Source organism: Brugia malayi (assembly GCF_000002995.4).
Source record: "Brugia malayi strain FR3 genome assembly, contig: Bm_v4_Chr3_scaffold_001, whole genome shotgun sequence".
NCBI classification, from domain to species: Eukaryota; Metazoa; Nematoda; class Chromadorea; order Rhabditida; family Onchocercidae; genus Brugia; species Brugia malayi.
In genome coordinates, this window is record NW_025062477.1 from 11,061,345 (window position 1) to 11,117,173 (window position 55,829).

At 24.4% G+C, this 55,829-nt stretch overlaps 9 protein-coding genes across 10 annotated transcripts in view; 1 reads left to right on the plus strand and 8 right to left on the minus strand.

Moving 5' to 3' along the window:
• Positions 1–2,390: 2,390 nt before the first annotated feature.
• On the minus strand, positions 2,391–2,642 carry Bm17664 (Uncharacterized protein; the record flags this gene model as incomplete). The annotated part of the gene is made up of 2 exons (XM_043080834.1): positions 2,391–2,461; positions 2,597–2,642. 2 exons carry the CDS (start codon positions 2,640–2,642, stop codon positions 2,391–2,393), a joined length of 117 nt encoding a protein of 38 aa, XP_042936768.1.
• Positions 2,643–9,577: 6,935 nt separating this feature from the next.
• Bma-acr-11 (Uncharacterized protein) lies at positions 9,578–13,478 on the minus strand (the record flags this gene model as incomplete). Of its 2 annotated transcripts, none has more annotated exons than XM_043080835.1 (10): positions 9,578–9,739; positions 10,083–10,304; positions 10,417–10,526; positions 10,714–10,800; positions 11,025–11,117; positions 11,568–11,723; positions 12,007–12,073; positions 12,450–12,600; positions 12,886–13,001; positions 13,206–13,478. In XM_043080835.1, 10 exons carry the CDS (start codon positions 13,476–13,478, stop codon positions 9,578–9,580), a joined length of 1,437 nt encoding a protein of 478 aa, XP_042936769.1. The 2 variants fall into 2 exon arrangements, with proteins under 2 accessions (XP_042936769.1, XP_042936770.1); XM_043080836.1 differs by having other exon boundaries at positions 13,206–13,301.
• Positions 13,479–19,851: 6,373 nt separating this feature from the next.
• On the plus strand, positions 19,852–22,305 carry Bm17665 (Uncharacterized protein; the record flags this gene model as incomplete). Its single annotated transcript, XM_043080837.1, has 6 exons — positions 19,852–19,910; positions 20,097–20,145; positions 20,580–20,697; positions 20,983–21,170; positions 21,758–21,862; positions 22,012–22,305. The coding sequence occupies 6 exons, from the start codon at positions 19,852–19,854 to the stop codon at positions 22,303–22,305; spliced, it is 813 nt and encodes a 270-aa protein (XP_042936771.1).
• Positions 22,306–28,098: 5,793 nt separating this feature from the next.
• Positions 28,099–31,154, minus strand: Bm5959 (Uncharacterized protein; the record flags this gene model as incomplete). The annotated part of the gene is made up of 5 exons (XM_043080838.1): positions 28,099–28,341; positions 29,178–29,301; positions 29,797–29,923; positions 30,345–30,657; positions 31,023–31,154. 5 exons carry the CDS (start codon positions 31,152–31,154, stop codon positions 28,099–28,101), a joined length of 939 nt encoding a protein of 312 aa, XP_042936772.1.
• A 1,846-nt stretch (positions 31,155–33,000) lies between these two features.
• Bm9845 (Uncharacterized protein) lies at positions 33,001–33,635 on the minus strand (the record flags this gene model as incomplete). The annotated part of the gene is made up of 3 exons (XM_001895424.2): positions 33,001–33,101; positions 33,207–33,287; positions 33,551–33,635. 3 exons carry the CDS (start codon positions 33,633–33,635, stop codon positions 33,001–33,003), a joined length of 267 nt encoding a protein of 88 aa, XP_001895459.2.
• A 3,127-nt stretch (positions 33,636–36,762) lies between these two features.
• On the minus strand, positions 36,763–37,437 carry Bm9844 (Uncharacterized protein; the record flags this gene model as incomplete). Its single annotated transcript, XM_043080839.1, has 3 exons — positions 36,763–36,863; positions 36,961–37,041; positions 37,356–37,437. The coding sequence occupies 3 exons, from the start codon at positions 37,435–37,437 to the stop codon at positions 36,763–36,765; spliced, it is 264 nt and encodes an 87-aa protein (XP_042936773.1).
• Positions 37,438–38,939: 1,502 nt separating this feature from the next.
• Bm851 (Uncharacterized protein) lies at positions 38,940–39,665 on the minus strand (the record flags this gene model as incomplete). The annotated part of the gene is made up of 3 exons (XM_001894547.2): positions 38,940–39,040; positions 39,196–39,276; positions 39,575–39,665. 3 exons carry the CDS (start codon positions 39,663–39,665, stop codon positions 38,940–38,942), a joined length of 273 nt encoding a protein of 90 aa, XP_001894582.1.
• A 2,916-nt stretch (positions 39,666–42,581) lies between these two features.
• Positions 42,582–43,315, minus strand: Bm9842 (Uncharacterized protein; the record flags this gene model as incomplete). The annotated part of the gene is made up of 3 exons (XM_001895422.2): positions 42,582–42,682; positions 42,828–42,908; positions 43,234–43,315. The coding sequence occupies 3 exons, from the start codon at positions 43,313–43,315 to the stop codon at positions 42,582–42,584; spliced, it is 264 nt and encodes an 87-aa protein (XP_001895457.2).
• A 7,210-nt stretch (positions 43,316–50,525) lies between these two features.
• Bm9841 (Nuclear hormone receptor-like 1, putative) overlaps positions 50,526–55,829 on the minus strand; it is a gene marked incomplete at both ends in the record, with an annotated part of 5,412 nt that continues 108 nt past the window's right edge. Inside the window, 7 exons of the mRNA XM_043080840.1 lie at positions 50,526–50,741; positions 51,140–51,424; positions 51,574–51,678; positions 52,267–52,454; positions 52,740–52,857; positions 53,292–53,340; positions 53,528–53,609. Of these exons, the coding sequence (XP_042936774.1) occupies positions 50,526–50,741; positions 51,140–51,424; positions 51,574–51,678; positions 52,267–52,454; positions 52,740–52,857; positions 53,292–53,340; positions 53,528–53,609 (1,043 nt within the window). The remainder of the gene's footprint in view (positions 50,742–51,139; positions 51,425–51,573; positions 51,679–52,266; positions 52,455–52,739; positions 52,858–53,291; positions 53,341–53,527; positions 53,610–55,829) is intronic.

Consider the following 55,829-nt stretch of genomic DNA (forward strand, 5'->3'; position numbering starts at 1 on the left):
CTCTCTTTCCCTTCATCTTGCTTTTTCTTGTTTGAGATAAAATTTAGCAAATGATTGTATAAAAATGAAAATATTATAATTTAGAGGAAAGTAATGCAAAATTATAATCATTAAATGATTGATAATATTATCTTAGATTTGATAATCGTTCTTCTCTTTTCATAAATATCATTCAATGATTGATCATCGATTTATTTGATCGATAAATTCCATTCATTTGACATATTTGATTAATTAGAGGGAAAAATGGTTATTAATGAAATTAGCATTGTAATAATATCTAAAAGAAACTAAAAACGAAAGCTTTTTTATTTTCTTTTAAATTCAAATTCAATTTATTCAAGAATTAAAAAAAAAATAAAAAATAATAAACAAGAAAGACTGTTTTCTTTCTTTCTTTCTTTTCTTTTTTTCTTTTTTGGACAAATTTATAAAAAAATTAAAACTTTGATGAAATTTTAATTTCTTTTATTCCATTTAATCTCAGACAAATTTCATATGATATGAATTTTGGATCAGTATTATTCTTTACTTTTCAAAATTTTGCAAAAATACTGCGAATATAAATAAAAATAAGCTGAAAAAGTAGAAAAAAGAAAGAGAGATAGACAGAGAGAGAGTGAGAGAAAAAAAGAAAGTTTCTCGAAAAACTTTTAAATTATTACTACTAAGCAAAATATGAACTTTAACAGCATCGTCTCTTGAACTACTTATCAGTTTTTTTGTTTTTTTTTTTGTACATTTACCCTTAAAACATACGTTATCGATTGATTGATTGATCTTATAATCAATCAATTATTTAACTGATCAATCAAAAATTTTTCTAAATGCTTACGAACATTTAAGCATTTTTAGCTAAATTATAAATATATGTAACATATTTACACATTTTATCTAATTGATTTACATTTTATTCCTTTTTAATTAATTTGTGAAAAAAGAAGAAATATTAAAATATCTTTACAAAAAAAAAAATTTTCTTTTTAAAATGCTAAAATGAAAAATCTCAATAAATTTATACGATATTAATTTTGAATAAATTAATTATAAATTTATTGTTTTTTTTTACTAATTTTTTATCATATCAGTCCTAATGATCTTTAATGACACACATACACATTCATCCTGTAATAGCTTAATAAGTTTAAAATGAAATAACAATTGGAAATAATTAAAATTTTCAGTGATATCTAACAAACAAAAGTTTTTTGCACTTTACTTTTTATATAATTTAAAAAATTTTTTCAGAATTTTAATTTCATTTTATTCATTGGATAAATTACAAAAATAAAAGAGAGAAAGAGAAAATGAAACAAAATTAAATGACAGAAAGATGATAATTAAATGATAAATTCAAAAGTAAATGAAAGAAAAAATCTTGGCAATAATATCATATTCATTATCACTATCTTTAATGATAACGCTGATGATAACGACAATACATATTATCACTATCTTTAATGATAACACTAATGATAACGACAATACATATTATCACTATCTTTAGCAATATCATTAAATTAAGCCCAAATATATATTAGAGATATTTATATGAAAAAGAGAAAATATATTATTTTATTAAAAAAAAAAGAATTAGCAAAACTATAATAATTATACAATGCGTGCATAATGCGTGCTGCATTTTGCATGCAAGTAATTCACATATTACTTAGTACAAAAAAAAGGATAAAAAAAAGATTATGCAATGTTTGCATAATGCATGCAAGTAATGCTTGCTTACTTAATGGAAGCGAAAAAGGAAAATCAATATTTACCATCGATGAAAATATTTATGAAAAAATTGCATTAATTTTAATGACACGCAATAAAAAAACGTATAAAATGAAAATAGATTTGAATATTTTTCCTCAAAATTGCTAAATTTCAAATTTATGTCATTTTAATAAGTTAATGAATTGAGTTAATTTAAAATTAAAACCGATGTAGTCTAATTAACATACTAGATTGAATCTGTTAATTAATTATCTTTTAACAATTTTAACATTATATGATTATTTCCTAAATGTAAATTTCTAAGATGACCTAATCACTTATTTAGATTAAATAATCTTTTTAGCAAAACTAACATTTACAAACTTTCAAATTATAATTTTATCAAAATGTGTTCTACAAAAATTTCTTTTTTCTTTCACGCCCAGATTCTTGAATTTAAAATAATATATAATTCGAAAGAAATAAGATATTTTGAGGATAAATACTTGTTTACATGAATAATAATCATTTTTAAATTTTTAAAAATATTTTTCTTTTTTTTTGCTAAATGTAAATATGTAAATTGTGCTTATTATAGTGCAAAAGTTATCAAATTTGAAGTTAATAGAGGAATAATAAGCTTAGATTTAGGAGAAAAAAGAAAAAAAAAGGCTTACTTATACGGCCATTCCTGAAATGGAGCCAGCTAATATAGCTAAATGTGAAGAGAAGAAGCCTTCAAAGAGAACTAAGCTTATAAAAGCTTTAACGAAAAATCTATATATCAATACGAGAAGCAAACATCCCAATGACAACCAAAATTATTTCCCTTCTTCTCTTTGTTTTTCAAATATGCCTTGCGATGGTCAACTGGGTAACTTACCCGAAATGAGAAAAGTGTCAGGGCTTCTCCGATAATCTGTCATCATTGTTGTTGCCTTTGTGGTTTTGCTTAAGGATATCGTTGTTATTGTTTGTTATTGATGTTGTTGTTGTTATTGTTATTGTTCTTGCTATTATTGTTGTTATTATTGTCATTGTTGTAATTTACTGTGGATGTTTTGCTATATAACACTAAATGGCTTTTGTTTTTCTTTTGTTTTCTTTGTTTTATTTTTTTTTTTCCTTTGTTTTAATTTATGAAACTGATTTTCAGCAATGAAAAATTTTTATGTAACAAAAAATTAAAAGCAAAAAAAAAAAAGAAACACAGATACTAATCATATAGCATAGAAAATATTTTCTTTTCTGATCTATCTTTCTCCCTCTCTCTTTGTCTTAAAAAATTTTTGAAATATATAGTTTTTTTAATTAAATTAATTTTAAATTACAACAAATATATTTTATACGAATTGAAAATTTTCATTTGTTATTTTTTTTATTTTTATTTTGTATCTTTTTAATAAATTAAGTTGCAAAAAAAAAAAAAAAAAAAAAGAAAACGAAATAATCAAATAAAATTTTGAAAAAAATATGTGTCAAAAAAAAGGAAAAAATTTGAAATAAAATGAAATAAAGGTGTGCAATATAAGAAACAAATAAAAAGTGAAAGAAATGAAAAAAAAAAAAATTTTTTTTTGATGCAAACAGGAATATTTACAATAAACATTCGATACCTACCTGTCTACCTACCTACCCGCTTATTTACCTGCCATTATTATTACTATTACTACTACTACCTATTAGTACTACTATTACACAACTGCAACTATCATTCAACGATATTTTCATTCATTTCAATTCTCCTATTAAAATAATAAATTAAAAAGTATCAAATTTATCATATTACTTTATGCTTATACTATAGCAAAAATATAATATATTGTTTATCCACTAATTACTTAATTAGTTAATTCATTAATTAAGTTCGCATATCATAATTGGTAAACTAATTTCGACTCGACTAAAACTGTGAAACATTTTAATAATAGTGTTATCTTGATAATAATTAATGAATAAATATTATTTTATGGATATGAAATTTATTATAATAAGCTATAATATTGTGATAAGATAGTAATCAAAAATATTATTAAATCATAAGTAAAAATTCAATTTCTTTATTCCATTTTTTGCGTTTTTTTTTTTGTAAAAGTTTCAAATGTGAGAAATGAAAGAGAAAAAAAATTTAATTTTACTAATTAGTAAGACAGCTTCTTGTACTTTTAGCGCATTTTTATTATTTTATTTCAAATTTTTATCAAATGTCGCTGCGCTAAAAGCATCAACGGTATGTTTTAAAATAGCCAATAGATTAATTCTTATTATTTCAATTCTTAATTTCTATTATTTCAAATATTACTACAGTCCAATTCTTAATTCCTATCATTTCAAATTACAACTACAATTCGATCTTTAATTCCTATTATTTCAAATAAATTACTATAATATAATTCTCAATCATTTCTGATACCTTATAATTATTCATCATTATTTATGAATAAAAATTTTGTTTCTTGAAAGGTGTTTGGAAATTATTTTATTTGCAAAAGAGAAACTAAATAAACACATTAATTTTTGATCTATCGGGGGAAAAAAATATTAAACTGATAAAAATGATAATAGTGATAGTAGTAGTGATAATAGTAGTAGTAGTGGTAGTGGTAGTGCGCAAATGAACAAAAAATTTCATTTCTTGAGCTGATAACCTTCAATTTAAATCTTCCTGAAAATCGATTAAAATAGCGCAATGGACATAATGAATGATGATGATGATGAAGCCGCCGAATTGTTGCAGATGATGGGAAAGGGCGGGTTTGTCGCCCAGATACACACAAAGAGAGAGGGAAGGAGAGAGAAAGGGATGTACACAAGGGAGAGAGAGAGGTACACAGATGTGTCGGTGGTGTAAGATCGCTTTTTCATTTCTCAATTTCTTTTTTTTTTTCTTTGACAGATGAAATTTTAAAAGACAAACAGAGTGGGAGGCCATTAGTACTAGCAGTGCTAATCATTCGAGAATTACCGATTTGTAATTCTCGACTTCGAACTTATTTTGCTTTCTAGCGCCATTAAGCTATGTGATATTTGCAAGCAATGAAATGTTTTATCGATCAGATAAAATCTAAATGAGTTTTTTTTTTAATTTTATCATCATTTCAAATTAATTTGTATCTAAGTATTATCGATTAGTTTATAGTAACTTTTGCAAATGATCTATTGAAATTGATTTATTAGAAAAAAAAATTGAAAGTAATAATAACAAGATTGCATAGTTTGTAGAATTATTTTAACAAAAATAAAAATTGAAAATTAAAACTAATTTAAAACAAATTTAAATTGATCAAAGATCAAAATGTAATTATCTGTTTTTGATGTTCAGATAAATAATAAATCATATTATAATTAAATGTATTAAAAAATGTTGATTATTGTTTTTTTTTTTTTTAGTAAGCAAAAAAATACAAAAATTTTCGAATAAATCTTTTTTTTTTTTTCTTCTATTTCTTATTTTGGAAAAGTTTTTAATAGCATTTTTTCACTGACAGTAAAAATAAAATATTTTAAATGAAATACTGAAAAGCAATGACCGAAATAAGACATAAATTTTAGAAAAAATGGAATTAAATCAATAATTTTTGAGCTATTCCTTCTTTTTTTATTCCTTTTTTTAAAAGAAAAATCTAAGAAAGAAGAGGTGAGGGAAAGAGGGAGAGAGAGAGAGAGAGAGGGAGAAAAAAAAGAATAAAAAAAGTTGATATTATATGAATGAGAATTATTCGGTGAAAAAATATTTTGACTAAAAGATGAACTAGTATTAATAAAAAAAAAGTTTATCTAAATAAAATATATTTGATTGAAAAATTGAATGTTAGATTTTTTGATGATAAATAATCTTAGCAAATTGAATGAAATTTTCTTTATGCAAATTGTTTGCTTTATGTTCGAAATGTTAGTATTATTTGCAGTTACAATAAGCGCAATTTGATAAACACTTTACTATTTTTTCCGTTCTATCAATTCGTTTGTTTATTTGCTTATTATTTTCATTATTTGTTTTTGTTTGCTTGCTTGCTTATTGTTTTTGCTGTTTGGCATTGCTTGTTTATTTGTTTGTGTGTTTGTTTATTTATTTGTTATTTGTTCCTTATTTAGTATTATATTTGGTACTACTTACATTCGAAATGCAAAAAAAAAGTGCAATTTAATTATTATTTTAAAGTAAATATAAGAGATATTTATTCTCCCACTGCTACGATAAATATTTTACTCGAACATAATTCAAACTTTAACTTCTAAGAATCATTACTTATTACTCTACTTATATTATTTATTTTTGGAGTAAGTATAGCAAAAATCATTTTACTGCGATAAATATTTCATTCAAATCTATTTTAAACACTAACTTAAATATATAAAAATAGAAATAGCTTCAACAGCACGAAAAAAAAAAATAGAAGAAACACTGATAAAGAATTGAAAATTTTAGAAAGCAATTTAGTTTTCTTATTAATTAATTAGATGAATTTATCCGTTGATTTTTTGAAAAATTTTTGAGCAATTAAATAATGATTGAATAAAATTGAAATACATAAAGCAAAGGATTTGTTGGTTTAAAGATTTGTTTAAATTTGAGCTGTTAGAAAGAAAATAAAAAAGTAAATTTTAAATTTTTGAAAGAACGAAAAAATGAAATTTTGTTTTAATTCGTTCCAACATTTCTAATGCATAAAGTTAATTAAACAGTAAAAAGTAGCGAGCGGGGCGGAACTGTCAGTTTCAGTTAATAACGATTTGAACACAAAAATTTTGCCATCTTTTTTTTTTTTTTTTGTCACTTCCAACCATTTTTTTTTTTCATTTAATTTTATTTTTTATTTTTTTGCAGAAAATTAATTTATTAACAATCTAAATTCTCTTTTCTGTTTGTCATCTAAAAAATTTTTGAAAAGAAACATTGATTTTATTATTAAAACTTTAATAATATTATTTTTTAGCTCCTAAAACAAATGTAAGATTTTAAACAATTTATCATCCTTATCATATCTCAACTAATTTGAAATATTTATCTTAATAATTAGAAGAAAAAAAAATCTAATAATATTCGAATGATTCAGCAAATTTTTAAAATATCACTTTTTTTGATTAGTAAAGAAAAAAAAAACTGAAAGTTTCAAATTTTATATAATATGCACAAATTATATTTAAAAAACAAACAAATAAGCTATCGTATCATTTCTAATCAGTAAATGATAGAAATAAAAAATTTATCACTACAAACTTATTTTGTACGATTTGATAAATTTAGATTTACGAAAAGAATTAAAAAATTTCAAATCAAATTTTTAGATTGGATATAAATCAACCGATCGACTATTCCTTAGCTTTTCGTTTTAAGTGAGAAAAAATTTTTGAATTCAATCCGTTGGCTACTCTCTTAACCTTTAACCTTTTATTAATATTACAAAGAAGACATTAATTTGTTAATTTTAATTGAAGTAATTATGAAACATACAACAATAAAATTTGCATATTAGAATGAACCAAAATGAAAATATTTCAGTAAATATGTGTTTGTGAATTTTAAATAAGCAATTTTTTAGCATTAAAATTTAGCAAAATTTTTAGATATAATTCATTAAGGAAAAAAAAATCAAAAAGTCAATTGGTTCGATTGATGAAATTATCGAAAATTTTGTCAAAATTTACGATGAATCATCGTAAATAAAAACAATTCTTAATGCTTTCAATTCATTTTTTTTTTATTTGTTAAAATATTTCGAATTTTTGCAAAATTTTTTTTTTTTTAAAAAAAAGAATCATCTAATTTTGCTATAATATTTCCAGTTCATATTAAAAATATAAATATTGAAATTCTAAATACAAATATTGAAATTTTTGTTTCCTTTATGGCTTTTATAACTTATTTTCTTTGTTTGTAAATGAATTCTATTTGTAATTGATAAACTTATAAGTTAAATTCAATTACTAATACAATTACCAACATTAATTATTAATCTGAAAAGATTGCTTTTTTAAATTTAGGAAAAAGGAATTCAAATAATATTTTTTTTATAAGCGCAATATTCTTCACATCTGTTAATTTTAGCAATAATTCAAAATTTTACAATTTTAAATTTATTACCTTAGAGATTAGGAAACGGAAACTTAAATGTATGATATCAAAAGTACAAAATCAAAATTAAGTTAATGAAATAATATGCGCACTTACTATGACACTTTATTGATGAATCATTCAAATGATTTAAAATTGAAAATGCAAAAGTGATAAAGAAAAAATCAAATGAAAATTCATCAATTTTAAAAGTAATGAAAAAGTAAATAATGACTGATCAATGATACAGTCTATCAACTGCATTTAATATTTTCCTTTTGAAATTACAAAAATTTGCGGAAAAATATCATTTAGCAAAAAAAATTTTTTAACTTTTCCATCTTTATTCGAATTCAATTTTAATTTTAATTAAGTGTTGACAAATGAGCCAAGCATTTTTTCCTATTTGGCGCATATGTCAGATACATTTGAAATGTAACTAAAAATTAAAATTGAAATGATAATTTAAGAAGAGATGATAGTTTAAAAAAAAAAAAATTCTGAATTATATTGCAATTATATCATTTTTTTTTTTCTTTTTTAATTTGACATAACAATATTCTGACATAACAATAACGATATTTAAAACTTTTAATAATGCTACTGAATAGCTCTAACACATCTGAATGCAAAGGATAACATTTAAACTTGAAATCAAAAATCTAAATGATTGGAATTTAGAAATTTAATAAATATTCTTGGATGTTGTTGAAATACTACTAATATTATTCATTTATTCATTCATTATTATTTATATGTTTTGAATATTTATTAACGTACAATGCCATATGCTTTTCTCGTAATCAATAATAAATTTCAACAATTTCCTATTCAAAATAAGAAATTGTAATTTAAATTTTGCAAAGAAATTGATAAAAAGTGAAATACTTGAAAATTATTTTAATAAAAATGTATTCTTACAATGATTTCAATGGTTGCAATAATGATTTATTAAAATTTTCACATAACTTTATTATTATTCATAAAGTCATTTAAAAAAAAAAAATTTTTTTTTTTTTTTTTTCATAAGTACTTATTTAAATAAATTCTTTCTTTTTTTGAAGAGACAAAAATTGAATTATTTGTATGGAAAAGAAGTTTGATCATTCAATTATATACATTATTCTTTGATTTGATTGATGACAGTCTCTCTCTCTCTCTCTCTCTTTCTTTCTCTTCCCCTCTTCCTCTGTCTCTTTCTTTCTCTCTATTTTTCATTTTAATTTTTAATTGAATAATTTACTCAAAACTTACTCATTTGTTAATTTTGACTAGTCAAGTAATTACTTAACTATTAATGTTTTTCAACATTACCAATAAAAATAATGCAAAATTATTTGAAATGAAATTTCAAATAATTTTAAAAGTAATAAAACAATTTAAGAGACAAAAAAAAAGAGAAAAGAAAAGAAAGTTAACAATTTATTGGCATTCATTTGCTCATACATTTATTTATTACTTTTTATCATTTTAACTTTTCAATTACCCATTTACACCTTTTTTTTTTCCGTATTATTTATTCAGATTTTTTCATTGAAAGTTTATTTAGTAATATAAAATATTTCAAAAAAAAAATAATAATAATAAAATAAATTTAATTGTTAAATAAATTTTTAATTATCAATTATAACTGTTATTCATCATTTTTAATTGTATCATTTTGCATGAAACGAAACTAATTGATATTTGTAATGAAAATAATTAAAATCAAAATTTAATAAAAATAATTTTCAAATATTTTATAACTATTTTTCTTTTTCTTTTTCGACAAGAAAAAAAAAAAAAGGAAAATGAAATTATTTGAAATATTTATATATTCAAATGTGGAGCACTAAGCATAATGCAACATGTTGATAAGATGATAAACATTGAAAAACAGATAAGACATGCTCGATCAACAACCATCGCACTAAATTTCCAATCATTTTGCAAACGTTCCGATTCTTCTTCCTCTATCATTTGATCACTAATCTGAAAAAATGAAAATGTAAAATTAATAAAATGCTATTTGAATATGAAAAATAATAATTGATAAAGTGCATTTAAATATGGATGTAAAAATTGATAAGATACTATTTAAATAGAGAAATTGATAGTGTATAATTTAATTTTTCTTTGCCAATTAATTAACATATACGAAATGATTATGCTAATTATTTGAGATGATAATCACTTGATAACAATTGGATTAACAAACTATAATAATTCATAGTCCAATCTAATTAATTTATCCAATTGATTTGTTTGATCTTCATTATAATCTAATTAATTAATTTGATTTTAGTTAGTTTTTAAATCACAAAAAAAAAGAAACCTGTTTTAATTTTACATAAAGTTGATGAAGTAATAAAATCTGAACATCAGATGCATTTCTTCTTTCGGATAAAATTACTTCATTAATTAACGGAATATAATCATCTTCTTTTGTTCTACTACTCGTTTCCGATTCCGTAATTGCTTCACCACAACTGTATCTAAAACCGGGTCGTGACATCATTAATAACCACGGAAGCCATTCCAGTAATATCCGTCGAACCTAAAAATATACACTTTTTTTTCTTTTAAATTTAAAAAATTAAAAAAAAATAAAATAATTAAAAATATTCTTTTAAACTGTTAAATAAGATGAAAAAAAAAAAAACGAATACAAGTGGCGTCATAACGTGACTTTCAGACGTCCGAAAATGTAAATTAAGTATGATAACGGTAAAAACAACAGATGCTGAAACGACCAACATACAGCATGAAAAAAATACACCTGAAATAATCATGATTAAATATATCAATGATAACAGAGATCATAGTGATAATTTCAACTTTTCATGATGATAAGAAATGAATGAATATTCTCAATCAATCTTTTAAAAAATTTTTTAATCTCTATTGAGATATTTAAAGAAAAAAAAAATGAAATTTCTGCGAGAAAATTAATTAATTAAACAAACCAATTAATGGTACAGCTTCACTAGTTGAAGGTGTCATTTCTGCTACCATACTCAAAAAGAATACGATTGATAGTAAAATTGTTATTTCTACAAATAAATGCTTTTTAAAAGTAAATATTTTAATGTAATTTTATAAATTCAAATGTAATTTTTGAAATTATCAAAAATTAATTTTAAATGTTATCAGATCTTCTTTTTTAGATTAAATTTTCAAATCTAAAATTTTGCATACTGTTTGATACTTTTAATATTTACAATAAATAAGAATGATTTGATAAAATTTGAATCAAAAGTATTAAATGCAATGAAACCTAATGTAATCTTCTCTCCAGCATCTGGTGGTAATGTAAAACCAAGCACAGTCATCAATGAAATTAGCAAACTTGGTATTAGCAAATTGAAACCTTTAAAAAAAGAATGAAATTTTTAATTGTAATTTTAAAATTTTACTTAAATAATTGTTTTTTTTTTCATCATTGTATTATTTCGATTGAAAAAACTTGAAAATGATATAATGAAGGCAAAATTCAAAAATTTACATTTATGCTTTATAAATTAAAAATTAGAAAATAATAAAATATTTTCATAAAATTAGTTTTTTTTTTCTTTTTTTTTTTTTTTTTTTAAATGATATGATGATGTAAGAGGCAAAAAAGAGAAAAAAAAAAATACGAGAAATAACGAATTAAAAATTTATATTTATGTTTTATAAATTAAGAATTGGAAATTGAATTATTAATCAAGCATTGAGTCAATAATACGTGTATGTTATTAATCGTACGTATTAATTAATTAATTAATTAATTTATTAAAGTAGAAAAAGTGACATAAACTTATTAATTACTAAAATGAACCATAGTATAGCGTTCTACGACGTATATGCATATAGAATGTAATTGTTGGATAAGGTTCTGGACAACATACAAAACGTTTAATATTACGTACGGCAGGCGTAGCTATCAAGTCCCACTCACCGCTTATGACGTAATCACTGATATCCATTTGATGTGCTTTAATTAATCAAAATAAATTAATAAACAAAGAGAGCAATGATGAAAAGTAAATAAATTGGCTATGATAAACAAATAAATAAATACTTCAAAGCTGTAAAAAGAAGATAGAAGTAAATAATTGTAAAAGATTCTTATCAATTTTTAATTAAATGTATTTTCTTAAGAGAATTTAGCAATATTTTATTAGAAAATCGACGAAATCTTGTTAGAATGGAATGAAAAATGATAACTAAATCAATGCTATCAACAAGTTAATTAATTAATTAATTAAAATATTTACTTGAATTGCTATCATCAGCATCAATTTGTAAATCAATGGCAAATCCATTGTGTGTCCATGAACCAAACTATAAATTGATTTTTACTAGTTATGATAAAGAAAGTTTTTCTGTACAAAACAGGTCTCTTGTATGTGATCTCTGATCAATCTATTGATTAATTGATTTAATCCATAATTCATAACTTTAACTGCTATATTTAATTAGGTAAACAAGATTAGTATTATATATCAATCCCATTCTTCTTAAGATCAGCTTAGTTATATCTTGAGGCTAATTTCAATCTGATTATTTTAGGCCTTTTTTTTAAAGCCAAAAGTATTTTACCAGAGAATATTTTGTCTTAATTAAATAAATAAAAATGTAATATAAATTGTAACAATTTATTATTGGCTAATTAACTAAGTAGAAGTTTATTTATAAAATGCTAGAATACAATACTTACTTTTAGGCCACAAATTTGATCATCAAATGGGAACCAGGTAATATCCAATTTACAACTAAATTTCAAAATACCTGGTGGTATCCAATTCACTTCACCATTACTATACACTAACAAATTACTTTTGAATGTTGAATCGAAATTATCGTCGGCACTGTAAAAGGGAAAAAATAAGATTAGAAAATATTGAAAAGTTTTTTTTTTTTTTGAATAAAATAAAATTTTTTAGGTTTATTGAAATCGACTTTTTCAGAATTTCAAATATAATTTGCTTTTCCAACTATTATGCTTCTAACATATTTCATTTAAATATTTAAAACATGGTTTTAAGTTTAAATATTTGGAATTTGACAATATTTCAATTTTTTTTTTCTTCGCAAAGAAAATTTAAGTAAGAAAAAAATTTGTGTAAAAATTTAAGCAGAAATTTTAGTAAGACCTGTTGTACAATAGTATATCAGGTCTCCATATTCGTGAATTATCACCTGGAAAATGCAAATCCTTAATGCCACCATATTCTCGGGGATCCCACTTTAGCTTATAATCCTCCCAAATCTATAATTTCTTCTTGTATTCATTAGCATAAAAATTAAAAAAAATAGCTGTTTATTTTTTCCATTATTTTTTTTTCTAATCTTATATAAAACACAAAATTTTACAAAATTTTTTAAACTGTTTAATTAGAAATGAATAAATTAAAATGTGCAAATTAAAAAATATAAATTAAAAAATTAAAATAAATTAAAATTAAAAAATTACATATCGAATCCATGCATTAATTTGTACCACTTGATTTTTCTCATCCACGTCAACAATTTGTTGCAAGAAAAGGCGCATTTTGATAACTAATGGCATACTTGAATTGCTTACTGGTCGTTCTAATACATTGTAATTTGTTAGCAAATCCGTAAACAATTGCCTTTCATCATTACTAGCACATACAAAATTTGTCATCAAAGTTAGCAACAAATAAGCAATCGAGAATATACATAGTATTTGGCGCAAAAAGTTAGCCAATCTTGAAATAATCATACCGAAAAATCCGCGGAAAATGTAGAATTACGGGTGTAGTAATAATAGATAGAATATTGATCGTAATGCTAATATAACATTGTTTCGTGAAGGAAAATAAAATTTAAAAGTAAATGGTTGTAATGAATGAATGTCTCTTAGCGATTAAGCACGATATGCTGAATAGTTTGTCGATTTAAATGCAAACAAAATGACAAAGATTTGAGTATTTGTCAGAAAAACTGAATTTGACAAATTTAAAAAAAAAAAAAAAAATTTAAAAATTTTAAAGTTAGAATATGATTTGAGTATGTTTAAGAAAAAGTGAATTTGATAAAATTTCGAATAAATTAGAAACTAATTTCAACTCATTCAGTTTAAATGGTTTCGATGAAAGCCAAAGATTAGAAAACAAAAAAAGCTTAACTTTTAGATTTGTTTATATTGTTAAGTAAATAAATGATTTTTTCTCCGTATGTATCTTCCTGAAAATTAGTTTTAAAAAAGGATAAAATATATCATTGCCTAAAAAAAACTAAACACTTCAGTTTAATTTCCAAGGAAAAAAAATAAAAGTAAGATGCCATCATATAAAGGTAAAATGCCATGAATATCAACTTGAGAAAAGAAGAAAGAAAGATCACTAATTTACTTCAAAAACTATTGCATTAAAATATATTTTAAGCGCCGTGAAGTTTGGAAAGGTTTTATTGTACCATAATTAAATTAACTTTTTTAATTGAATTAGTGCATTTATTTCAGAATTATTTCACAATTCTTATTATTTTATTATATTAAGCCATTCGTAAGGTAAACATTAGCTGAACATTAGCGCTATAAATGATATACAACTTCGAGTAAGTGAAATGAGACCATGATCCAAATATGAATCCAAACAATGAAATCTTTTCAGATAATTAAAATGGCATTGATCGTAGTACAGAAGGTTCAATTGATGTTAATACCAATTAATAAATCAAATAAATAGGAATAATTAATGAAGAAAGAAACAATATTTAATCAATTTAAAACAAGTGTCAAGAGAATGTCTAGAAATTTTTAATAAATATGCAATTGCTCATTGTCAAATTATTACTAAATTCACTAATTCTCATTTGCTATTCCTAAAAAATCAACGATTTTAACTTCAAACACGTAATGGAAATTTTCTTTTGATATTAAAATCCAGATAAAAACCAATAGATTTACTTCCGAAATTCGAACTGCATTTTAATATTTCAAAAAAAAAAAAAAAAAAAAAAAAAAAAAACAAAACAAAACACACACATACTACCGAGTGGCAAAATCCTGTTAGAAATTTTGTCAGAAATTTTTCTTAATTCCTATCAAAAAAAGATTGAAAATTTTACATTTTTTTGACAACTGCTTTTTTAATTAAAAAAGCAACGATAAATTGCTATCGGTAGTTAAAAAAGAAGCAACCACCAACTTTGTTCTTCATTTTTCCATTCAACTCGAGAAATTTAGAAAATAGAACAAAAGGATTTCATTGTCAAAGTATAAAAAGCTCCATTTTTTTCATCTCCAACCATTATAATTAATTCATTCTCTTCTTTATTTTCAATTTTTAGAAAAAAGCTTTTAGATAAATTAAAATAATATAATGCCATAAATGACAAAAAAAAAAGAAAAGAAAATGGAATTGGCAAAAAAGTATGCAAATTTGTAATGACGAAGTGTCATGTACTCATCAGAAATAACAAAAAAACTAGGCTATGAGAAAAGATTCAATATTAGCATGGAGATATGTTTAAAAGTAAGTTAAAAAATGATAAAACAGTAACTTAAAAATAAATTGAAAAGGGATGAAAGCAATAAAATTACACCAAGTATATAAAAATAAGGTAAAAGGAAGATATAATTAATAGTTTTCTTTCCGTTATATGTGACCTTTACGAAGTTAAGTAAGCTATTGGAAAAATATTTAATCCATTTTAGGTTTTTAACCAATTTCAAAAAATTTACATAATTTGCATAATTGAGCGTGAAAAGAAATGTGACATCTTTGTTGAAAATACCTCAATTAAATTAGCTTTTTTAAATTAAATTAGCGCATTTGTTTCAAAATTATTCCACAATTCCTATTATTTTAATTATATTAAGTCTTCCCTAAGGTAAACGTTAGCTGAACATTAACGCCAGTTCATAAATCAAATGAACCACAATAATTAATGATATAAAAACAATACTTAATTAATTAAAAAGGAATAACTTAGTGCCAGTAGAATATCTGAAAATTTTCATTTGAAATTGGAAAAAACTTGACATGCCGATATTCTTTGTAAACTAAAATATACATTTATTTACTTCAGGAGTTAATAAATGTGCAATTGCTCATTGTTAAGTTATTATTCTCATTTGCGATTCCTAAAAAGTCAATGTTATTAACTTTCAAGATGTAACAGAAATTTCCCCAATCCAAAATTTAGTAGTTCAATTCAGGAAAAAAGCAATAAGTTTACTTCCATAATTGAGATCGCAAGATTTCAAAGATAAGAAAACACTATCGAATAGTTAAATCCTATTCCAGTCAAAATACAAACAATAATGAATTGTTATCGCTGGTCAAAAGGCGCTTTTTTTTTCACTTTGCTCTTCCATTTTCCATTTAATTCGAGAAATTTAAAGAATAGAGCAAAATGATTCCATTGCCAAAGTATAAAAGGCGCCATTTCTTTCATCTCCAACCATTATAATAAGTTCGCTCATTCTTTTTTTTTAATTTTTAGGAAAAAGCTTTCAAATACTACGCTTATCAGTGAAAGAATTATGCGCTGATCTTTCTCGACCAATTCCCAAATAATGTAGTACTTAGGAGTAAAACTTTAGGAAATATTAATTATAATAAAACAGATTTGATATGACAAAGTTGTTGGTATATATTGCTTTCATTATTTATTGTGGTGGTTAAGCTAACCAAGCAGGAGGACCACAACAAGTTCTAGAACTTATGCATCCTTCCTTTTTTGTCACTTCTCTTCCAGATATGTTTATCATGAATTGATATATCTCAAAAAATGATCAATAAACTTTGCTAATATTTTCTACTTTTTTCGGAATCAATTTAAATTGCTTTTTCGTGCTAATTTTTTTGCAAAAATGCAATTTTTTTTTTTATTTTTAAAAAAGCTGAAAAGAATTTTAGGTATTTTTTTTTTGAATATTTGTGCAAAAAAAAATTTTATTCAGGAAATTCAAATGTATCGTATTAAAATTTCCTAATTGTTATCATTTAATTTATATTTATGTTTTCTTTTCGGAATACTTTTTAGATATTTTAGCATTCAATATTTTATTCATTTTTTGCCATTACATTGTCAATTTTAAAACATTACTTTAGAGAAAATTTCGCGATAATTCAACTCATCGTTTAGAATTTGTGTTAATTTTATGAGAAAATGTAGGATATTTAAATTTTTCCGTCTTTTTTTTTTTGGAAACCAAAGTTTTATTTTATTGTTTATCTGTTTGAATTACAGTTACTGATCAAAATTTAAAGGTTTTTTTTTTTTAAAGGTAATCAATTATGCGCATTTGCTACTGTTTTCTTTTTTTACTGTTTGTTATGAGGGTAAAGAGGATTTGAAAAGTTTTTCTGGTAATTATCCACAATGAAACGAAAAGAAAAGACTAATCCTCTTATATTGTATGAAAATTTTTAAACTACAGATAGAAGGACATTTGAAAAAATTTATTATTAAGGTAATTTTTAAAGATGAAATATTTGTGTGAAGAATTTCTGTAGTTTAATGATTGATGTTAAGTTGATACATTAAAATGAAGTAAGAAAGCAAACTAATATATTAGTTATTTTTACTGGGAATTTTATTTCTCAAAAAAAAAAAAATTGTAATATTTGTTTAAATTTGAAATAATTGTGTGCCTTGAAAAAAAAATTAAATAAACTGAACACTTAAATTTAGAAATGAGCAATTCTGTACACTATCATTTTGATTTTTTTCGTGTAAATAAAAAATAAACCTTACTACTTCGTAAGTTCTTATTTTACTCAATACGTGGTCGTTGTTGTGATCGTAATAATCAAGCAAATAATTAAAAATACAAAATAATACAGATAAATTTACAAATAATTTAATGTAGAAGAAAAATGAATTGATTTTATTTACTTTTTGAACTTTTTATTATTAATAATAATTTCGATTATTTTCTTGTAGCATTGCTTTATCTAATAAAGCAAAATTTAGGAAAAGTGGAATAATCATAAAATGATTTAAAATATTTAAAAGTTGATTTCCTGATCAAAATTTGATTAATTAATGCCAATAGTACTTGACAGGTTAGAAATGTACTTGCAGTCATATGTGCGCACTCTTGCACGCGCAGAAGATCAAATAAATGCACGCATTCCTCATGACAATTGCTTTTTAACTTTAAATTATGTAAATTTTTTTATTTCTTCGTCTTTTTTTATTATTATCGCTGTTACTAAAATGAACTTGACTTGAAGCAATAATAATTTTAATTTCTCATTTTGTTATTAATTACTTTAAAATGCTGATAACGGCAGTGATAACATCAATTTTTTATTTGCCTTTTTTTGCCTTTAGTTTTAATTAACTATAATCAAACAAACTTAATATACGGTAAAATCTAATTCCGGAATCATTGGACATTTTCAAACATTTGCAAAACTTATAGATTGTATTTTACTCTTAGCACATTTCAGGTAAATATTTTATTTATACTTATTTCAATTATCTTTTTTTATCGTAAATTTCAATTTTGTATGTTAGGAGTGAAGATAGTTGAAAGATTTAAAAATTTGCAATAAGTTACATTGTTGAATCAGTTGATACATTAATAATAACAAATTTAAATTACAAATTTGGACTTCTATTTTGAAATACCGAAATAATTTCGCGTTTTCTGACAATTTGACTTTCTTTTCGAATTGTGTATAGTTGACTTTTTCTTAATTTGCGTATTCAGTAATGATAGACGATTTAATTAGGAAACGCAAATGCTAAATTTACGAACTGTCCTATTTTGAGTTTTATTTTCCAAGCGATATCGTTAAGGAATAATTTCACAGATTTATTTTGTTTTTATTATTTTACAATAATTTAAAATTAAAACTACTATGAATGTTAGGTTTTGACGTTCTGCGATAATTCAATGTTTTATAAAAATGAGAAATGCTTGCTTTTAGTGCTTTACGACAATTACGAATCATTCATTTTCATTGCTTAACAGTGATAAGCAATGCTTGTTTTCATTGTCTTATCAGATTCAAAATTTTATAACAATAGCAATCAAATATTCGACCTTTGTTTATTTAACTTTGAGTTAATTCATTCAAATATTTTAGTTCCATTATCTGAATCACAGATATATATGAAATTCGCATACCTCATTATATCTTAAAATAGAGTAAATAAGCTTTGATTTAAATTTAAGGAATGGTTTAATAATTTTGATATTGCTAAATTTTGAGATTAAAATTGCACATTTGCTGTTTTCCAAAAAGAAATATTTAATTATGTTTAATTGTTGCAAAATTTTATTAATTGAAAACTTTTATCATAGTTGCATTTTCATTTAGAAATGAAAAAGAGAGAAAAAGAAAGGAATAAGTGAATTATTTACATTTGTTTTTTTTTTTTTTTTTTGTGTGTGTCTTTTTTATGAGTAATCAAAACTGATTATTCCATTAGTAAAATAATTTTATCATTTTTTAAAAAATTATTTTCTTTTAGCTATTTCTTCTTACATATGAAATCAAACGTACTAAGAAGATGAATTGGTAGTTGGATAATGGTTAAGGTCGAAGGATTAGAAAGGGAAAATCATTGGTTGCGCTAAGCTTTCTATAAATCTTTTCAGCATTTATATTCCAAAAAGTGATACGGTATACTATCGCTTTTTGAAAATTAATAAAGCAAAAATGTATGGTAAATTTGTTTATCATTTCATTTTGTTTTTTAAATATTTTTTTTCCTTAGTTTATTGTTTTATCTAAATTTATAATATTTAAAAAAAACTCTGAAAATCAATTTGATTTTCATTTAATTAATTGAGAATTGAAAGATGGACCAACAAAATTTTTGTTTTTATTTCTTTTGATAGAAAAACTATTCGATAACAAAATTAGAAGGAAGTGGTGAAAGGTATAAGAATTAAAAAACTTAAAATTAAATAATTTGTTGATCCACTAAATTTTATAGCACTATATGCTTCTGAAAAAGTAACTTAAAATACATTAGTATTATTTATGCTATCAAAAGTAATCAAAGTAGCAACTTTAAATTAAAGTGTATTAAAATATTTTAATACAAAGTTGAAAGCAAGAAATGATAAATAAACTGTGAATAAATAAATATTAATTTTAGCGATACCATATCTGCCACGTTATATGAAACCAGGTCAACCTTGTGTCGTATGTGGTGATGATGCTACCGGTTTGCACTACAGGTATCATTTTTATCACTGATTAATCATTTAGATAAATAATTTATAAAATCATTCAATCATTTCAAAAGTTTTTGTACGCTATTTTAATTTTAAAAATAGCAATGAGAAAAAAAATGAGAAAATTTTAGAAATTTTAATAGGCTAAAAAATACTAATAAAAGCAAATCTGAATTAATCGTATTTAAGAGCGATAACATGCGAAGGTTGCAAAGGTTTCTTTCGACGAACCGTTCAGGTAAGTAATAAAATGTTTTTGCAAAAATTTTGTTAAAATATTAAATTGTTCAAAAAATATATCAATTGTGCGATATTGAACAAATAATTTGAGAAAATAAATGATAAATAGTTGAATATATTTCATTTTGAATATATTATTTGGTAAGTAATTTGTTGCACAGTTAAAATTTGTTGTTATCATTAATTAATCAGTGATTATTTTATCATTAATTCATCAAAAGTTTAGCATTATCTTCAAAATAATAAAAAGAAAGTCAAGAATAAATACTAACCTGTTACTTTTATATTTGTGGTACAAATTTTTTTCTAAATTTGTAGAAATTTCTAAATTTCAGATAATTTTTAAAAGTGAAATTTTGACGCATCAACTAATTTACGTGTATTTCAGCGTAATAAAGTGTAATAAGACGTAATAATGTCACATTTTTGCAGCAAAATATTGTGTACAAATGTAAAGGCATTGAACAATGTGAAATCAGCAAGTCTTCACGAAATATTTGTCAATTTTGTCGATTTCAAAAATGCATGGACAATGGAATGATGAAATCTTGTCCGTATTGATTGAATTAAGTGAAATTTAAAAAAATGAAAACTTTTTATTCAAACTTTTGAATTGATTTTAAATTAGACTAACTAAATTGAATTCACCTAAATTATGCTGAAATGATATCATTGCCATTCTTTGCATTATTCTTTTTAAAATTAATTTTATCGTCTTCACAACGTTTCCTTTGACTGATTTCAAAATTTAGAAATGTTTCGATATATTATTTATTTGAATCTTTTAGGTATTTTATAATTCAACAAATTTTTCATTCTTGACTATTTTTTTCAGTGGTATTAAATGAAACGGAACGGATAGCAAAACGGAAAATGATAAGTGATAACCGTGAACGACGGAAGATGGAACAACTAAGAGCAGTGTTAAGAACTAATTCATTAGCTGATAAACAGGACGAGTTTCAAACTCGAATTAATCAAGTGACTGCAAATTACTGCAAAATTCTAGATAGCTCATTAGAGGTTAGAGGTTGAAGTTCAGTTTTATCTTAGTAATTTCAAATAGTTGTTGTTTTAAAATTTGATCCTTCAATGAATATTGAAAGAGTTAATCCTTGAATTACTTGTTGAATTAAAATATTTTTAGTTAAAAGTAAGAAAAAATTTATTTGTAGTGAAGTCTTAAAAATTTAATTTCTTTTAATTTTATAACTTATAGAATTAGATATTTCTTACGTGGCAGCTTTACGTTAATCTTTATATATAATTAATATTGAAATACATATGTTCGCTTTTTTTTTTTACGAATTTATACGATTTCAATTGAAATATTGAGAAATGGTTTTGACTTAATCTTTATATCATTTAATTACTATTTTAATTGCTTCAATTAGCATAATATATCAGTGTGTATATATACTTGTCATTAGAACTAATTATTTCTTTAATAAAGCAAGTAATTACTACTGTTATTTGTTATCAAAATGTCCAGTTTATCATCTTTTCTTATCATCTTATCTAAAATTTAACAATTATTGTAAATCTTTCGATTTAGAGAGAAAATCTGATACGATGTACTTTTTTACAATTTGACTAATATTTTTTTCTAGTATAAATTCAAATCGGACATAAAATCGGAACGATTGTTAGAATTGACCGAATTAGTTACTCAACAAATACGACAATTTGCTGAGACAATCGAAATCTACGATAGTGTTTGTTAATTGATTTACTAACTTATTTTAATATATAAAAAATCGTAACTCTTTCCTTTTCCTCTAAATTTACTATTAAGCAGTAAATTGATTAATTCAAAAATCAATCTACTAATTAGCAATGATTGCTTATAGTTTTGCATTTTTAGTTGAATCATTCGGCACAAGAGGAAATAATTGAAAAAAGTTGGCTGGTAGTAAAAGTTTTGCAAATTATCCATGAATTCAATCCTACAGAACGTTGTCTAATGTTAGCCAACAATACAACTTATATAGCAGCTAGAGGCGATTATTCCGAATTGGATTATACGACGAAAATTTTTGAAAATTTAATAAATTTGGCTGCAAGTTTTCATTGCATGCAATTGGATAATCGACAATTAGCCTTATTGTCAGCTTTGCTCATTTACAATCCGAAAAATGTAAAAGAATGCGTAAGTTAATTTAACTACTTTTTTTATCATGATAACAGTTATTGTCAACTACTTTTTATCATGATAACAGTTATTGTTATCATCCCATTACTATCAGCAAATAAAATTAGCACTTAAATTGATATAAATTAGTAATTTTACTGTCTTCAAAAATTTGAAAAAAATAGTCAATAAACTTTGCCAATATTTTCTACTTTTTCGGAAGAATTTGAAATTTCTTTTTTACTTTTTTGTCCAAATTCAAAAAATTTAAAAAAAAAATTTGGAAAAATTTTTACTGTCTTCAAAAATTTGAAAAAAATAGTCAATAAACTTTGCCAATATTTTCTACTTTTTCGGAAGAATTTGAAATTTCTTTTTTGCTTTTTTGTCCAAATTCAAAAAATTTAAAAAAAAAATTTGGAAAAATTTTTACTGTCTTCAAAAATTTGAAAAAAATAGTCAATAAACTTCGCCAATATTTTCTACTTTTTCGGAATTAATTTAAATCGCTTTTTCGTGCTAATTTAATTTCAGAATTTTTTGAATATTTTTGTAAAACAAAAAATGTAAATTTGAAATTTCTTTCACACTTTTTTGTCCAAATTCAAAAAATTTTAAAAAAAAATTTGGAAAAATTTTTACTGTATTCAAAAATTTGAAAAAAATAGTCAATAAACTTTGCCAATATTTTCTACTTTTTCGGAATTAATTTAAATCGCTTTTTCGTGCTAATTTAATTTCAGAATTTTTTGAATATTTTTGTAAAACAAAAAATGTAAATTTGAAATTTCTTTCACACTTTTTTGTCCAAATTCAAAAAATTTTAAAAAAAAATTTGGAAAAATTTTTACTGTATTCAAAAATTTGAAAAAAATAGTCAATAAACTTTGCCAATATTTTCTACTTTTTCGGAATTAATTTAAATCGCTTTTTCGTGCTAATTTAATTTCAGAATTTTTTGAATATTTTTGTAAAACAAAAAATGTAAATTTGAAATTTCTTTCACACTTTTTTGTCCAAATTCAAAAAATTTTAAAAAAAAATTTGGAAAAATTTTTACTGTATTCAAAAATTTGAAAAAAATAGTCAATAAACTTTGCCAATATTTTCTACTTTTTCGGAATTAATTTAAATCGCTTTTTCGTGCTAATTTAATTTCAGAATTTTTTGAATATTTTTGTAAAACAAAAAATGTAAATTTGAAATTTCTTTTTTACTATTTTGTCCAAATTCAAAAAATTTTAAAAAAAAATTTGGAAAAATTTTTACTGTCTTCAAAAATTTGAAAAAAATAGTCAATAAACTTTGCCAATATTTTCTACTTTTTCGGAATTAATTTAAATCGCTTTTTCGTGCTAATTTAATTTCAGATTTTTTTGAATATTTTTGTAAAACAAAAAATGTGAATTTGAAATTTCTTTTTTACTTTTTTGTCCAAATTCAAAAAATTTAAAAAAAAAATTTGGAAAAATTTTACTGTCTTCAAAAATTTGAAAAAAATAGTCCATAAACTTTGCCAATATTTTCTACTTTTTCGGAAGAATTTGAAATTTCTTTTTTGCTTTTTTGTCCAAATTCAAAAAATTTAAAAAAAAAATATGGAAAAATTTTACTGTCTTCAAAAATTTGAAAAAAATAGTCAATAAACTTTGCCAATATTTTCTACTTTTTCGGAATTAATTTAAATCGCTTTTTCGTGCTAATTTAATTTCAGATTTTTTCGAAAACTTTTGTAAAACAAAAAATGTAAATTTGAAATTTCTTTTTTACTTTTTTGTCCAAATTCAAAAAATTTTTACTGTCTTCAAAAATTTGAAAATAATAGTCAATAAACTTTGCCAATATTTTCTACTTTTTCGGAATTAATTTAAATCGCTTTTTCGTGCTAATTTAATTTCAGATTTTTTTGAATATTTTTGTAAAACAAAAAATGTAAATTTGAAATTTCTTTCACACTTTTTTGTCCAAATTCAAAAAATTTTAAAAAAAAAATTTGGAAAAATTTTTACTGTCTTCAAAAATTTGAAAAAAATAGTCAATAAACTTTGCCAATATTTTCTACTTTTTCGGAATTAATTTAAATCGCTTTTTCGTGCTAATTTAATTTCAGATTTTTTTGAATATTTTTGTAAAACAAAAAATGTGAATTTGAAATTTCTTTTTTGCTTTTTTGTCCAAATTCAAAAAATTTAAAAAAAAAATTTGGAAAAATTTTACTGTCTTCAAAAATTTGAAAAAAATAGTCAATAAACTTTGCCAATATTTTCTACTTTTTCGGAATTAATTTAAATCGCTTTTTCGTGCTAATTTAATTTCAGAATTTTTTGAATATTTTTGTAAAACAAAAAATGTAAATTTGAAATTTCTTTCACACTTTTTTGTCCAAATTCAAAAAATTTTAAAAAAAAATTTGGAAAAATTTTTACTGTCTTCAAAAATTTGAAAAAAATAGTCAATAAACTTTGCCAATATTTTCTACTTTTTCGGAAGAATTTGAAATTTCTTTTTTGCTTTTTTTCCAAATTCAAAAAATTTAAAAAAAAAATTTGGAAAAATTTTTACTGTCTTCAAAAATTTGAAAAAAATAGTCAATAAACTTTGCCAATATTTTCTACTTTTTCGGAATTAATTTAAATCGCTTTTTCGTGCTAATTTAATTTCAGATTTTTTCGAAAACTTTTGTAAAACAAAAAATGTAAATTTGAAATTTCTTTTTTGCTTTTTTGTCCAAATTCAAAAAATTTAAAAAAAAAATTTGGAAAAATTTTTACTGTCTTCAAAAATTTGAAAAAAATAGTCAATAAACTTTGCCAATATTTTCTACTTTTTCGGAAGAATTTGAAATTTCTTTTTTGCTTTTTTTCCAAATTCAAAAAATTTAAAAAAAAAATTTGGAAAAATTTTTACTGTCTTCAAAAATTTGAAAAAAATAGTCAATAAACTTTGCCAATATTTTCTACTTTTTCGGAATTAATTTAAATCGCTTTTTCGTGCTAATTTAATTTCAGATTTTTTCGAAAACTTTTGTAAAACAAAAAATGTAAATTTGAAATTTCTTTTTTACTTTTTTGTCCAAATTCAAAAAATTTTTACTGTCTTCAAAAATTTGAAAATAATAGTCAATAAACTTTGCCAATATTTTCTACTTTTTCGGAATTAATTTAAATCGCTTTTTCGTGCTAATTTAATTTCAGATTTTTTTGAATATTTTTGTAAAACAAAAATGTGAATTTGATATTTCCTTTTTACTTTTTTGTCCAAATTCAAAAAATTTAAAAAAAATAATTTGGAAAAATTTTTACTGTCTTCAAAAATTTGAAAAAAATAGTCAATAAACTTTGCCAATATTTTCTACTTTTTCGGAAGAATTTGAAATTTCTTTTTTGCTTTTTTTCCAAATTCAAAAAATTTAAAAAAAAAATTTGGAAAAATTTTTACTGTCTTCAAAAATTTGAAAGAAATAGTCAATAAACTTTGCCAATATTTTCTACTTTTTCGGAATTAATTTAAATCGCTTTTTCGTGCTAATTTAATTTCAGATTTTTTTGAATATTTTTGTAAAACAAAAAATGTGAATTTGAAATTTCTTTTTTGCTTTTTTGTCCAAATTCAAAAAATTTAAAAAAAAACAATTGGAAAAATTTTTACTGTCTTCAAAAATTTGAAAAAAATAGTCAATAAACTTTGCCAATATTTTCTACTTTTTCGGAAGAATTTGAAATTTCTTTTTTGCTTTTTTTCCAAATTCAAAAAATTTAAAAAAAAAATTTGGAAAAATTTTTACTGTCTTCAAAAATTTGAAAAAAATAGTCAATAAACTTTGCCAATATTTTCTACTTTTTCGGAATTAATTTAAATCGCTTTTTCGTGCTAATTTAATTTCAGATTTTTTCGAAAACTTTTGTAAAACAAAAAATGTAAATTTGAAATTTCTTTTTTACTTTTTTGTCCAAATTCAAAAAATTTTTACTGTCTTCAAAAATTTGAAAATAATAGTCAATAAACTTTGCCAATATTTTCTACTTTTTCGGAATTAATTTAAATCGCTTTTTCGTGCTAATTTAATTTCAGATTTTTTTGAATATTTTTGTAAAACAAAAATGTGAATTTGATATTTCCTTTTTACTTTTTTGTCCAAATTCAAAAAATTTAAAAAAAATAATTTGGAAAAATTTTTACTGTCTTCAAAAATTTGAAAAAAATAGTCAATAAACTTTGCCAATATTTTCTACTTTTTCGGAAGAATTTGAAATTTCTTTTTTACTTTTTTGTCCAAATTCAAAAAATTTAAAAAAAAAATTTGGAAAAATTTTACTGTCTTCAAAAATTTGAAAAAAATAGTCAATAAACTTTGCCAATATTTTCTACTTTTTCGGAATTAATTTAAATCGCTTTTTCGTGCTAATTTAATTTCAGATTTTTTCGAAAACTTTTGTAAAACAAAAAATGTAAATTTGAAATTTCTTTTTTACTTTTTTGTCCAAATTCAAAAAATTTTTACTGTCTTCAAAAATTTGAAAATAATAGTCAATAAACTTTGCCAATATTTTCTACTTTTTCGGAATTAATTTAAATCGCTTTTTCGTGCTAATTTAATTTCAGATTTTTTTGAATATTTTTGTAAAACAAAAAATGTGAATTTGAAATTCCTTTTTTACTTTTTTGTCCAAATTCAAAAAATTTAAAAAAAAAATTTGGAAAAATTTTACTGTCTTCAAAAATTTGAAAAAAATAGTCAACAAACTTTGCCAGTATTTTCTACTTTTTCGGAATTAATTTAAATCGCTTTTTCGTGCTAATTTAATTTCAGATTTTTTTGAATATTTTTGTAAAACAAAAAATGTAAATTTGAAATTTCTTTTTTGCTTTTTTGTCCAAATTCAAAAAATTTAAAAAAAAAATATGGAAAAATTTTACTGTCTTCAAAAATTTGAAAAAAATAGTCAATTAACTTTGCCAATATTTTCTACTTTTTCGGAATTAATTTAAATCGCTTTTTCGTGCTAATCATTTTTGCAAATAAACTAAAGAGAATTTCAGATTTTTTTTGAATATTTGTGCAAAAAAATTTTTTTCAGGAAATTCAAATGTATCGTATTAAAATTTCCTAATTGTTATCATTTAATTAATATTGTGTTTTTCTTTTCGGAATACTTTTTAGATATTTTAGCATATTTTAGCGTTCAATATTTTATTGATTTTTAGCCAATACATTGTCAATTTTAAAATATTATTTTCGAGAAAATTTCGCGATAAAACTTTTTTCTCAATTTGCTCTGTTGTTTTACACGCAACATCTAATCGGCTTAACCGGATGAGAAATTTGTTCAAACCGTTTCCGGCTAACGGCATATCGTGTTGTCATTGCTAAAAATGTAAATAATTTTCGATTTGAATTTAGCAATTGTCAATTTCATCTCAAAGAAATTGTTATATTGAGACATAATGTATTAACAGCAAATACATTAAAAATAATATTTATCAAAGTTTGCATAAATGATACTTCTTCAATCGGCAAATTTCCATTTTCTAAGAAATTCATCTAAGCAGTTAAGGAATTAAAAAATTAAATGATTAAATTAAAGGGCTAGTGGAAAAGAATAAAATGACTGACATAAAGAAAATAAAATTGAAAACCACTAGTATAAAATATGAAAGAATTAATATTAACAGTACATAAGCACTGATAAATTCATACCAGAATCTGTTTGTATCAGCAAATTAACAGAGTAGTAGCTTATTGTTTTAGCAATTCAATAACAAAAACGTCAAATTTACGTCACAATGCAAAGTTCAACATTTATACTAATTAATTACTGATTATATATCAGTGACAATTGGACTACTTTTAATTCCTTTGATGCGAAACCTTTTTGTCTTATCACTTCGTGCTATTTCATAACAACAGTTATCATAGAAACCGGTTCGCAGACTGGTTGATAACTTTTGAGGTGATAAGGGCATATCACTGTGATATGCTTGAATGGTTGATTCAGTAAAAAAGATTTCAACCGATTTACTACAATTTGCATTTTCGTCTGCATCTATCAAACTGTAAACTATCTGAAATGATAGATGATAGTTAATTAACTGATATGCAAGCAAATTTGATATTATAGTAATATGATAAGACAGTATAAAAATAGCAAAAGTTAATTGTATTTAGCACAAAATGTTACTGAAAGGAATTGTAAAAGTTTGATAGTAAAATATTAAAATTGAAGAATTTGAATCAATGTTAAATTGAAATTATAAAGAAACTTTGTGCAATTTAAATTTTTTGCAATTTGGTTACATTCCATTAATGAAATTAATCAATTCATTGATTATTAACAATTCAATAATCAAAAATTGTAATGCAATTAAATTTCAATTGTAGTGTTTGTATACTTGGATTTAATATTCACTGTAACTCTTATTTTAATACTGAATACAATCATGCTAATGTTTGTATTTGGTTCATCGTTAAAACGATGTGAAAATGAGCTAAAAATGTAGGATAAATGAGAAATATTTTGTAGAAGGCAGAAAAGAATGTTACAAATAAGTAGCACTTCATGATATTATAAAAAAAACTTTGTAGAATTTAAATTTTTTGCACTTTAGTTACATTCCATTAGTAGAATTCATTGATTATTAACAATTCAATAATCAATTCAATCATTTATTTAATTATTATAAAATTGTAATGCAATTAAATTTCAATTCAAAATCTAATGTTTGTATACTTGGATTTAATATTCACTCTAACTCTTATTTAGATAACAACCAATGTGATTTGCTTAAATACTCCCACAAAACATTCATACGTCATTGAAATGAAACTTAGTATGCTATTGGATGATAACTTGAAAATCATTCTTGTATTTAAATTAATTTTAAATTCAAAATTGAAATACCGGTAATGATGAAATTTCATCACAAATAGCTTGCACAATAGTTTTGATCGTCTTTTGATCATTGCTACTATGATCAATGACAATTTTCTGACCATCGTCCATTTGTCCAATATGTACGATATGCCTTTAGATTTAAACAATTCTTATTTAAAATCATTTTCAATAATTCATTTCATTATTCATTTTTCAAATTATTACAATGCACAAACAATAATTATGCAACATTGAATGTTCTGTAAAACAATGAATTTTGTTTATTTTTTTCTCTAATATCTGATTTGTAGAATTTATGGGACTTTTAAACTTTTTTTTTTGAAATTATTTTAGCCATTATATAAGCACACTAAGCTATAATTTAACAATTCAAAATTGAATATTGCTTAATTATTTTATAATTTGCAAATATTAGGATATTAGCCTGCTCAGCCATTTTTAAATCTTATCAAAATCTTCAAAAACAGTAAGTAATATTTAAAAGATTTAATTTAAAATATCTCAGAGTATTACTTCGTCGGAATTATTAAATATTTCATTTTGCATTAACTATCTGTAATTTCGACGATTTGCTTTTTCCTTATTTCTTTGTTTAATTTTCTCTTCTTATAAAAATTTAAAATACTTGAATTCATTTGGTGGACCAATTTCAATTTTATCCTTATTGTGCTTTTTTGATAGCTTTCTCACAAATTGTTTCAACAATGTTTCATTGTCGTCAGCGAATTTTTGTGGTAGTGGCGGTGCCATTGCTGCATTAAAATTAAAAAAAAATAATTTTCATATTATTGCATTGTAATATTTCTTCCGTCAAATGCATAATCATAATTATATAATATACTCAGTAACTGATAAACATTAATTAATCAGTGATTATCAGTTAACTAACAACCACTAATTAAGCAGTAATTTGTAATAAATAATTATCACTCACTAATTTTTTCTGCTTATTAATAACAATAATGATAATTAAGCATTTAATCCATATGACAAATTACATATTCAATAGAATCAAATCATTTAAGCTTTTTTCCTAACATGTAAGAATTGATATTTAGAAGTCAAAAAAATGTGAGAATTTGGAAATGTAACAATTAAAAATTAAATTAAAATATCAGACATATATAAGATTCTGAAATTTAAAAATTAAAGTAATTTAATAAGAAATCTTACGAATAGTTAAAAGTGATTTTGTTGTCATTTCTTTTGCTAACGAAGCATTTTTAAACTTTTGCATGGAATATTGTTTGCCTGATGAATTGCTGGATGAAACCAATGATTTTGATGGGATAAAATTTCGTTTCATGCAACTTCGGACACTCTCAGCTGCTTCAATCAATTCAGGAAGTTTGTAAAATTGAGCTTCATAAATGATTAAACTTAACTTATAATCATCAACAGGCAAAGGATAACTTTTCCCATGGCGTAAATAACCGAGAATTACGGGAAATACATCGTTATTACGGTCGATAAATAAATGACCATTCTAAAAATTGATTATAATTTAATTAGTTTTCACTAATTCATCGCAGATGCTTGTTAGATTTATTTGTATGCCATTAAGAATTAAAACAAATTTTATCTTAATTCACTTATTATGTCTTTTTTCAATTTTAAAAACAAATAGATTTTATTCGAAGCTTATGCATCAATATGAAAATGAAATTTGAAGTGATTTTTGCATAAAATATTAAATGAATATTTTTGCAAAAAATAAATCATTTTAAAGAGTAGAAATCTTGAAGTTTTAAATTGAAGCAATAGTTAGCATTGATTCTTTATTCTTTTTAGAACCAACTATCAAAAGTTACTAGCAAAATTCCAAATTTACTTCTCAGAAAAGCAAATTACCGAATCCAATAAATGATCGCATTTTGCAGTAAACAATTGCTGAAAATAAGAACCATCGATCGAAGTGAGCGTTGTTACTTTTGTTTTAAATAAACGTCCACCAACATCCAAAACAATAAACTGTTCTTCCATTTAGCTTTCTCTCATAAAATTCTTTTAAATTAAAACTTTCACATATATTACAATTCACTTTATATAATATGTAGCCATATTCATGGCACTAAAGATCGGAATTCCGGAAACTTACCAGAATGATTGTTAAAATTTATGAATGTTAGCTATCAATGAATTCCAGTTACTGTAATCTACCTTAAAAATTGTAAAAAAGAAATTACGAATTTCAATAATTCCGGATGAAAATGGATTTTTGATCGTCGCAGAATACAAAGAGAAACAAATTTAGCAAATGAAAGATTACCGAATATTACATGACATTTCCGGAGTAAGGAAATAGAAGAAACCGGTTATTATTGGAATTCCAAGTAGCATGCTAATTACTAAATCATCGCAAAGATTGCAAAGAAAACTGCAATAATTTCAATAAATCTAAAATGATCTGTAAAATTCCCAAATACTGAAAAATCATTTCGAACCCAAAATGCAGAGGAAAATTGCTCATTGCTGAAATTTCAAGTGACATAAATGAAAATATAAGAAAAGGTGTCGTTGCTTGGGTAAACTTCTAAACTCTTATTTAAATACCCAAATTTAATGCTTTCTTTCAAAAGTAAACATTACCTTAGATTGACTCACCGTTCATTTCATTGCTTGGGCAAACATAAAAAATTAAGTTAGCATTTCGTAAAGTTCGCAAATTACCAATCAATTAAATGGCATATTGATGTATCACGTGGTTTAATGATAACGATTATTTATCAACAAAGACTGTCGCAGAATGTCAAATCGTTTTTATCTGTAGTAATCATATCAACAAGCCATTTGTACCCTTAGAAAGTATGAAATATGTCCAAAGAAAAATTGAAAATACCATCGCTGAAATTCTACAAAATGCCATAGATCAAATTAACTAGCAATCAAATTAGTAACATTTTACATTTGTAGAAATTTACAAAGAGCAAATTGATTCAATTCTTTGATTGATCGGCAAATCAATTTATTTTAATTTTGTATTCTGCAATATCAATGTCTTTTTGGTAGTCATAGTTGTTGTGTGTTTTTATGATTACCTTCACTTTTGCATGCTTTTCAACTTACTTTACTTTACTTACTGCACTTTTTTCCATTTAAATGTATTAGAGCGAAGGCAAGTAAAAGAAATCAATGCGACAGATATAAAAATGTTTCAAGTAAAGTTAGGAGATATCATACTGTTTTTTGATATTTAATTTAAATCCGAATGAATAAGTTAATATTATTATTATGTAAATTAGCAAATAGCTTTCAACAGATCTAATTCAGAATTATTACGCTTTAGTCATTGTTAAATATAGTCCTTTCTTCTTCCCAATTGTAATTTTCATTTTCTAAACATTACCAATTATAAACATAAGAATGATTTATGCCTAATGAATCAGACAGTCTTTTTAAGCATTTAATTTTTATCGAATGCAGCACTCGATTATAAGGAACATTATAAATTTTTTTGCATGGAACAGCTGGAATCAAATTAATTTTCAAAATTTTTTGACGTTTCATACTGAAATTTTTTTTTTTTTTTGTTTCTTGATTCTTCTTCGAGACGCTTCAAACAAAAAAGAAACTAAAAAAATCACTAAAATCCTATAAAAACAGATAAGTTCGCTTTTTCCACGAAGAAACATTTCTCCATGATATACACAAAAATTTCAGGTTTTATCATTTACTATTTCTCTTATAGAATGAAAATATACGAATTCTTGTTTTTTCTTTTCATTTGACTTCCGTCTTTCGGATTCCTTTCATTAGTACATTGAATTTTTTCGATGTTAAAATGTGATTATCAACCTTTATCACTTGCATATTAACAATTCTAATAATTTCACTTTATCAAATTAAGAGTGTTTCGCACAAACAGCAATGGTTTCTCTTCCAAAATAGACACTCTTCCATCTTCCATTCTATCACAATTCAATAGCATTGCTGCAAATATAGAAATTATTATGGAAATTCATTTCTTCCAGAACTGAAATTAATTGTTCAAAACTGAAAAGTGCTAATAATCAATCCTTTATAAAATTAACATACATTCTTCTACTTGGGTTGTCTGTGTCAATGAGCCATCATCCCATAACTTGTCAATTTTATAATCTGTGATAATCTCCACGGCTGAAATTGATGCCAGGGAATATTTGATCAACATAACATTTTTGAGATAACTTGAAATGATTATTACTATTTTATCATTTCTAACTTATTAGCCCATGATAATTCACGTTGTGCTGCAAAACTAATCTTAAGTGACATTCGAACTGAAGTTACTCCATCGTCAATTTTTGGAATATAACAGAATGCACAGAGCACATACTTAGATTTGTATTTCATATTGAACACACCTGGAAGAGAAGTGACAAAAAAGGAAAGATGCATACCTGCCACAACTTGTCTACCTGCTTGGTTACCAGCTTGACCACCACAATAAATGATGAAAGCAATATATACCAACAACTTTGCCATATCAAATCAATTGTGTTATAATTTATATTTCCTAAAGTTTCACTCCTAAGTATTACATTATTTGAGAGTAATAACTTTTGAAGTTTGGTCGAGAAATATGGGTTCACTGATAAATATAGTTTCTATGAACTTTTCTTAAAAATGGGAAAAAAAATGACCGAACTAATTATAATGATTGGAGATGAAAAAATGGCGTCTTTTATACTTTGACAGTGAAATCCTTTTGTTCTAAATTTCTCGAGTTTAATGGAAAAAGGAAGAACAAAGTTAGTAGAACGTAGAATGACAAAAATGCTTTTTTTTTAAACTACCGATAACAATTTATCATTGCTTTTTTAATTATAGAAACAGTTGACAAAAAATTTTTGCATTTTCTATCATTTTTTGATAGGAAATAAGAAAATTTTCTTTTCTTTAGGGAATTAACAGGATTCTGCCACTCGATAGTGTTTTTTCTCTGAAATATTAAAATGTAGTCCGAACTTTGGGAGTAAATCTATTGATTTTCATTTGAATTTTAATATCACGAAAATTTCTATTACATCTTAAAAGCTAATATTGTTGATTTTTAGGAATAGCAAATGAGAATTAGTAATAACTTAACAGTGAGCAATTGCACATTTGTTAATTTTTGAAGCAAATAAATGTATACTTATGGTGAAATTTTAATTTAAAAATAATATCAACATGTCAAGTTTTTCTAATTTCAAATGAAAATTTATATACATTCTCTTGACATTATGTTATTTCTTTTAAATTGATTAAATATTGCTTTTATATCATTAATTATTCGTACTTATTTGATTTGCCAAATTTGTATTAACATCAGCTGAACCTTCTGTGCTGTACGATGAATGCCATTTCGGTTTCCTGAAAAAATTACATTCATGTTTGGATCATGGCCTCATTTTACTTACTTGAAGTTATATATCATTTATAGCGTTAATGCTCAGCTAACGTTTATTTAATTTGAACGCCAGTTTTTATGACGATTTTATCATTTTTTTGCTTCATTTTCATTCTCAATTATGCAAATTATGTAAATTTCTTGAAATTGCTTGAAGACCTAAAATGGTTCAAATTTTTTAAAAAGTGCTTAAAAATCTAAAATGCATTAAATACCTTTCCAACAGTTTACTTAATTTTATGATGGTACACTCTTTCCTTTTATGTATTTTAAACACGGAAAGACGGAAGCAAACTATGGTAATTAATATACTTATTATATCCATCTTTCACATATTTTTTATGGTAGTTTCTTTTATTATGTATTTATTCATAGTTCTTTTTTCTTTGCGATAGATTGAATTTTTTTTTTTTCACTTTTTTATTAAATTACCTTCTTTTTGCACAATGTATACTATTACTGGTAAATATATAGTATCCTTCTTGTTTAATAATTCACATTTCTACTTTTTATTATTGATTTTCATTTTCACATTTTTTTGTTGCTAATTTCATTTCATTTTCATTTTCCATTTGTTTATTATATTTATCTGTTTTATCAAATCTTAGTTTTTAAAGGTTTCTGTCTAATAGTTTTTTTTACTGTTTCATCGCTTTTTACTTACTTTTAAGCCTAATACTGAATCTTTTCTCACAAGCTACATTTTTTTTTTAAATATTTCTAATCAATAAATGATATTTCGTTATTTTTGCCAATTTCATTTTTTTCTCTTTTATACACAAACAATTATTTTTTCTTTTTACATATCACTTTATTAACTACAATTGTTATGTGTTTTCTGTGATTATTTTAATGTCTTAGAAATCAGAAAAAAAAAATTAATTTATTGTTATTTATTAAAAAATAGAGTTTTTTTAACATCTCAGTGCATAATTGCTGATTATAAGCTGTCTGATATTTGCAGTAGTGTTCAAATCACTTATGCTTTTACTCCATTTGCGGTATTTCTTAAGTTCAATAAAATTTCTCTTTATCTTTTTTTTTTCTTTTTTTTTAAAATATGACTAAATATGAACAAAAAAGTCAAAATAAAAAAAAAGAAAAAAAACAAGAAATTAAGAACAAAGCATAAGTAGAATATGCTTGCAACTTAAAAAAATTTCACAAAAATAAAACCGAACATAAAGATCACATTGAAATTCGTAGTCCATCATCATAATCTTAACTTAAATAATTAGCTAGATGATTTCAAAGACTTTTAGTTAATTTACTTACTACGTGTGCTAATTGGTACTAGTTATTACCACCTGCTACTCTTTGCAACCACTTGCTAGTAATAGCAAAAGTGATAGAAAGCTCTGATATTTGCATTTAGAATTCATTCAAATTTAAATCACTGATATTAAAAAGCAGCATGATGTCTTGATACAATGCTAAATGTTTTCGTAACTATCCGAATTGAAACATTTGCTGCTATTTGCTTTCAGATTCACTGAGATTCCAGTCATTAATATTAGAAATCAATATGAAGCAATCTTATAAATAATAAAGGTACTCAAACAATTGTTTTAAATATCGAATTTTTATGAGAAGCAGTGTTGGCTTGCAAGATAGTTGTAAATTTCTTGCATGAAAGAAAAAATCAAAACGGTTACTATTGAAATTTTCTTTCTTCTAAAGTCTCTACAATTAAAATTTTTGGTGCGTACTTCACTTTAAATATTTTTGTATGCTTTTGGAGATCAAATATCATCGCAAAAAAGAAAATTCAAACTTATCGAAGATTTACAATTTCAGTTTCAATATGATCAAATACTTGTGCGAAAAAATAGTTCCTTTTTTTTAAAACTGCTTCGAATAATCTCTTAAAATCAACATAGAAAATAAAAATGTGAAATGAAAATATATGAGTTCTTGTTTTCTTTTTTCTTTCATTTGTTAGAAAACAGTTCCTTTTTTTTTAAAAAAGTTTTCAGGCAGTCTCTTAAAATCAATATAAAAACTGATAAGTTGAAAATCTTATCTTTTGCCACGAGGTAACAACAATATGAGCTTTTATCATTCATTATTTCTCTTATAAAATAAAAAATACGAATTCTTGTTTTTTCTTTTTCATTTGACTTCCGTCTTTCGGATTCCTTTCATTAGTACATTGAATTTTTCGATGTTAAAATGTGATTATCAACCTTTATCACTTGCATATTAACAATTCTAATAATTTCACTTTATCAAATTAAGAGTGTTTCGCACAAACAGCAATGGTTTCTCTTCCAAAATAGACACTCTTCCATCTTCCATTCTATCACAATTCAATAGCATTGCTGCAATCATCGAAATATTTATGTAAATTCAGGACTGAATTTAATTATTCAGAATTAAAAAGCGCTAATAAGTCAATTCTTTATAAAACAAACATACATTCTTCCACTTGCGTCGCTTGTATTAATGAGCCATCATCCCATAACTTGTCAACTTTATAATTTGTGATAATCTCCGCGGCTGAAATTGGTGCCAGGGAAGTCTGTCTAACATTACTTTGAAATGATTACTGCTATTTTATTCTTTTTAACTTATCAGCCGATAATAGCACGAATCATTTCAAATTTTTTAGCAAAACAATCGAGTAGTTAAGTAATTCACTCTGTCTGCAAAATTAAAAGTAAATGGCATTCGAACTGAAGTTACTTCCACCGTCAAATGCTGTTTCAGCAGAAATTTTTGAAATATTACGGAATGCAAGAGCACATACTTAGACTTGTATTTCATGATAAACATACCTGGAAGAGAAGTGACAAAAAAGGAAGGATGCATACCTGCTCCACGTGCTCCTGGCTGTGCTTGGTTGGCAGCTTGGCAATAAATAATGAAAGCAATATATACCAACAAGTTTGCCATATCAAATCAATTGTGTTATAATTTATATTTCCTAAAGTTTCACTCCTAAGTACTACATTATTTGATAATAACTTTTGAAATTTGGTCGAGAAATATGGGTTCACTGATAAATATAGTTTCTAAGAATTTTTTTTTAAAATGGAGAAAAAAAGAATGACCGAACTAATTATAATGGTTGGAGATGAAAAAATGGCGTCTTTTATACTTTGACAGTGAAATCCTTTTGTTCTATTTTCTTAATATCTCGAGTTGAATGGAAAAAGGAAGAACAAAGTTAGTAGAACGTAGAACGACAAAAGTGCTTCTTTTTTATAGCGATAACAATTTATCATTGCTTTTTTAAATTATAAAAAACACTTGACAAAAAAAATGTGAAATTTCTTTTTTTGTTAGGAATTAAGAAAAATTTCTGGTAGAAATTAATAGGATTTCGCCACTTGGTAGTTGTTTTTTTTTTTCTGAAATCTTAAAATGCAGTCTGAATTTTGGAAGTAAATCTATTGATTTTCATTTGAATTCTAATATTACGAAAATTTCTATTACTTCTTAAAAGTTAAAATCGTTGGTTTTTGAAGAATAGCAAATGACAGTTAGTAATAACTTAACAATGAGCAATTGTATTCGATAGTTATTTTTTTCTTTCAAATCTTTTACGATCTGAATTATGGAAGTAAATATATTGTTTTTTTTTTTTCTGAATTGAGCTTAAGAAAATTTGACTTTTTGGGAATAGCAAAAGTAATAACTTAACAATGAGCAATTGCGCATTTATTAACTTTTGAAGCAAATAGATGTATGTTTGTAGTTACATTTTAGTTTAAAAAGATATAATTTTCTTTTTTTATAACTTATATTTTCTAAAGATTTACTCGTAATTGCTACATTATTTGAGAATAATAACTTTCGAAGCTTTGAGAAAAAAAAGTTCTTCATTGATCATTTCCTACTGATAAACATAGTATCTAAAACATTTTCTTAAAAATTAAAAATAAATAATCGAACAAATTATAACGGTTGTAGAAAAAAAATGCCGTCTTCTATACTTTGACAATGGAATCCTTTTGCTCTATTTTCTAAATTTCTCGAGTTGAATGGAAAAGGAAGAACAAAGTTTGTAAAACGTAGGAAAACAAAAAATACTTTTTGACCACTGATAATAACTGAAAATAAAAATTTGAAATGAAAATATATGAGTTCTTGTTTTCTTTTTTCTTTCATTTGTTAGAAAACAGTTCCTTTTCTTTTAAAAAGTTTTCAGGCAGTCTCTTAAAATCAATATAAAAACTGATAAGTTGAAAATCTTATCTTTTGCGACGAGGTAACAACAATATGAGCTTTTATCATTCATTATTTCTCTTATAAAATGAAAAATACGAATTCTTGTTTTTTCTTTTTCATTTGACTTCCGTCTTTCGGATTCCTTTCATTAGTACATTGAATTTTTCGATGTTAAAATGTGATTATCAACCTTTATCACTTGCATATTAACAATTCTAATAGTTTCACTTTATCAAATTAAGAGTGTTTCGCACAAACAGCAATGGTTTCTCTTCCAAAATAGACACTCTTCCATCTTCCATTCTATCACAATTCAGCAGCATTGCTACAATTATAGAAATAATTATGGAAATTCATTTCTTCCAGAACTGAATGAAACGAACAAATGAAACTAAGAAGAGTAATCAAATTCTTGAAATGATTAAGCATTCAAAATTAAAAATTCCACTTAATTAATTTATTAATTTGAAATGCACATACATTCTTCTACTTGCGTTGTTTGTATTAATAAGCCATCATCCCATAACTTGTCAACATTATAACCCGTGATAATTTCCGCGACTAAAATTGATGTCACGTTGAGATAATTTGAAATTATTGCTTTGTCACTCAATTATTTCATCAGTTTTAACTTATCACCTACAATAATACGAATCATTCCAATTTTTTTGCCTAAGCATTGAATGACAAAGTAATTCATGTTGCGCTACAAAACTAAACGTACTGGCATTCGAACTGAAGTTACTTCCACCGCCAAATGCTGTTTCAGCAAAAATTTTTGAAATATTACAAAATGCACAGAGCAAATATTTAAACCTGTGTTTCATAATAGACGTAACAAAAAAGGTGAGATTCATACCTTCGCCATTTACTCCTGCTGCTTGGTTTGCTTGGTTGGCAGCTCGGCCACAATAAATGATAAAAGCAATATATACCAACAATTTTGCCATATTAAATCAATCGTATTATAATTAATATTTCCTGAAGTTTTACTCGTAATTACTACATTATTTAAGAGCAATAAATTTTGAAGCTTTGTCGAGAAACACAATTCTTCACATATTTTAGCTTAAAAAGATATTATAATTATTGTTTATAATTAATATTTCCTAAAGTTTTATTCCTACTTACTACATTTTTTGAGAGTAATCTTTTGAAGTTTGGTCGAGAAAGATCGGCTCACCGATAAATATAATATGTAAAAGCTTTTTCTTAAAAATTGAAAATAAAGAAGAGAATGAATTAATTATATAATGGTTGGAGATGAAAAAAATAGCATCTTAAATACTTTGACAATGGAATCGTTTTGCTCTATTTTCTAACTTTCTCGAGTTGAATGGAAAAAGGAAGAACAAAATGAATAGAACGTATAACAATAAAAGCGCTTTTTGACCAACGATAACAATTTATCATTGCTAGATTTTATGATAGGAATTAACAGGATTTAACTATTCGATAGTGTGTTTTTTTTTTTCTTTCAAATGTTTTGCGATCTGAATTTTGGAAGCAAATCTGTCGATTTTTTTTTTTTTTTGAATTGAGCTATCAAATTTTAGTACTACCAAAATCTCTTAAAAGTTAATAATGTTGACTTTTTAGGAAAAGCAAATGATAGTTAGTAATAACTTAACAATGAGCAATTGCACATTTATTAACTTTTGAAACAAGTAGATGTATGTTTATATTGACATTTTAGTTTAAAAAGAATATAGCCATATCAGGTTTTTTCAATTTCAAATGAAAATTTCTCTTGACACCTAATTAATTCTATTACTTCTCTAATTAAGTATTGTTTTGATATCATTAGTATTGTTTATTTGATTTATGAAGTTGGTATTAACGTCAATTGAAACAAATGAGCAAAAAAAAAAGACTGATTCATTAAGGTACAATTTCTTGTGAAATGAATGTATACGAGTCCATGTTTCCTTTTCTTATTTTTTCATTATTTTTTTTTTTTTTAAATAGATCCTTTTTTAAGAAGTGTTTTAAGGAATCTCTTGAAATCAAAAAACTGATATATTCTACGAGGAAACAAAAATTTGAGATTTTACCACTCATTATTTGTCTTATGAACTCTAAAATATAAAAAATAAAAATGTAAATGAAAGCGAAATAATGTCCGATGAATCCATCCCAAGTAATGCTTATACATCAAACTCTTTGTTTCAGCATGTTTATATTGTAAATCCTTTATGCATTGTCCCCAATCTCATGTCTTTACTATAGATTCTTCATGTTTTGTTTCCGATAATGCTTGTAGCTCAAACTCTTTGTTTCCTAATCTTACGTTTTCTGCATACATTGTGTCTTAGTTTAAACATTAAATTACCTTTCTCTCCCTTTCTTTGTCTACATTCTGACTGTGACTATCCTAGGAACCTAATAAGGAATTCATCATCATCATCAATCCCACGTTAACAATCAATTAATTGTACATAACCATGAAGGATCTCTTCTCAACTTCTACCTTAATACAAATCCTTTTACGAAATACAGCTGCTAGGCCTTCATCCAGGCGAAACATCGTTTCGTCACTTACTGTGGATGATACGCTGTCCTAGAAAGTAATTTTTTTTTATACCCAAATTTAATGCTTTCTTTCATTACCTTAGATTGACTCACCGATAAAAGTAAATATTACCTTAGATTGACTCACCGATAATTTCATTGCTTGGGAAAAAATGAAAAATTAAGCTGATATTTCGTGAAGTTTGCAAATTATTAACCAATTAAATAGTAACTGATATGTCACAGGCCTAATTATAACAAGTCTGAGCTAAACAATTATCAAATCTTTTATCTATTGTGATCATATTATTGTGCCATTTATACAATTAAAATGTATGGAATACGTCAGAAATATCACCTTTTTTGGAAATTTGGAAATCTGCAAAATGCCATAGATCAAATTAATTAGCAATTAAATTAGTACATTCTAAATTTTTAGAAATTTACAAAGAGCAAATTGATTCAATTCTTTGATTGATCGGCAAATCAATTTGTTTTAATTTTGTATTCTGCAATATCAATGTCTTTTTGGTAGTCATAGTTGTTGTGTGTTTTTATGATTACTTTCACTTTTGCATGCTTTTCAACTTACTTTACTTTACTTACTGCACTTTTTTCCATTTAAATATATTAGAGCGAAGGCAAATAAAAGAAATCAATGCGACAGATATAAAAATGTTTCAAGTAAAGTTAGGAGATATCATACTGTTTTTTGATATTTAATTTAAATCCGAATGAATAAGTTAATATTATTATTATGTAAATTAGCAAATAGCTTTCAACAGATCTAATTCAGAATTATTACGCTTTAGTCATTGTTAAATATAGTCCTTTCTTCTTCCCAATTGTAATTTTCATTTTCTAAACATTACCAATTATAAACATAAGAATGATTTATGCCTAATGAATCAGACAGTCTTTTTAAGCATTTAATTTTTATCGAATGCAGCACTCGATTATAAGAAACGTTATAAATTTTTTTGCATGGAACAGCTGAAATTAAATTAATTTTCAAAATTTTTTGACGTTTCATACTGAAATTTTTTTTTTTTTTTTGTTTCTTGATTCTTCTTCGAGACGCTTCAAACAAAAAAGAAACTAAAAAAATCACTAAAATCCTATAAAAACAGATAAGTTCGCTTTTTCCACGAAGAAACATTTCTCCATGATATACACAAAAATTTCAGGTTTTATCATTTACTATTTCTCTTATAGAATGAAAATATACGAATTCTTGTTTTTTCTTTTCATTTGACTTCCGTCTTTCGGTTTCCTTTCATTAGTACATTGAATTTTTCGATGTTAAAATGTGATTATCAACCTTTATCACTTGCATATTATCAATTCTAATAGTTTCACTTTATCAAATTAAGAGTGTTTCGCACAAACAGCAATGGTTTCTCTTCCAAAATAGACACTGTTCCATCTTCCATTCTGTCACAATTTGGCAGCATTGCTACAATCATTAAAATAAATTCATATCTTCCAGAATTGAATAAAACCGACAAATGTAACTAAGAAGAGTAATCAAATTCCAGAAATGATTATTTATTCAAAATTAAGAAATTCCAATTAATTAAATCATTGTAAAATGCACATACATTCTTCCACTTGCGTCGTTTGTATTAAGGAGCCATCATCCCATAACTTGTCAACTTTATAATCTGTGATAATCTCCGCGCCTAAAATTGATGCCGGGGAATATTCATTAACATTGCAGAACTTTTGAGATAACTTAAAATGATTACTAACTACTATTTAATCATTTTTAACTTATCACCTACAATAATACAAATCATTCCAAGTTTTTTGCCTAAGCATTGAGTGACAAAGTAATTCATGTTGCGCTACAAAACTAAACGTACTGGCATTCGAACTGAAGTTACTTCCACCGCCAAATGCTGTTTCAGCAGAAATTTTTGGAATGTTACAGAATGCACCGAGCACATACTTAGATTTGTGTCTTACAATATACATATCTGTGACAAGAAATGGTAAGATGCATACCTCCTCCATTTCGCATCGGTGCTGGGTTAGGAGCTTGGCCACAATAAATGATGAAAGCAAGATATACCAACAACTTTGTCATATCAGACAAGTCCTATTATAATTTATAATTCCTGAAGTTTTACTCGTAATTCATTATTTAAGAGTAGTAAGTTTCGAAATCTTCACCGATAAATATAGCAGCTAAAAACATTTTCTTAAAAATTGAAAATAAAAAGGGAATGAATTATTGTAACGGTTAAAGATGAAAAAACGGCGCTTTTTGTATTCGACAATGGAATTCGTTTGCTCTATTTTTCAAATTTCTCGAGTTATATGGAAGAAGAATGAACAAAGTGAATAGAATGACAAAAACGACAAAAAGCGCCAATTTGACCAGCGACAACAATTCATCATTGTTTGTGTTTTGATCGGAATTAATAAGATTTAACTATTCGATAGTTATTTTTTTCTTTCAAATCTTTTACAATCTGAATTATGGAAGTAAATCTATTGTTTTTTTTCTTTCTGAATTGAGCTTAGGAAAATTTCTGTTAAATCGTGAGAGTTGATAGCTTTGACTTTTTGGGAATAGCAAAATTAATAACTTAACAATGAGCAATTGTACATTTATTAACTTTTGAAGCAAATAGATGTAATTTTGTGGTCAGATTTTAGCCTAAAAAGATTTCTTAAAGTTTTACTCCTAAATGTTAAAGCATTTAAGAATAATAACATTCGAGGCTTTGTCGAGAAAGATCGGCGCACAAGTTTCGATAGAAATTAACAGGATTTAACTAAGAGCACTTTCTTGAAAGTTGAAAAAAATTTGAATAACCGAACTAATTATAATGATTGGAGATGAAAAAATGGCGTCTTTTATACTTTGACAGTGAAATTTCTTTTGCTTTATTTTCTAAATTTCTCGAGTTGAATGGAAAAAGGAAGAACAAAGTTGGTAGAACGCACAAACATTACTTTTTGACCATTGATAATAATTGATTATTACTTTTTTTTAATTGTAAAAAAACTTGACAATGAAGTGGAAACTTTTTTTTTCCCTTGTTTTGTTTTTGTAAGAATTAAGAGAAAATCTTTGATTGAAACTAACACGATTCTTTTTTCCATGAATTTGTAAAAGTTATACTTTTTTAATTCAACAAGTTTTCATCCTTACGATATAGATTAGATTAGGGTACCATTTTGTATTTTGTTTAGTCATATGAAGTATTTGAAATTGGATAGTAAATCGGAACATTGATTTATTGTTCGGAAATTTCGAATATTTTTTATTCTTTTAATGTAATTCAAATTAATCTTTTATAATAGATTTGGTTAAGTGTTAATGTAAAGTGATTTGAGGTGCAAAATGAATTTTCAAACTTTAAATGAATATTGGAAATAACTTTACAAAACAAAAGTTTAATTTTTTTGTCCTTGTTGGCTTGACATGATATGCAAGAGCACTTTCAGTGTTATTTTTATATTTTCAATGTAATTTCTGCTAGTCAATGTCATACTAAGCTTACATTATCACTATAATGTGATATCATATTGATAATCAGATATTGAATAACTGTTGACTGTAACAGTACTTTACAAAAATTTGCTAGATAATATTGACACAAAAAAATTGATTAACTTTAAACTCTTAATTTAAACTTTAATAATCAGAATTTTAATATTTATCGTTGGTAAAAGTTAAAAAATATCACAAAAATTGATCTAATGATGTGCAATTTTAAGCAAGAAAAGGTATTCAAATTTTATCAGATGAAATTTTATTTTACTGCCAGATGATTAACTTTATGTCAAAATTTTAAGCAAATTTTAATATTTATTAAAAATGATTATTTCCACCGCTGTCTATTAGTACATGCTATTGTATCATTGTATTTTAATTAAGAAAAAACAAAAGAAATTCTTTCTTTTTTTAAATTAGTTTTTAATATTTTAAATACTTTAATATTTTTAATTTTTTAATATTTTACTATTTTTAATATTTGAAAAATTGGTTTTTAATTTTAAAAAAATCGAAATAGCTTCCGGAACAAAAAAAAAAAAATTAACAAATATTATTAACAAATTCATGCTTTATTCAATTTACAACAAAGCGAAAACTTCAAAATAGTTTTGAAAAATATTTTTCTCGAGCAAATTAATGTAAAAGAAAAAAATAATTTTTAGTTTAATTTTCTGTTTTTTTTTAGTTTATATTTTTAGTTTATTTTTAATTGAAAAATTAATAATTTTTAGTGCTCTCAATGTTTAAATTATCGCTTATCCGGTAGAAATCGTTCATGTCACAGTAACATTTTCCGGAATGAAGGGTAATGTCATCTAAAATGATCACTCATTTCTTTTCTAATTTTATGTGATACTTGAATAAAAAAATAAATCAACAAATCATGTTGTAAAAATGATTTGAAAATACTACTCGTCTTTTTTCATTATTCAAGAGTTTGAAATCTTACAAAGTTTAATTTAAACTTGATCTCTAAATACTTGTCAAATTTTCAGAACATGCTTCACGCAAATTTTCACGTTCTAGGTGCTCCTGCTTGGTTGGCTTGGCCAACACAATAAATGATGAAAGCAATATATACCAACAATTTTGCCATATCAAATCAATTGTGTTATAATTTATATTTCCTAAAGTTTCACTCCTAAGTACTACATTATTTGATAACAATAACTTTTAAAGTTTGGTCGAGAAATATGGGTTCACTGATAAATATAGTTTCTAAGAACTTTTTTTAAAAAATGAAAAAAAAAAAGAATAACCGAACTAATTATAATGATTGGAGATGAAAAAATGGTGTCTTTTATACTTTGACAATGGAAACCTTTTGCTCTATTTTCTAAATTTCTCGAGTTGAATGGAAAAAGGAATTCAAATATTTCTCATTACCAGCAATACATTACGAATTCAGATGCACTTCAGGATTGATTAAATGATAAATCGAACGATGTCTATGAAAAATTTTAAATTCATATTCAGCATTTCCAATCTTTTTCACACTTTCTCCATATTTTTGTCTTATTTTTTCAAATTCATTAATCTTTTCTCACCTGTCTTTTGTTATAAAGCGTGATAAATATTTTATTATTTCTCTCAGTATATATTTTGTGTATTATTATTATATGTTGAGATTCCTTTGCTAGTTGAGGAGAAAATCATGCAGAATCCGTAAAAAATTGAGTAATTAGTAAATATAAGTATGCATTCTTCTCTCAATAATTTGAAATTTATGTATTTTCGCATTTATGATTTTTATCATTATATATTTTTTATAATAATTTCAACAATTAAAAAATCTACTGTACATTATGGTGATCTCGTTAATTCCATTTTAGATATCGATTAATCTAATAGATGATAGATTATCTAGTGATAAGTTATCTGTAATTCTATGCTGGTGATAATTTGGTGATCATTTTATGCTAGTGACAAATTAATGATCGCTCCAGATTAGATTACCTTGAACATTTATTACTACAAAAATACAGTAACCTTAATTTAACGATTTTCATTTTTTTTTTTTTTTTTTTGAATCACTAATTTAGAAATGAAGGCATCAATGTTAAATTTTGATAGACTGATAAAAGGAATTTTTGATTACTGTCACTCTAATTTTCACCTATTATTACTTCAACTTCTCATTGAGTATTAGTCCGACTTCTCATTTACTATTACACCAACTTTTCATTGACTACCATTTCACTTTTTAATGCCTTTGCTTCATTTATTGTCACCCATAAATATGCAAGGAAGGGTATTTTTTACATCAAAAACTAACTAATCTAGTGTGTATTTCTGTGTGTGCTAAATTAATCAGCTTTTACCTTAATTTTTCTTTTTTTTTTTTTAAATGATATTTGATGCTGATCTTCAGATCTATTATTTCATTCTTCTAATAATAAATACTTTCAAATTCAACCATTTCAGTTATTTTCTACATTTAAATTTATTTATTCATAAATGTTCTTGTTGAGTTACGAATTTACTTAATAAAAAGTGTTCGAAAAAAAATACTTCAACATAAGTGCGCTTTACAATTATTATGGGAGAACTAATTCATGGATAAAATTATGTAACTGATTGAATCATAAAATCATTAAAATTTTTTATACTTGACGAAATCGGACTATTTGTCTCCACCGTAAATAATGTTCTGAAAGAGTAACGATAATATATATATATATAATCCTAAAACTAGCCTAAATATGAGATTTCTAAAATAATTAAATTTATCTGGGATATGTAATGTTTGTGCACAATTCATCTAGCCTAGCACTAGATGCTGGGCTATTTAAAAAGAAATGAGTAGTCTTTCAATATGAGGGATGGGTATTGCCTAGTCAATAGATGAGGAGAAGAGAAAGCCTAGTGAGGTAGGATTTTTTTTCTATTGCAATTCAAATACTTTTAATCATTTCTTAATTATTTCAATCATGAAGTGCTACTTATTTGTAACATTCTTTTCTGTCATCTACAAAATATTTCTCATTTATCCTACATTTTTAGCTCATTTTCACATCGTTTTAACGATGAACCAAATACAAACATTAGCATGATTGTATTCAGTATTAAAATAAGAGTTACAGTGAATATTAAATCCAAGTATACAAACACTAGAATTGAAATTTAATTGCATTACAATTTTTGATTATTGAATTGTTAATAATCAATGAATTGATTAATTTCATTAATGGAATGTAACCAAATTGCAAAAAATTTAAATTGCACAAAGTTTCTTTATAATTTCAATTTAACATTGATTCAAATTCTTCCATTTTAATATTTTACTATCAAACTTTCATATTCCTTTCAGTAACATTTTGTGCTAAATACAATTAACTTTTGCTATTTTTATACTGTCTTATCATATTACTATAATATCAAATTTGCTTGCATATCAGTTAATTAACTATCATCTATCATTTCAGATAGTTTACAGTTTGATAGATGCAGACGAAAATGCAAATTGTAGTAAATCGGTTGAAATCTTTTTTACTGAATCAACCATTCAAGCATATCACAGTGATATGCCCTTATCACCTCAAAAGTTATCAACCAGTCTGCGAACCGGTTTCTATGATAACTGTTGTTATGAAATAGCACGAAGTGATAAGACAAAAAGGTTTCGCATCAAAGGAATTAAAAGTAGTCCAATTGTCACTGATATATAATCAGTAATTAATTAGTATAAATGTTGAACTTTGCATTGTGACGTAAATTTGACGTTTTTGTTATTGAATTGCTAAAACAATAAGCTACTGCTCTGTTAATTTTAATTGCTTAAATGAAATCCTTAGAAAATGGAAATTTGCCGATTGAAGAAGTATCATTTATGCAAACTTTGATAAATATTATTCTTAATGTATTTGCTGTTAATACATTATGTCTCAATATAACAATTTCTTTGAGATGAAATTGACAATTGCTAAATTCAAATCGAAAATTATTTACATTTTTAGCAATGACAACACGATATGCCGTTAGCCGGAAACGGTTTGAACAAATTTTTCATCCGGTTAAGCCAATCAAATGTTGCGTGTAAACAACAGAGCAAATTGAGAAAAAAGTTTTATCTCGAAATTTTATCAAAAACTTTATCAAAAAATGGTTTAAAATTTTATCATAAATGTTTTAAAATTGATTATGTATTGGCCGAAAATGGATAAAATATTGTGTTTTGCAAATTTTTTGAAATATGCTAAAATATCTAAAAAGTATTCCGAAATATATGTATAAACTAAATGATAACATTTAGAAAATTTTAATTCGATAAATTTGAATTTCCTAAACAAAAATTTTTTTTACATAAATATTCAAAAAAATAACTATAATTCTTTTTAGTTTTTTAGAATTAAAAAAGAAAATAGCATTTTTGCAAAAAAATTAGCACGAAAGAGTAATTCATTGTTGCGATTTAAATTGATTCCGATGAAAATAGAAAATATGAGCATTGATTATTTTTGAGTTTATTGATTATTTTTTGAGATATCTTGGTTTTTTTCAAATTTTTGACAACAGTAAAAATTTTTTGTTTTTGGGCAAAAAGAGTGTAAAAGAAATTTCAACTTTACATTTTTTTTGTTTTATAAAAATATTCAAAAAAAAGAAAAAATATCTGAAATTCTTTTTAGTTTTTTAAAATTAAAAAAGAAAATAGCATTTTCGCAAAAAAATTAGCACAAAAAAGTAATTCGTTGTTGCGATGCAAATTGATTGTTGGAGGAATTATTTCGATTGTATCTGTAAAAACAAAATAAATTGCACAATTGTAAATGTAAGTGATGCAATAATTGTTATCTATCAAATATCAAAGTTGAATTTAATTATTTTAAATATTAGATTGTCTTTTTAAACTAAACGATAACATTTAGAAGGTTTTGAATCGATACATTTGAATTTCCTAAACAAATTTTTTTTTACAAAAATATTCAAAAAAATATATCTGAAATTCTTGAAAAATTAAGTAATTGTCAAATTACTTTTATTGATGATTTGTTTTTAAAAATGTTTATAATATTTCAGTATTTATAAAAAAAAAAAAAAAAATCGTATAACTTCTTACCTGTATATATAAACTTACCTTTCTTCAATATTTATTATACCTTTCTTTCTAATTAATTTTTTTTTTACTTAACATATTATCAATTCACGTTTCTACGTGTAATTTTTCCTACTAAAATATTACTAATTCAACATCACGATTGTCGGAATATCATCTCATTCAAATACTGATTACTTGAGAATATGTTTACTCTAGTTTTTACTTAAGGATGCCCTAATAATTTTCATTTTATGTTAAATGCTATATCCACGTACGACTACTTAATGTTTCAATTCACGTCATACACTTTACCCAAGCACAAGTGTCCACTTTTCAATCCTATCCGTGTTCAAACTCTCCAATAGTTTACACTCACGTCAAGCGCAACGATCCATATTTCAGCGTTATCCTTTCTCAAACTCTGCTACTTCACATTCTCACGCAAACCATTCTACTTAAGTTCAGCAGTTCACTGCACTCTCACGTTAAAGTTTTCATCAAACCGTCAACTTTTCACATTTCAGCTAAACTTATTCTCGTTTAAATCGTAATAATTTACGAAAGTTCTGCCAAAATTCGACCATCCATAGATTGAACTGAATTTGTGTGGAGTTGAAACCTTATACGTCAGATTTTCAGCTCAATTCTAAGTGTAACTGTCAATAGGTTCATATTCAGACTAACTCACTTACTTGTGATGTTTACCTTACCTATCATAAAGTACTATTTCGACTACTTTAAAATTGGTATTCATGAAAATTTAAAGAGAAGAATGTTTGCTATTGAATTAATATTATTTTGATCTCGAAAAAACCGTCGCATATTGGTAACGGTGACAAGTAGTTGTGATATGCGAACAAGAAGATTTGGCCAGTAATGCAGATCGATTGAATCGTCGTCGTGCATTTCACTAATGCTTTGCAAACATTTCCATAATTCCATGTGTACTTTGTCAATTTTTTCCTCCTAAAATTACTTACTTAAATTATTTATAATTTAAAATTGGCAATTGAGTTAGTCAAATTTCAAATATTCTAACAAATTTTTCACTGTCGAAGAAAAAAAATATATATTTTTTTTATAAAAGTTTCAAAAAAGAAAAATTAACAGAAAAGTATTGCTTATAATTTGAATTAACAGGAGAAGAAGAGATGAATTTATATTCATAATTTAATTACAATTCGGTATCATTTTACTCCAACACACAAAGACTGATCAAAAACAAAATTTTACTAATTTATATCAATTTAAGTGCTAATTTTATTTGCTGATAGTAATGGGATGATAACAATAACTGTTATCATGATAAAAAGTAGTTGACAATAACTGTTATCATGATAAAAAAAGTAGTTAAATTAACTTACGCATTCTTTTACATTTTTCGGATTGTAAATGAGCAAAGCTGACAATAAGGCTAATTGTCGATTATCCAATTGCATGCAATGAAAACTTGCAGCCAAATTTATTAAATTTTCAAAAATTTTCGTCGTATAATCCAATTCGGAATAATCGCCTCTAGCTGCTATATAAGTTGTATTGTTGGCTAACATTAGACAACGTTCTGTAGGATTGAATTCATGGATAATTTGCAAAACTTTTACTACCAGCCAACTTTTTTCAATTATTTCCTCTTGTGCCGAATGATTCAACTAAAAATGCAAAACTATAAGCAATCATTGCTAATTAGTAGATTGATTTTTGAATTAATCAATTTACTGCTTAATAGTAAATTTAGAGGAAAAGGAAAGAGTTACGATTTTTTATATATTAAAATAAGTTAGTAAATCAATTAACAAACACTATCGTAGATTTCGATTGTCTCAGCAAATTGTCGTATTTGTTGAGTAACTAATTCGGTCAATTCTAACAATCGTTCCGATTTTATGTCCGATTTGAATTTATACTAGAAAAAAATATTAGTCAAATTGTAAAAAAGTACATCGTATCAGATTTTCTCTCTAAATCGAAAGATTTACAATAATTGTTAAATTTTAGATAAGATGATAAGAAAAGATGATAAACTGGACATTTTGATAACAAATAACAGTAGTAATTACTTGCTTTATTAAAGAAATAATTAGTTCTAATGACAAGTATATATACACACTGATATATTATGCTAATTGAAGCAATTAAAATAGTAATTAAATGATATAAAGATTAAGTCAAAACCATTTCTCAATATTTCAATTGAAATCGTATAAATTCGTAAAAAAAAAAAGCGAACATATGTATTTCAATATTAATTATATATAAAGATTAACGTAAAGCTGCCACGTAAGAAATATCTAATTCTATAAGTTATAAAATTTAAAAGAAATTAAATTTTTAAGACTTCACTACAAATAAATTTTTTCTTACTTTTAACTAAAAATATTTTAATTCAACAAGTAATTCAAGGATTAACTCTTTCAATATTCATTGAAGGATCAAATTTTAAAACAACAACTATTTGAAATTACTAAGATAAAACTGAACTTCAACCTCTAACCTCTAATGAGCTATCTAGAATTTTGCAGTAATTTGCAGTCACTTGATTAATTCGAGTTTGAAACTCGTCCTGTTTATCAGCTAATGAATTAGTTCTTAACACTGCTCTTAGTTGTTCCATCTTCCGTCGTTCACGGTTATCACTTATCATTTTCCGTTTTGCTATCCGTTCCGTTTCATTTAATACCACTGAAAAAAATAGTCAAGAATGAAAAATTTGTTGAATTATAAAATACCTAAAAGATTCAAATAAATAATATATCGAAACATTTCTAAATTTTGAAATCAGTCAAAGGAAACGTTGTGAAGACGATAAAATTAATTTTAAAAAGAATAATGCAAAGAATGGCAATGATATCATTTCAGCATAATTTAGGTGAATTCAATTTAGTTAGTCTAATTTAAAATCAATTCAAAAGTTTGAATAAAAAGTTTTCATTTTTTTAAATTTCACTTAATTCAATCAATACGGACAAGATTTCATCATTCCATTGTCCATGCATTTTTGAAATCGACAAAATTGACAAATATTTCGTGAAGACTTGCTGATTTCACATTGTTCAATGCCTTTACATTTGTACACAATATTTTGCTGCAAAAATGTGACATTATTACGTCTTATTACACTTTATTACGCTGAAATACACGTAAATTAGTTGATGCGTCAAAATTTCACTTTTAAAAATTATCTGAAATTTAGAAATTTCTACAAATTTAGAAAAAAATTTGTACCACAAATATAAAAGTAACAGGTTAGTATTTATTCTTGACTTTCTTTTTATTATTTTGAAGATAATGCTAAACTTTTGATGAATTAATGATAAAATAATCACTGATTAATTAATGATAACAACAAATTTTAACTGTGCAACAAATTACTTACCAAATAATATATTCAAAATGAAATATATTCAACTATTTATCATTTATTTTCTCAAATTATTTGTTCAATATCGCACAATTGATATATTTTTTGAACAATTTAATATTTTAACAAAATTTTTGCAAAAACATTTTATTACTTACCTGAACGGTTCGTCGAAAGAAACCTTTGCAACCTTCGCATGTTATCGCTCTTAAATACGATTAATTCAGATTTGCTTTTATTAGTATTTTTTAGCCTATTAAAATTTCTAAAATTTTCTCATTTTTTTTTCTCATTGCTATTTTTAAAATTAAAATAGCGTACAAAAACTTTTGAAATGATTGAATGATTTTATAAATTATTTATCTAAATGATTAATCAGTGATAAAAATGATACCTGTAGTGCAAACCGGTAGCATCATCACCACATACGACACAAGGTTGACCTGGTTTCATATAACGTGGCAGATATGGTATCGCTAAAATTAATATTTATTTATTCACAGTTTATTTATCATTTCTTGCTTTCAACTTTGTATTAAAATATTTTAATACACTTTAATTTAAAGTTGCTACTTTGATTACTTTTGATAGCATAAATAATACTAATGTATTTTAAGTTACTTTTTCAGAAGCATATAGTGCTATAAAATTTAGTGGATCAACAAATTATTTAATTTTAAGTTTTTTAATTCTTATACCTTTCACCACTTCCTTCTAATTTTGTTATCGAATAGTTTTTCTATCAAAAGAAATAAAAACAAAAATTTTGTTGGTCCATCTTTCAATTCTCAATTAATTAAATGAAAATCAAATTGATTTTCAGAGTTTTTTTTAAATATTATAAATTTAGATAAAACAATAAACTAAGGAAAAAAAATATTTAAAAAACAAAATGAAATGATAAACAAATTTACCATACATTTTTGCTTTATTAATTTTCAAAAAGCGATAGTATACCGTATCACTTTTTGGAATATAAATGCTGAAAAGATTTATAGAAAGCTTAGCGCAACCAATGATTTTCCCTTTCTAATGACCTGAACCCATGTGCAAATGATGCAATCATTTGACCTTAACCCTTATCCAACTACCAATTCATCTTCTTAGTACGTTTGAATTTATACAAACGAAGAAATATACTAAGAGGTAATAATTTTTTAAAAAATGATAAAATTATTTTGCTAATGGAATAATCATTTTTGATTACTCATGAAAAAGACACAAAAAAAATAAATGTAAATAATCATATTATAACTGGGAGAAAATTAGAATTAAATAAAGAAAATTCAACGTTTTCGCTTTTTGATCTAAAATAATTTTTGATGAACTGAATTATTGTATTATTTAGAGTGTAGATATGAGTAAGTGAATTCAATGGCCTTTCAATTGTTATCATTTTTACTGTTTTTTGCAACAAAAATGATTTATGCTGATTTTAATTACTATTTTTAAAAAGTAATAAGAAATTATAGAGTAACTATTTATTGTTCTACTAATGAAAAATAATACTGCAATTAATTAACATTCAAATTGAAGAGAAACATCCAAATTACTTTAGATCAATTAAAATAGATAGTTAAATAAGAAGATAAAAAAGTAGACGAACTTGTTACTTTTGTTAAGTTACTTTTGTTAAGTTTTACTTGATATATTTTAAAATCTAAGTGCTTATAAGAAGTGATTTAAATTCTATTCCAAGTAGGATGATTATATTTTACCAATTTTACTAATTTACCTATTTTACTAATATATATACATATATAATTAATGATTTTATATTTTTATTAATAGCTTATTTTATAAAGCGTTATTAGAAATTAATATAAGATTGAAGTATATTTTAAATTTTGCCAAATTTTGAAATATTATTACTATTTTCCATGCGAAAATATTACGAATGATAATTATCTCACAAGAAATCTTACAACCACAATAACATTTACAACTGACATTGTAAAATTATCCAAATTTTCGGTACAACAAAGCTTTTCGGTATTTGTTGCCGAAAAACATATCAAATGTCATTTGTAGACATTTACAGTATCACTTCAAAAAGTTTTTCACAATAAAATTTATTATTGTACTCAACCAACTACTTGAATATACACAAGTATCAATAATGATAATACTGCTCAGATCTACCATAATTTGAAATATCCATTGATTGATTGATGGATTGATCGATTGACTGATTGATGGTTATAGGAATCAAACAAAAAAATCGAAATTAATATTTTCATGTTTTGCAGTACAATCAGTACATTTTTATTATTCGTTTTTATATTTTTTTTCATCTATTTCATTTCATATAGACTTAAATGTATATTATTTATGATTGCTGTTTACTATTATTATTTTAATTATTGTTACTGAAGTTGAGCAGTTCATTGAAAAAGTGTAAAATTTGCAATTTCGTAAATTGGTACAATTTTCAACAGCTTTGAAATTCAAATTCATTTTAAAGCAGAGTGATATCTCAGAATAACAATGCAGCTGGGAAGAGTGTGAGTAGAACTTCAAATTTTCAATATACGTTAACGTTGAAGGGATATTTCACTTATCTAATACCTTTTACGGGGTGCAGAATTTGAATAGTGAAACTTGAATAATTCAAATAATCGAACATGTTAATATTGAAGTTGTACTGATATTTTACTTACCTGATTTCTTCGACGAATATGAGTAATACTTGAATA